General features: G+C 38.2%; 1 protein-coding gene and 1 non-coding gene across 3 annotated transcripts; one reads left to right on the top strand and one right to left on the bottom strand.

Annotated features, from left to right (window-relative positions):
* Window positions 1-16859: 16859 nt before the first annotated feature.
* Window positions 16860-65889, bottom strand: LOC146002130 (SH3 domain-containing protein Dlish-like). 2 transcript variants are annotated; one of them, XM_083139849.1, is made up of 7 exons: window positions 65770-65889; window positions 42245-42432; window positions 37813-38008; window positions 36599-36753; window positions 33317-33506; window positions 21676-21809; window positions 16860-17295 (listed from the first exon to the last, which is right to left on the bottom strand). In XM_083139849.1, the coding sequence occupies exons 1-7, from the start codon at window positions 65816-65818 to the stop codon at window positions 17131-17133; spliced, it is 1077 nt and encodes a 358-aa protein (XP_082995975.1). In that variant the 5' UTR covers window positions 65819-65889; the 3' UTR covers window positions 16860-17130. The 2 variants fall into 2 exon arrangements, with proteins under 2 accessions (XP_082995975.1, XP_082995976.1); XM_083139850.1 differs by having other exon boundaries at window positions 42245-42429.
* On the top strand, window positions 35131-35201 carry TRNAS-GGA (transfer RNA serine (anticodon GGA)). Its single transcript has one exon. It is a non-coding gene; the product is annotated as a tRNA-Ser (tRNA).
* Window positions 65890-72089: the final 6200 nt, after the last annotated feature.

Here is a 72089-nt window from a genome sequence, read left to right as displayed (position 1 = left end):
TAACCAAGAAACCGATCTCATCCTCGAAGAGTGCGAACGCTTCCTTACAACTACATTTACTGAAAACGGCGACACCTTCTTCTTTCGACCCGTCAAAGAAGTAGAAATTGCACAACTCGTTTCCAAAATCCGTTCCACTTCCTGTGGCACAGACGGCATAAACCTAAAAATGATAAAGCTAATTCTTCCACACATTCTTTCACCTCTTACTCACTTGATAAATTTCTCGTTACATAAGAACACCTTTCCCCTTGCGTGGAAGGAGGCTAGAATCCTGCCCTTACCGAAGAAACGACACGTGACCGACATGAACGACTTACGACCAATTAGTATATTACCTGTCTTATCAAAAGTTATCGAGAAAGCAGTGTACAAGCAGATAGAAAGTTTTGTTACCAAAAATCAAATATTGCCTGCAGTACAGTCTGGTTTCCGACCTTCCCACAGCACCGCAACGGCGCTCATGAAAGTAACAGACGACATTTTACAAACACTAAACGAAAGTAAGGCCGCAGTCTTGGTGTTGCTTGACTTGTCCAAGGCGTTTAATCTTGTATCTCATCAGCTACTCCTTTCGAAAATGAGTTACTACGGTTTTTCGCCGGGAGCAATAAAATGGTTCCAGTCTTACCTTACTGGGCGAGTGCAATCGGTGACACTTCCCTCAGGAGCTACATCGCCTCCCCTTACGATACCCTCAGGGGTTGCGCAAGGAAGTATTCTAGGCCCTTTTCTATATTCCCTCTTCACCGCCGACCTACCCCTAAATGTACGGCACAGTGTACCTCATTGTTATGCAGATGACACGCAGCTGATGATGCCAGTAGACCCCAAAAATGCAAAACCAGCAATTGGTCTCCTGAACCGTGACCTTGATGCTATTTATAAATGGTGTAAACGTAATGGTCTTGTAATCAACCCCTCTAAATGCTGCTTTACATTAATTGGTTCTAGCGCTGCCTTAAATAAAATTCAAATAAATGGGTTATCAATTAATATTAATGATGAGAGGGTCCCACACTGCACAACTGTTAAGAACTTAGGTGTGATATTTAATGAAAAACTTGACTGGCAAAACCACGTAACGTCTGAGTTCAAAAGCTTATGGTATACTTAGATCACTCTATAAGTCATCGCACTTACTTTCGACTGATGTTAAATTGCGCCTTATGCAAGCTCTAGTTCTTCCAATTTTCGATTACTGTGACGTTGTTTACGGTGTTAATCTAACAAAAAAGAATGCTAAAATTGCACAAAAAGTACAGAATTCTTGTATACGTTTTGCATTTAGCTTGAAACGAAGGGATCACATACTGCCTTACTTAAATGATGTTAATTGGCTGAATATGACACGACGCAGAAAACTACATCTGGCCTGCACGATATTCAAAATTCTGCAAACAAAAACACCCACATACTTATACGACAGACTCAAATTTAGACACGACATACACAACTACACGACTCGACACTCTAAGAAACTTAATCTGGACAGATTCTCAAAATCCATATTCCTGTCATCCTTCAAAGCTGCTTCTGCATATTGTTGGAATGCGCTGCCACCAGATGTTACCTCGTGTGCGACATATAACAGCTTTAAAAGGGCAGTAACAAAAGTACTTCTACATGAGCAAGGACAAATCATCAGTACACATGACTAGATTCAGCATGCTTACGTTGAAATCAAAACAAAAATGAGCAGATTCGAACCCAAGATAAACATTTTGATGTGTGTGAATGAGAAAAATTGTTTTTTTTTAATCTTTTTAGTGTGTTAATTACTGAAATATTTAGAAGTGAAAATGTAATGGAATTCGTATGTTATAGTAGTAATTGTATTTTGTCTGTTTTATTGTAGTAGATTTTGCGGGTTAAGTGGTAGAGCAGCCACAGGCTGAACTTCACCCATGAATAAAGAAATTCTAATTCTAACATGACAGTTCAGAAAACAAATAGCAACTTAGCTAATAATATCTTCAATTCTGAACATATTTCTCAATCTTACTTGTTTATTACTTATGAGTGATATTTTATCAAAATAGCCTTTCATTACCCTAGGAATACTTCATGGACAATGAACAAAGAATTTGTTTTCCGTGTGTGTTTTAAATCATTCCTAATAAGACGTTCATTTTAACCCAAACATTCAGTAGGGGTGATTAGGAGCGGGAAGTGGGGGATGCAGTTTCCCCCACCACATTCTGCCATTTTTTGCTCTCAAACTACGGCCTCTTTATGCTAAGCCTTTTCTACAAAGAAAATGTATATTCAGGGGTGCCCATAGGAGGGGGGGGAGACATGTAAGACTTTAGGGGGGCCTCAGCCATTGACATAGCATGCGTATGTAAAAAATAAACAAAGTTACTCAAGAGGTACAGAAACGAATACAATATCACAGGTAAAGTTAAAAGTTCCCTGTGCATGTAGCACCCTGGCATGAAGTCACATTTAGGATATGTGGGGGCAGGGCACGACATATTTTCGATGCCGGACATCTTGGAGGTGATGTGATCAGCACCATGCTCTGGCCATATTTACACCCCCTCCTTCCCAAAGGGGACCATTTGATTTGATGCTGGGTGGACCCTAGATCACTTTTTTGCAGGGACAAAGCCAGAAAAATTCCGACCTTAGATCAAAGCAGGCTTCAATTTCATGAGAAAATAGTGTCTCATATTTATATCACATCACCACCGGTGTCGAAACTGGGAGGGAGGGGCAGAGGGGCCTGGGCCCATCCAGTTCTCATTTGACCCCTTTATAAGCAGTGGCGTCGCGTGCGGTTCACATACGGGTGTTCACAATATTTTTTTATACTGAATGGAGATTTACTCCTCTCCCTTGTAACTTCATCTTCAATTGAAAAAGTAAGAATAACAGTTCAACTTATTTTCAACTATTTCCCACAAAAATCACGCTATATTTGAAGTAATACATTTTTTTATTCAATTAACACCCTTTTAATTACGCAATTTACAATTAGTAATGGTTAGTGCAACCTAATTAGTATAACATGCAATCTCAGGTATGTACAATGCAAGACTACCATACTTCGCAATCTACTTTCTATTACACCGACCATATGTTAACCAACCACATTCATTCAGCATTGAAAGCACGTGCATCGTTAGCGGGACAGAGGGGAGGAAGCGTCCAGTCCAGAAAAAAAATATTTTGTATGTAAGATATTTGGGAATTATACAGAATGACCTCGCCCCGCCCACAATAACTCGGTTGGGATGCTTATGATCAATGTGACATTCCATATGTTCCTTCTTCCCTCGTGTTTCGTATTTTCCCTCCTAGCATAATTTTGCCATGGTTCAGAGAGATTGATTTTTGACCATTTAATGCAAGGCTTCTCAAATTTCTTTGCTTCACGGGGCCCTTAGCGTTTCAAGATTTTTCCGCGGCGCCAAGAATGTAGCCCTCTCTAACACTTGCATCAGTCAGTTACTTGTAAGATTGCATGCCTTAAGTTAAAAATTAAACACGTATTTCAAATTCAGAAACATTTCATATGTAAAAATGTACTAAATAAGCACATATTTGAAACATCCATAGCACTGACTAACAATTCAATGAAAATATTGGAACATTTCGCAGCGCCCCTGCGCCCCTCAGGATGCCGCGGCACACTCTTATTATTAACATATTTACCCGTCGTTGCCTTCTAATCGAGGGGTCCTCGGTTCGATACCCGTGGAGGAACTTAGTTATTCGAATCCCACTTAAAACTGTAGGTCCAGTCCCGATTAGTCTTACCGAGCATAAATTGGACTTAAAACACCAAAAAAATCAATCAAACATATTTACCATCCTTGATCTTATGCATTGCACGAAACTAATCGTTCCAGAGGCAGTCTTTTTGTATAGCTATGTGCAAATGGTAACAAACACCCAGAATGTGTCCTTTGCCCATCCATGCTTCGAGTGAATTGTTCAATTACAAGAACTGTCCGATGAAAAAAGAATAACAATTCTCTTTTAGATATATTAAAATATTTTTTAAATGTATCTATTACAAACAAGACTACTTACTGATTTGTCCGAATAAGTGGCTAAAGAACACACTCTAAATATGCACTTTCAATTATACATTTGCACATGAACTCCCTCCTGAAGGATAACCGGCCGAAGCCTGTAATTGAGCTCTAGAAATTACACAGAAAAAAATAAAATTCTCACTGTGGGTCAAGTAATTGAACGCCACACACCGACGCACAATGCACTTAATAATGATATCAAGAGAAACTAAATTCTACATTATGCTGGCACTTACCTTTATAGAGGATACAGTTCCTTTAGTAATTTCTGTTGCAACCACTGTAGTGAATTTTACTTGTATTCTACCTCTTGTACAATGTAGAGGTCCGGCTGGTGAGGGCCCATCCTTTTTACTTCAGTTCGTTCTGCTTCGCTCATTCGCGAAAATGGAGTTTCTTTCAAACTCCTAACAGTATTCATAGTGTACAAAACACAACACTACACTACACACACACACACACACACACACACACACGCACGCACGTCTGAAAGCCAATGCACATAAAGTCACCCAACCCCTTGCCAATAGATATCGCTTCAACAGTCGACACCACTCTAACCGCGTTTTGCCGGTTGCCGCCAAAGAGCATAGGCTTTTTTATTGCCCCGCAAAAGGAAGGGAACTTGACCTTTCCAAAAATAACGTGTCCCTTGCAGGTCTCCCACAGCAACAGTGTTGCCAACAACTGAAACGCAGAAGTTGCTAAATCTTCAACATGTGCTAAAAGTTGCTGAATCAAATTTACTGGTGAAAAATGCAAAATATATTTTTAAAAAGTGCTGTAAAGAACAACTTACATCAGGTTTATCCCAACCAATAAATTAAATTTCAATATTTGTGCGTTTATATGTAGATTAAAAAATTACTTAATTTCAAATGAGATAATTTTATGCATATTTCATTTTAACTTTCTAACTTCAAAGAAGAAAATATTATGTGTAGCAAAAATGCATCTCTAGTATTCTGAAAGTTATATTTTGTTCTTCACAATAAGCATATTCCAATAACGTAGAGAATAGTAAAAATAATTTACTAACATCAATTAAATTTTTTACGGTAACAGCTATTTAGGCCTAGGACTCCATACTATTCTGAGTATAGTTACCAGAAAAATGCTCGTTCAATTGATGTAAATGTAGTCGGCACTTTCCTTTGCAATTTAATTCGGTGAGAGTTCTTCTTTTTTTTTTTTTTTTTTTGCATTAAAAACGTCGATTACTAAAAAAAGGTTGCACAGTCTGATTGGCCCTTAGCCGCACATGCGCAAATCATATAAACCTTGAAAGATATGTAACTCCTGCAGACTACTTTCTAAAGAAAAGTCGCTCGTCACTATTCCGTGAACTTTAGCGCCCACTGGAATTTAAAATCCGCCAGGTTTAGCGACTTCACACTAAAGTTTGCAACTATGTAGTGCAGACCGTCTCGAGTTCCCCTAGGCATGCCTTGTATATGCTGCACTCTGGTGCCGAATGCAAGAAGTATTGCCGCTTGAATCCGGGCTCCCAGCACCATATGTTCGCACAGCCCAGTGAACACTTCCGCAGTATAGTGGTCAACAGCCCGTTAGCTGCCAGTTCACAAAACACAACACAGCAATTGTGTTCATCGCAACCGTGCAACACAGGAGTCAGTGTTACCAACTATCTAAAAAAGTTATCAGACGTGAAAGACGTCAACTCCGAGTAAATTGTGTGTATATATTCGAACATCAAAAAAGTATTTTTTTCAATTAAATATATGTGTGTGTGTGTGTGTGTGTGCATTTAATATGTACGTAATTTAAAACATATACATGAGTGTTCACGTGCTCATGCGAACATTATCACGCGACGCGCCTGCTTATAAGGGATCCAACGCATATATTTCAACATATTACATAACTTTTGCACACAGAAACTTCACACAAAACAGGTGGGAAATTACGCAGAATTCTGCTCTGAAATGGGCAGAATCAATAATGTGGGACTATCATTCACTTTGAGCATCTTTCTTGTGCTTGTGAGTTTACTATTTCAGTATTTCCTTTTTCAAACTGACAATGAATTAAGGAAAACGAATGGCATATTATGAATGAATATGTGTGAGAATAGAGGAAGAAGCATGGGAATACTGCAGTTTTCATGCTCTTAAATGAGCCAGTCCATTGCAAAATAGGCTCCTTTGTTTCCCTTCGGAAATGTCAAAAATCACTTGCCCAAATGAAAATTTAAACTCCTATAAAGGATTGTAAGAATAAGTATTATAAACAGAATATGATAAAAAAATTCTCAGTCAAAAGTTACATGTAAAGCAGTGGCAGCTCGTGGTCTGGCTCTATGGGTGTGCACTTTAGTCTCTCATCCAGAAGTGTTATAACACCCCTGTCAAATACTAGCACCCTTCTTTGAGCACATATTGATGCTTAATTTATTGGCAACCCAAGTGTTGATCAACTTTCACTGAAAATGAGGTTATGATAGAGTTATATTTCATGATTTTTTTTAAAAAAGGATCTTTTACAAATTTCATATATTTCGGAAATTATCCAGCCAATCACGAGAAGAACGATGTTATTGTGCAATATGTAATTCAGCATTCGATAATGTGACAAAAGCACTCAATACATATAAGTACCGATCTACAATATCAATACTATTGTCGATTTGCAAAATATTTTATAAAAACTACCTCCTCCACTCCGCTGATATTAATGCGTATCGTTCCCTTAGGAACGCAGGGATCTTAACCTGGGACCATTAGTTGTCCCTCGTGTTGCGATAGCACTTTGCATCGCAGACACTCGCTTGGCGAATAACACTTATGCGAGAGGTTGTACTTGAATGGCAATGAACACTCAATACACACAATATTGAATATTAGGTCTCGCTACAATTGTATCGGCATGAGTTAGGAAAATACCTGATTCAACTAGAAGCTGTAGATCTCCGATGTCCCGCAGTAAGGTGGAAGAACGTAGACTTGTCCTTTGAGTCGAGATATAGGTAGAGAGTAATAACTTCTCTACTCTTGGTGACGGACCATCATCGGCCCTATAGCTTGATGTACCAAGACTGACTTCTCCCTCTCGTAGTACGTATCTTGTCTCTGATCTCGTCTGATCCCATCTATCAGAATACACACCATTTTATTCTCCAAGGATTGCTGTCGTAAATACAAGGTTCATACGCTTCTTAATTTGCTGAAAGTTGTTTGTTACCTGGTGGCCTACTACAGGGTGGCTACAAACAAGCAGAAATAAAATTCCCTGACTTTTCCAGGTTCTCCAGGACAAAATTTAAAATTTTCCCTGACAATTACAAACTAAACTAAATTGATGTCTTTGCAAATAGAAATAATAAACTCACACAGATCCACGTATGATTTTGTTAAGTACCAATATTATCTTCTATGAAATTGACTTAATTTCTCTATTCTCCATGATTAGAATTCAAACTGCAAAATAGTGAATTTGGAAAATTATTACAATTCACAAGCTAGGAAAGGATTACGGAATTTTGTCATACGCAGTAAGTATAAAATAAAATACTTGATTATTTTTAAAGTTACGACTAAATGAGATAAGAGTGAAGAGTGAATGATTAAGAAATACAAATTGTAATTTATAAGTCTCCTTATACATTCTCGGTATTATATGTTGATATTTCCACTGAGGTTTGGAACCCTTTGCTTGCAAGAACCATGAGTGCGGACTCATTTTTCAATGCATAAAGCTACTTCTCTCTTCTCTGTAAAGCAAACAACTTAACTCTTGCATATAAGTGAAACAATTGAATTGTACAAAAGAAAGTGTCATATTTCCTTACACTATCAATGGGATTTCTGCTTAAGTACAGTATATCGAAGTGAAGTACTGTGAAACTGACAACATGCAGTTATACCATTATTGCTGACGAAAAGGATATGTAGGTATTAGAAATTTAACGCAAGGCATTTATAGAATTGCATTGTATAGGTACCTGATTTAGCTAACCACACATTAAAACAGGAACACTCTAATAATAAAAGTTTCTGAAAGTTCATATACGAGGGGCATCCTGAAAAAAGCTCCAATGGTGCCTATACCAGGGTGGCTACAAACAAGCAGAAATGAAATTCCCTGACTTTTCCAGGTTTTCCAGGACAAAATTTAAATTTTTCCCTGACAATTACAAACTAAACTAAATCGATGTTTTTGCAAAATGGAAATAACAAACTCATACATATCCAGGTATGGATTTGTTAAGTACCAATATTATCTTTATGAAATTGACTCAATTTCTCTATTCTCTATGATTTGAATTCAAACTACAAAATAGTGAATTTGGAAAATTATTACAATTCACAAGCTAGGGAAAGATTATGGAATTTTGTCATATGCAGTAAGTTTAAAATAAAATACTTGATTATTTTCAAAGTTACGACTAAATGAGATAAGAGTGATGAGAGATTGATTAAGAAATACAACTTGTAATTTATCAGTCTCCTTATAAATTCTCGGTATTACATGTTGATATTTCCACTGAGGTTTGGAACCCTCTGCTTGCAAGAACCATGAGTGCGGACTCATTTTTCGATGCATAAAGCTAGTTCTCTTTTCTCTGTAAAGCAAACAACTTAACTCTTGCATATAAGTGAAACAGTTGAATCAAAGAAAATAAAGTGTCATATTTCCTTACATTATCAATGGGATTTCTGCTTAGTACAGTATATCCAAGTGAAGTACCATGAAACTGACAACGTGCAGTTATATGCAGGAATTTATAGAATTGCATTGTATAGGTACCTGATTTAGCTAACCACACATTAAAACAGGAACACTCTAATAATAAAACCTTCTGAAAGTTCATATACGAGGGGCATCCTGAAAAAAAGCTCCAATGGTGCCTATATGCAGCACTAGTGGTCGAAGAACGAAACACACACATGCAGGCAGGAAGAAGTGGCATGTAGCTGTAATCTGGTACAGTTGCAATGCAGCCGTTTTAGGACAGTTCTAGGTTAAAGATTGCAGCTCTCATACAGTCTACCACAGACTGTGATGTAGTCTACATTGCACGCTCAAAATTTGGCACAGAGCCACCAGCAATCGTGTGAGGTGTGCAGACCAGACGTCGTGAGTGATAGTATGGTCAGACGATGGTGCACACAATTCACGGAAGGCCAATCGAATGTGCACAACCCCATACAGGTGAGTACACGCAAACCCTTTGCATCACTTCAGGTGAGGAGATCTTGGACCAATCCCTGTACAGCCCTGGACTTGAATCTACCAACTTTCATCTGTTTGTTTAACTGAAGAGGTTTCTGGCAGGGCAAGGATTTGACAGCTACACTGCGGTAGAGATAGTTCCATTCTTTGCTGTCAGACACATGTACCATGGGCATACAACATTTAGTGAAATGCTATGACAAATGCCAGAACAATGGTGGTGATTATGCTGAAAATTAGGATAGGACTCATTGTTACTAATGCAATAAATTACAACTGATATTCTTGTTTTATTTATGCCTAATCGGTAGGGACCTTGATATTTTGTTATTTTTTTTAAATTGGTGTATTTTCTTATTTTTATTGTTTTACTATACGGTGTTATTTTTCCCAAAATTCACATTTTCATTTTAGCGCATTTTCTGGCAAATATCTGAAATTATACCTTCATGGTGTTTTTAAACTACTGTTTCAAATTGTAAGTTGCATGTCTTACGCCTCTTCATGAGAGTTTGATATCTTGAAAGTTATTTTGGGAAAGTTATTTCCATACCCCTTTTTTAATTTTAAGGTAAGGATTTTAGATAATGGAATTTTCCCCATATATACTGAAGGGTGCATAATGACCATAAGTGGCGATGCACCCAAAAAATTAAAATCAATCAATCTCACGTGACAGATACCGATATATTATGGCACCAAAAATTGGGATTATCTTTTTGACTTGTTAGTGTTACGTTTCCCAAAATTCGCGATTTTGTTTTAGAACATTTATCTGCCAAATATACTGAAACGTAATACTACATTGTGCTTTTAAACTATTATTTTAAATTGTAGGTCACATGATCTATGTATTTTCGTGACAGATTTTTGAGGAAGTAAAGTGTTCCCCTGCACTTTTCCATGAAGGTGTATAGTAGGGGTGTGGAGTTAGGGCCCAACACTTTCTTGATCACAGATAAAGGTAGGGGTGATGTGATCAGCATCATGCTCCTGGCTACCTTTATACCTCAAAGTTTCCTCAAGGTACCAGGTTCATATGATACTGGGTGGGCTCCGGAGGAGTTTGAGTAGGTGGAAAACATCCAGGTTCTCCCCTGCAGGGGATCGACCCTGGGTCTCTCACATAGTAGTCAGATGCCCTATCGACTGAGCTCCATTATTACTCGCTTGACAAATGTCAAATGTGCGCAATTAGCTTGGTAATTCCAAACATTTCTCATGCGACAAATACGAAGATGTGACTCCCGTGTGACGGTAGATACGCACTCGATCTCCTGTTAGAACCCTGCCACTTTGCTCTGTGATGCAAATGGTTTTGATAGAAGTTAAAAAAATCGTGAGAAATATATGATTTAATGTGGCTGTCGGAATTATTCCATGTACGTATAACGCTATAGTTTACTCTTGAGTAAAATGTTGGAAACCTTGCATGTTCTATGTACACAAACATGGCCTAGAAAAGACAAGAATGTTGGATTTCATGGAATATTTCCTTGTTTTAGGACATTTTTTTAAAAAAAAAATCACTAAAAACTCCAACAATTCGCATTTTATGTCAAATTCGCATTATTTCGATATTTTGAATGGGCGAAAAATGTGTCCAGGCATCACTGCACATTCCTAAACATAACTTCGCAGCAATTACCATTTTTCACGGTTTTGGCATTTGCGAAAAATCAATGTCCCTACTAATTGGAAATTACTTTCTGGCCAACCCTCGTATAAATCAGTAGATGGAAAGTGAAAATTTAGCAGAGCTGGCAGAGAAAAGTCAATTCTTGAAGAAAGTGATTTGCTTTTATGATTGAATGATTCGAGTAAATATGATATTAAAATATTGACGTATTTATTATTAGTATTTTATTTCATAATATTGGACATTAGCATTACTCAGTGAGAGATTAATGACCATCTCTCATGAGTTTAACACAGACAGGACAGAGAGTGGTGTCAATTTCATTGCAATACTAGTGTTGCTGTAAATTTGAGGTTGGGAGCATGCACTTGCCAAATTTTTATAACGTTCACCAGTGCAGATTTATGTTTCACTTTTTCATGATAGTATTCAATATATATCCCATTTGGTTGGATTCTTCTTGATATCTAAGAATAGTGCAATGTCATTGAAAACGTATGTTAACTTGTGCGAAACCAGTAATACGTCAGGATGATGAAAGAAAACCTTCGTAAACACTGCTACATTAAATAAGGTGAAGTGAGCCAGTAGAGTAATAAAATTTGGGAAGCATATTTGCAGTCGAAAGCTCTTCTTGTTTATGCATTCAATTTTTGTTGGATGTTGCAGTCCATGCAATTTCTATCGCATTTTGTAGTGAGATACTTTGTCGGGTGGAGATATTCGACAAAAATTGTATGTATCAATGGAACCTATTTGTTTCCATGTTCCTTCAGTTTGCCCAACAAAATGCCTTACTACGACATCCGACAACTATCGGATGGCACCACCCGCTCTTGTCCCCTCCATCTGTTGACAAGTCCCCTTACTACTCCCATACGGACAATGCATTTTCCACGTAATATTTAGAGACTAAACTAAACTTTTACTCCCCCGATCATACCATATGGTATCATCGTGCTGATTACGAAATAATGTCCTTTTGGACCTTCGTACTCTTATGTTTGGGTGGAAACTCTGACACAGGTCTGGAGCAAGCCTGGGAAATTCATATTGATGACCAACCTCTCCCCCTCTCTGCAACATATCCATGCCACATTTCCGAACAGAGTATCACATTTTGGCGCATTATTAAACTTGTATGGCACCCAGGAACATGAAACATGTTTCAATCTCTTTGGAAACGTCCATTCTTTGAAGAGAATACTAAGAATTGCGCCTTCTCCCCAAAATAGTGGGAGAAGAGGGGGCAAACTCCAATTTTTTTTGTTTTTTTCATTGAAATTCGGTGATCACGCCCCCAAAACCCTCTTCCTCGGTTTGGCATTCTGAATTGTACACGGTTGCATGGTATGATGTTTTAGCTGCAAAACAAAACTTATCTGAAGTAGATTGCTCCCATAGTGCCACAGTAATAACAATTTACCTCCAAAAATGCAAATTACCTATACTATTCCTAAAAAAAAAAAAAAAACACATTCTGCCTTATTATTCAACTTGTATGGCACCCAAGATCATGAAAAATGTTACGTTCTCTTGAGAAATGTCCATTCTTTGAAAAGAATACTAAAATTGGTGAATTCTTCCCAAATAGCGGGAGAAGAGGGGGCAAACTCCAGATTTTTATGGTTTTTTCATTGAAATTCGAGGGTCACGCCCCAAAACCCCCTTCCTCGGTTCGGCATTCTGAATTGTACACGGTTGCATGCAACGATGTTTTAGCTGCAAAACAAAACTTATCCGAAGTAGATTGCTCCCATAGTGCCAGAGTTATAACAATTTTCCTCAAAAAATGCAAATTACATATTTTTCTTCGTAAAAAAAATAAGATATCACATTTTGGCTTATTATTCAACTTGTATGGCACCCAAGAACATGAAACATGTTTCATTCTCTTGAGAAATGTACATTCTTTGAAAGGAACACTAAAGTTTGTGCCTTCTCCCCAAAATAGCGGGAGAAGAGGGGGCAAACTCCAGATTTTTATGTTTTCTTCCATTGAAATTCGGGGGTCATGCCCAAGCCCCCTTCCTTGGTCCGTCGTTCTGAATTGTACATGGTTACATGCGCTAATGTTTTAGCTGCAAAACAAAAGTTATCCGAAGTAGATTGCTCCCATAGTACCCAAGTTATAACAATTTTCCTCCAAAGAGTGTTCGAATTTGAGGTGTCAAAATAAATAATAAAAAAAAAGTCAATGAAGAGGAAATTCCCTGACATTTCCCTGACTTTTTTTGACACCTCAAATTCCCTGACTTTTCCCGGTTTTCCAGGTCTGTCGCCACCCTGTACTAAGATTGAGGTAACGCCTTTACTCAGCAATACTTGGAGTTCCTAGCAACTGCTTCCTGGCTGTGATTCTGACAGTCGAGAATCGAGAGTAATTACCTTTGTTCTTGATAAAGTATATGGTATCGTAGAGGAATTATAAGAATGAACAAGGAGAATAATAACATTGAGAGTACACCAAAGAAGCCGATCCAACTACCACATGGAGGAAATCAGTTGTAATTTATCTAGCTGTTGTTTATTTCTAATGACAGACTGATCGAACGAAGCAAAAGCAAGAGAATAAAAATCTTAAAGAAAATTACAGTACTCACTATGTTCACACTGCGTCGCTTCGTACTTCAGAATTTTTCCTATGTACATTTTCTCCATTCATCATGAAAACAAACAGTTTGCACTGAAAAAGGTAAGGAGCTTTTGACAGCGCTAAACAATTTTGCAACTCAGTAACAGAAACACACAATGCAAAACTGCTGGCTGATTGATGTGGGTGGGTTGATAATTCGGCTAATACGCCACAGAGACCGTTTATTTTGGCCAAGATGCACTAAGCAAAGGCAATATCAGGCATGTTTAAAACACCCGTTTCGCTTTCAGTTGCCCTCCTCACCTTCCCCCTTTTCTTCCCCTATCATGCACGGGACACAATCGGAGGGACAATATATCATCAAAATTTCCCTTTTCTAAAAAAAATCCCTCAGTTTTCAATGATGTATGGGTTGGCTCGACTCGGTCACACGATCTCTAATGGAATGGGTTTGCAACACTATTGTTGCCGGTACTTCCAGTTTAAAATAACAAAGGCTACTTTAATGAGTCATAACTCATCATATCACATTCTATTAATGACATTAAATAACTCCAAAATTATTCTCATGTAGCATGATAGCACTTTAAAATGTCTTGTGGCATTTTATGTGAGCTTCTTTATAGACCCAGAGGATGCAAGAAAAATATGGTTTAGAAATGTTACAAGCCTTTTTAAAGTGTTGCAGTTACACCAAAAAATTGGTGGATTATTATAAGTGTCCATGCTTCAATTTTATGTAAACAATATTCTTATCGTTTTGGTTAACCTGGGGAGGGAGGAAAATTACGTAAAAATATATACAAATACAGATATTAATGCTCAACAGGGTCTGTTTATGCCCTGCTGTCCATTATTCTCTGTCATTTGCAATAAAAACAAGTCGCTGCACTGTCAGTATCAGCCAGCAGTCACACAAAAAAGACTTGCACAGAAGGGTAGGAATCCACAACCCTCCTTCCCCACAGTGGCATTCATACCTTTCCCAAGAACTCCTTATTCGGCCCAGTATCATGATAATACTGGTTTTGAAAACGTCCACGTTCTTACCGCATGAGTTTGCGAGCAAGAATTGGCAATGTATGGTTACTTTTGTTTTCACATAGCATTGACCACCAGGCAGTTACGTGCCTTCAATGTCACGTTTGGGTGCAGCACTCTAGTTCTGCTTTTGATCTTGTTGTCTGCTTCCCAGGAGGGTACATCATTTCATCTCATAAATCTACATGGAACTTCTTGTGTTGGACCCCCAAGTCACAAGGAAGGGTGAGCAAATCTTTGAAAAGAACAAATCTGGACAAATGAGTTGTTTCTCTTGGATGCTCTTCTAGACACTCAAGATCATTGATGTGGGGGCAGAGCCCCACAAATAATTTTGCTTCTCTTGTAAAGTTTACTCTGAATTGTGCCACATGAACTTAACTTTAAATACACATTTGAAATGTTCTAGACCATCAACTTTGGGGGGCTGAGACTGCTAAACCATCAACTTTGGGGGGAGGGGGGAAATGACCACTATATACTACAGCGCAGAAGGAATAACTTGGCAGTGACGTCATCTCCCATCTTCACCTCTCCTTCCAGAAGCGTAGGCTCATTCGCTAGAGCGGACAACAAGGTGACCTGCAAACCAATCAAAATTATTCCGAGAGGGGTGATACAGGCTTGCAGGCTACTTTGTTTCTTTGTTAGGGAGTTTTTTTTTGTTTTTTTACTGGTTTTGTCATTGTTGTACAATGAACAGTGGCGCAAAGAAAGGTAAGTCCTTGCACAGCGATGCACGAGAAATAGTTTTCAATGTGTATAAGTACTTTGATTGCGATGAAAACAAAACCACAGCTGTTCACAGAACATCCGTGGCGACAGGTGTCAGTGAAAGATCTGTGTGGAGAATTTTGAAGGAGAAAGACAAAAGTGTTGCGAGTGTTGCGACGAAAGGCATTTTTGTCACCATACATAAACTGATGAAGGAACTGCAAGAAAATATTCATTTTTAGGGTTCGCGTTGGTATGACCATAAGAAAATTAGGATTCAGATTTAAAAAGCATAGCGTAAGCAACTCCTTGAACGAAACAGCATTGTTGCTTTGCGGGCAACGATCATTTTTTCGTGAAGTTAAAAAACTGCGCAGAGAGCAAACCGCCGGTCTTTCATTTACATGGATGAAAGTTTCGTCAACACACACCACACTGTCCCCAAAGTTTGGCTGGATTCCAAAGATTCGGGGGGGGGGGGGGGGGCTTAAAAGTGCCAACAGGGAAGGGTCCCAGGTTTATTATTATGTATGCTGGTGGTGAAAGTGGATTTGTGGAGGGGGTGAAGTTAGTGTTCATTTCAAAAACAACTTCTGGGGACTATCATGGGGAGATGAACACTAACAATTTTATGTTGTGGTTCAAAGAACAGCTTCTTCCCAGTCTGCCCCACAACTCTGTTATTGTGTGTGGCAATGCTCCGTACCACAAGAAGTTAGTGGAAAAAAAATCCCAACATCAAACAGCAGGAAGGATGAAATGAAGTCGTGGTTTTCATCTCACAATATTCCGCATGCAGAAGATTTGCTGAAAGCCGAATTATATGAAATAATTAAAATAAACAAACATAAAATAAACATCTAGCAGTGCTAACATTAAATTGAATATTGGTAGTTTCCACCGCGATCCTTACTGCTCGTACTCTTACTCGTGCCATGGTTCCTTTCATAGTAGTTGGCAACGCTGACTTAGCAGGGAGTGACGTCACTGCCAGGTTATTCCTTCCCGGCTCTAAGTATATAACTATGAGTATTGTTAACATTTTTACTAAAGAGAGTTTCAAAAGACAATGTGCATGAACTAGGGGAGTGGAATGTGACGTTCGGGCTACAAAAGGCTCTCACATGACATTCAGAACGAGATCATTGATATATTAGGGAGATCTGTTTTGCACTCCATGGAAGCAGATATTAAAAGTCGGAAATATTTTTGCTATTATGGTTGACGAAACTTGTGACATATCCATCCGTGAACAATTGACATTTTGCATTCGAACTGTAAATGAAAATTTTAATATTTTTGAAGAATTCATGGGCTTTTATGAGATTCCGAACACTGAGGCCAAAACTTAAAAAAAGGGAGGGAGTGAGTCATTCATTGATTTATTTCAGTGATCAGAGGTCCCCCTCTAATAATTTTGACAAGTCGGCGCCCCTGCATCGGTATCGGTATCACCTCAGCCGTAAAAGAAGAAACACACAAATATTTATTTTGTTTGTGATTCTTATGTAAGACACTGGAAACTGATTTAAAAAACTGTCCAACAGACATTAAGTTGTTGGCAAACGAAGAATTAAACCAACTCCAGGCAGTGTCGCAGTACACATACAAGTGAAAGAGACTATTTTCCTTAATACTTTATTTATAAATGTAGAAAAAAAATGTAGTTAAGTCCTTAAAGCTACCATTGATACATATTAAAAATGCACCATAAAAGCTATAAAATTATAAACTGTACAAAATATTTTCTTCTCCAGGAATTTCTATAGCTGCATCCTTGTTACTCTCCAGAACAATTAAGTCAAACGTTACATTATTAAAAATACTGTACTTAAAATATTAAAATTATTGCTCCTAGCACAGCACCAAACAATTATGTTGTTGACTTGCTGCATAAATATTCACAAACTGGTCATGGCAGGTGGTCTAGCATATGCCTTAGGAATAAAGCCATATTTTCGAGTTTTTGGGGCATATGCCCAAAGCCACCCATCAACGGTCTGATTGTTAAGATCTGCGTAAATCCAGTCTCCTCTTCTCACTGACAGGTCATCAGGGGCTTGAGCCTAAAAAATGAAACCAGGTTGAATTTGTGATTGCAATTTTTGAATGGTAAAATAAACATATCAGATTATACCATCATTAAACATGGCTTACCAAAGACACATGGAAACAGAAGAAAATACTAATACACTTGCAGACTCACGTGTGTTTTCCAAATCACAATATTACGAGGGGCATACTGAATGTAAGGAGAAACAATTTTAAAAAATCAGAATCATCAATACACGCAAACGAAGTAAATCATCGCAAAATACAGACTTTACTGAATGCATCAAGATAGTGTGATTTCATCAGCTTCGATTTTGTGAGCGCAGGCAAATGATCAAAATGGCTGAGAGTGATGTTTCATTTTAACAACATGCTGTAATTGAATTCCTTGTTAAAGAGGGAATTCCTGCTGCTGAAATTCAGAATAGATTTCAGCATGCATATGGAGATGTAGGCACGAGTGCTAGCAGTGTTAGAAGATGGGTAAAACATTTTAAAGATGGAAACACGAGCATCACAGATGAGGCTCGGAGCAGTCGCAACATGGAAAGAGGTGACAACATCATTAAAGAAGACAGACTGTCACTGTGGATACAACCGTAGCAATACTTGAGACAGAACATGGCGTGGTGCAAGAAATGATGGCAAGGTTAGGCTATCGAAAAATTTGTTGATGGCAGACCACAAAGTGCAGCAAGAACTCCTTCAGAGATAACTCCATGAAGGCCATACTTTTTTAGTGAGTATTGTGACCGGTAATGAAAGCTGGTTCCATCATTATGAACTGTAAACAAAACAGCAGAGCATGGAATGGCACCATTCCACGTCGCCGGCAAAAAAGAAAGCAAACACAGTGCCGTCTGATGCCAAAGTTATGGGCACCGTCTTCTGGGATGCATTCTGGTCGAATTTCTTGAACCTGGGGTAACCATAAATTCTCGCCCTCATATCCAAACACTTCACAAGCTCCGTCGTGCATTGCGGGATAAATGTCCTGGAAAGAAAATCATCCTCAAATACGGTAATGTACGCCCGCACTGTGCTCAGTTTACTAGGGAGGAAATTGGGGTGGGAACTTCTGCCTCACTCTCCCTACGGTCCCGACATTGCACCCTCGGACTATCATCTGTTTGGTTTTGTGAAGGAACGGTTACGAGGCCAACGCTACCAGATTATGGAGGACATGCAGAAAGCAGTGCATAAGTATCTGCATGCAGTTGGAATGGAGTTCTACTGTAAGGGTATTTTCACGCTTCCAGAAAGGTGGGAAAAATGCATGCAAAGAAATGAGGACTCTGTTGAAAAGTAAAAAGTTTGTAGATTATGATGTTGTATGTTTTTCTTTAATAAAACCAAAACTCTGTTCATGAAAAATTGTTGCTCATTACTTTCAATATGACCCTCGTATAATGGAAGTGCCAGGGTTGACCCGTGTTGTATGTGTCTGTGTGTGAATGTTCTTTCATCTATTTCATTTTATCACAATTCATCCTCATCTTCGCTTTTAGCCAAAATTAAAAATTCGCAGAAAAATGAAGTAAAATAAATCTATTCATTCATTCATACCGCATCAGAATTTAGTGTTACATTCTGCCATTTTGTTGTTATTTTCAAGAATAAAAATGATATACAGTGGAGCTTCGATTTTATGCTTTCAGGGGAAAAAACTTAAAATCATGGAAAATGTAAAATTGAGAAAAAAATAATAACATTTTGCTTGGGACACCATCAAGACTGAATGTATAATGCAGGAAAATGTAAAATTAGGGAACATAAAATCAGGGTTCCACTGTAATTTATGTAATGGATTTTGTACTGTAAATCTCTAAATACGAAGTTCCTTTTCAAAGACAAAATCCATTGATTGTGATGCATACACTTGCATACACTAATTAAGAAGGTTCTTCAAGGAACATTTGCAATTTGATACTGGATCAGTTGAATACCAGTCTGGTATCAGTAGTTTATTGGTATTATATAAATACCCTATCTTTCTGACAGTAATAACAAAATATTTTGAATTTGAATGTGAGTGTAAAATTTTGGGTGCATCAGCACTAAGGCTATTTTGTACCCGTCACGTTATAGAGGGTCCAGCCTCTTACTATAACTAAAATAACATAACTGTGATGTTGTGTAACTAAAATATTAAAATATTCTGACTTTGGTTAAAAGCTGAGGTTGTAAAGGGACACTCAGCACCCACAAGGATGAAAAACGAGACAACACACAGAATTATACTGGCCAGGGCCAGTCGCCAGAGCCTCGTTAGTTTGCAAAATGCAGTCCAGGGTGCACTATGTGGGTGGAAGTGAGGTTGACAATTGGGTGTACTACGTGGAAGGTCACCCCTTACACCCCTAATAACAAAATTAATTCAAGAAAAAACAAACATCTCTGTACATATAATTAAGGACTAAAGTAACAGATTTTCAAACTCTATTAGAGAGCACAAAATAAAATTTAACACACACAAGTATAGGTGGAAATAATGCCATTATCTGATTCGACGATTCATTGTTGCTACCAGTAGCAATGGAGATATTGTTGAGTAATCACTTTTTCTATAAATGCTTCTCGTAGTAAGTTTCCTGTGTAATGCATATGTATTTTGTAACTGTCTGAAATTTGAATCGGAAGCATCTGGCAGGGACAGAGATAAGACACCACATATATTGCTGGCTGTGAATACTATGTTGCCATATGTTCATCTGTACTAACTTCAGAGAGCTGATTAAGGTTTAATTTATGTGGATTTAGAATACTCTACAAGATTTACATAAACATTTTATTATTGGTGATAATTCATGGTACCTAACAACCATACACGTCACTTCAGAATGTGACACATTAACACATACAGAATACGATAATGTCATCAACTCATGTCCAACAAAAGTCAAAACAGCATTTCTAGGGTCTGGAGTTTTGTGTATGTATGTATTTTTCCCTCTGTATGTAGCCAAGCGAAAAATTGACAAATGTATAAAATATATGATGTATAGATATTTTCCATATTTTTTTACATTAAATGCTGTATTTTGAGTCATTTCTCTAGTTTTTACTTTACAATGGAGTTATTTGTGGAGCAAAGATTCAATATTGGCTCCCATGTAGCCAAATGGTTAGTGCTCTCACATTTGGTGAGATATTCCAAGTGGGGACCCCAAAAGTTTAAGTGCTGGTCCATCATCATCAGAACAATTGGGGATGCAGTACTTAATGCAGTGATCATGCGTTAGGCCACAAATTGCCACTTGGTAGGCCCTGGCCTTCAAAAGGTGGAATTTAGTTTACATTCAAAATGTGATTTGTGTAAAACGTGGATAATTTTTACATGATTACCACAGACCCACGACCTCACTTCTCCTTACATCTTGCTTTCAGCCATGAAAATCATTGTTCATGTGTACTGTGTTCTTCAATAATGCAACATTTCTCAAACAATCTCTCCTGATTCTGGAAATAGTGATTGTGGATTTCCGGGTCAGTAGTTCAGGAATCCTTGATAGAATTTCTGAGAAATCCAATCAAAATTTTTAAAACATAACACAGGAATCAAGAAAATAATTGGACTACAAAAATATTATTACATATTTTAATACATGTACATATTTTTTACATACTTATGTACATATTTTGCATGTTTTGGCTATATAAAAATCCAGGCCTTACTAATGATTTTCTTTTTTAAAGGATATATTCTGTTGTTGCATCACACTATTTTTTCTCCTTGTACGTGTTTGTTACAACTTGTCACATTTCCCACAGTAGCAATCGGTCGACAGTTTCGGTGCCAATAAGAAATAAGGAAAAAGTCATCTGCTGGGCAGCAAGGAGTGAATGTTGCCACGTTGTGGTCTAACTCTGTTTTGTTTGTGTCTACAAGAAACTTGTTTTATAAGCATGGTGCTGATTAGTGTGGTGTTGAATTTGTGCATTCTTGCATATCTTACATGCAACCTGACCTCAGCTTCCCCCCAATGTGGGGTTCACTCTGTCTACAGCTGCAACACCACTTGGTTTCTGCTAGAAATGACAACAATCGGCAAGTGCAGGAAACATGACATGATGTACCAAATGCGGTTTAATTACATTTTCTACAACACTTAAAAAGTGTCACACAGCTGTTTCCATGGCACAGTGGTCAGTACAACATGTTACAAAGCCAGGGGTTCTCAATTCAAACTCTGGGCAAGGCATAAATGTATCATCATATTGGATCCACCATCACCCATTTCATCATTATCATCCCCATTAACCCAAGGGGCAGAAATGTACAACAAAATACAACGAAAGAAAAAATATATGTGTCAAAATATCAGCTACGGTAATAAAAAAAAGTCTCTCAACAAAAGCCACTAAATCACTAAACCAGTAAAGTAGAAACTTACCTTGTAGTCATACAACATCACTAACTCGGTGCCATGATAGCGTAGATCATCTGATGATGGGGATGTCATGTGATGTGAACTGCTTTGGGATGTGAAATTATTTTGATTCTGGTTATTGCTCTGATTTATGTGACCTGAAAGAAAAAATATTTGTTTCAAACACTTCATTGCCTGCACCTACACCATCTGTGTGTAGTGAACATTATGCTTGGACAAGCTAATCGGAACTGGACCTACAGTTTGAAGAGAGATTTGAACCCCTGTGCAATTTGCCTCCTCCAAGGATCAAACCAAGGAAACAGCATTAGTCACTACAATGTCTGGGAAGCACGGTGTACATGAAGAGGCTACGCAATGACCCAGGTAAAAGTCTAGTCTCATTCGTGGTTTTCAAGTTGGGTTTTCAAAAATGTGAAGGCTACAAATAATAACTTTTATAATACAAATTAATTTATACAGTATTAACATTTTATACTAAAATGTGCAAATAGTTCGTAGTACATCTTAAAAAGTATCTGAATAATGGATATCACAGGGAGTTCACAAATCATTATACATGCTGATTTGTTTAATACAAGTGCAAAAGTGAATTATGATGGTGAATATTCACTCAAAATTCCTTGAATTCTGAGAATTATGCGTGAATTATTGGCTCTGGAAATTCTGTGTGAATTTTTCTCCGAACAGGTGAAAAAATGCAACTTTTATTAATCTAAATCTCATTGAATGTATACACATTTATAAATGCCCTGAGGCAAGTATTTCACAGTTTAGATTTTATTCTTATCCAGGAAGGAAAAGAAATCTGCGTGGAAAATGAAACAGAATTTTCTCATTCCATTAACTTTGTTATTGTCCTTTGCAGAACAATCTTTCTGACAGGGGAAAGATTATTGCAACATAAGATACCTTGAAGTTGATTAGGTAAATTTGAGTTTGAAATTATTGTAAAATTGACATTTTTTCATGCATCCCATAACATGTTTGTAGATGTATTTCGAGTCTGAGTATGTGAAATAGCAAATGTAAACTCCACTCCTTAAATTAAATATCTTAAATATACAGTCAACTCTCGATTCTAGGACCCCGGGTATAACGACTCTCTCGAAGTAACGATCCTTTTCTCGGGAACCGTGAAAAATTTAGAAAAATTAGGAAAAAAAAAAGTTGAAAAATTGAAGGAAATCGGCCGAAAAATGCGTTGTTTTTTCCTCCACTCATTCCCTTTACGAGTGCTCTACCGCTCACAATTAGGTCTGAACTAAAAATGGACACCATCACACCATGCTTGAGTGATATCCAATAGCACTTGACCTCTGCCCTCCCCTCCCTCAAGTGCACCAATGTTACCCCGCACCCGACTGCTGCTACCCAACGTGCCAGGCTTGTTTTGCCACGCTTGCTCTTGGATAAGCGAGAAGAGAAGATCGATTGTGCTTGGATGTTATTTTAAATCGACTTGACTTGTTTCCTTGTCCTAAGAGCTGCTGAAAACTCGCGGGGGAGGGTGGGAGCAGCCCGAAATGATAGTTGGACTTGCAGTCTTTGCCAATGTGTATGGCAGATCAAGCTCTTTCATCGATAAATACACCACCTTGAGAGATAAGATCGCAGGAATGTTCGAAAATACAGATGCGTGGCGCCTGGAAGTCTGGCCCATCTGTCCAGCTCTGACCTAGAGTTCAGCAGGTTCCCGTGAGTGAGCAACTCTCAGCCTTGTAGCTGACAACTTCCGGTAACCCCTTTCATTCAAAACGTGTTCTTTGTTCCCTGCAACACTTCATAAAAAAGCGAAACTGTTAGAGATAATCAAAACCACATAGGTGAACTAAAGATCGTCAACCCGCTTAATGCGTTGTCATCCAGGTTTCCACAAAAGTTTACTTCGATCTTACGTGCATCATAACTCCCGTTTCCCACTTCATACGTTTTCCTAATTGTGTCGATTTCGTGTCGTAATATCTGCCAAAAAAGTGTTCCGTTGGCTGACTGACTTCTCCCTCATTTCCTGTCAGCAAACGTAGCGGGGGGGGGGGGGGGGGATGCAGATTGTTTCAGCCACGATTTTCTTGCTGATGCGGGCTGATTACAGACGAGGGTGGAAAAGGAACCACCCCTCTTCCTTTCCTTTGACGTCTAAAATGGGGAAACCAATTCTGGATATATTCTTGAAAACGAACAAAAACCATAGAACAAGTAAAACAAAAAAAGTGACCCTCTACCCTTTTCCCAGCTCATTCTCTGCCACTGGTGTGCACGGCAATGTTGATAATTGCAGATTTCAGTTTTTTTAAATTTATTTATTATTATTATTAGTTTTTAATGCTGTTGTCTGCATAGGAAATATTGCCCATATTATTGTCTGTTGCATGGTAAAACGTAAAGCAAGGGTCATTTCTTTCTTCTTTACACTGCTGTTAAAAGTTCCGTCTTCGACAGTTGCGTTATCTTTAAAATGATGGGGCTTTTCTCTTCCGGCTCGAGATTCCAGCCGGTCTCCTTGTTTTTACAATGCAGCTGGCGCCAGTGTTTTCTCTTGCTTGCCGATAACAGTGATGACTCATCCAGCACAAAGGAAAAAGTTATTGTTTTGAATCTTGCAAAGCTGTTTTGATTTGACGATAACGAAATTGGATCTCCAGAAAGGAAAACAAGAGTTAAAATAACTTCATGTTCTGCACCTTCTAATAAGCAAATCTGTAAATTTAATATGCATCCGCTTTTCTTCAGCGGAGGAAAAAAAAAGAGTGTTCAATGTAGGAATGGTCGCTGAGACTGATTAAAAAGACATTATTCAAGGGGAAAACGTTTGGAGGGGTGGGTGTTTGACATCGAGAATACTCCTAAATCAAACATTAAATGGTCCATTAACGTGAGAGTAAATAACGATCTACCATTTTGATATGTGAAAATGTGCAGTTTCATAAAGCTTGTTTTCAGTTCATTTTATGCTTTTGGGCTAATCGGGACTAAATATACAATTCAATTCCAAACCCGAATGATTATCGACTGCCACACTGTTTAATGACCTGTCCTAGAATACGCATTGGGTGAAAACAGATCGCAAGTTGCACGTTTCCTTTTTCACGCTGGATTACAATGCAAGTCAAGGAAGGAGTTTGGACTGCTCCCTTGAATGGGGAAGGAGGGTGAACGAAGTTGGTTGAAGCAAAGAAAAGTGACTTTTTTTTACGAGGTATTTTACACAGCCGAACCAGAAAGAAAATTACAGCCCTGCCTTTATTATTTTTTGTCTGGTACCTAGAGAGGTTGTGTTGTTTCTCCCTAGAGATCTAATCTTACCAGTTAATCTTGTAACAGACAATGCTCCAGTAGACCCGTATAAAATCCAACATTCATTCTGCCCGATTATCTCCCGACTTTTGCTGGCACCAGTCTGACTGGTGTCAAAATTCTTCGAGTTTCGCTTGCAATAAGCGAGAGATTGTTTTCCTTTCCATTGGTCTCGGTGCAAACGGGTTTCTCATGAACTAGAATTGTAAGAATTTCCTGGAAACGCAACGACTGTGCACAATTTTAAATTCTCTTTTGTGAAAACTTTTTCATGCTCTATTTTCCTTCTCACAACACGCATCCTGTGCATAACAGGTTGTATAACTACCAGGATAAATGGTGTTACCATCTCCTAGGCATCTTTGTGTCCGTTTGAGCTCCCTTTAAGCTGAAAATTGGTGCAAATTCCAATAACGACCCCTTCGAAATAACGACCCTTTTCCCGGGAACTGTGAAAGGTCGTTGAATCGAGAGTTGACTGTATATACCTTTTAATTGAATTGAACTTGAATTTTCGGATACATTGCAATCACACAGACCTCTTTATATTAATATATTTGGGTGGTGAGAGGCGGTAATACATAAGGTTTAAGTAGAGAAAAGATCTGCTTTTACCTTTGGATTTTTGGAAAGTTTGCCTTGAAAACTGGGAATTATACTTGAATTTTAACAGACTGGCCACCCTGTATGACTTGTACATGTTTGTCATACTAAACAGACACACTTTACAGAGCTTGTTCCTACAGTGCTGGATGTTCCTCTTGTTGGAGTCATTAGCACAGAATTCCCCAAAGCAACACAGACAGATTGCAATGTGTGCATGGATATCACTGTTCTAGCAACAATTAGGATACAAAGGCAATATAACTTGTTCCAATATATATCTTGTGTGTTTGATCCTGATGAATCAATACTTGTACAATGAGAAGTATTAAAAATTCCAGGTAGCTGAGAGGAATGTGTATGGACTATTCAAGGTACATCAAAAACAAAACAAAAAACCTTGTTCATGGAGGGAAAAAATAAAAACATGGAAATGATATGTTTTTCTCTTTAAATTTCATCTCCCCCCTTTTTAATGCCTACATACAAATAAGACTACAGTGATATTTTCACAATTTTCAGCTCTTAAATGTGAATTTTATTAGCACAGAATATTGACCTAGCAATCAAGGTATTTTGCAGCCCTTAATTCTACCCACCTTCTATATACTATTTGTTATCTGAATGAAACACAGAGTGATGTTTTCTCTGTAGTTAAAAAATACAAAAATAGAACATTACAACACCAGGTAGGCAGATTACTCATTGTAGGGTGACCTTGAAGATGGATACAGGAGCACAAGAGCATTTTTCAATGCAGATTATGTGATTAGACTAAAAAAATTTCCCACCTCCTCCCAACAAGTTTAAAGAAGAATTTGAATCATTATGCATCCATTGTATTACAAGAGGAAAACCTTAAAAGTCCAATAAATATTGCAGGGCAGACAGTATACAGCTCAAATATACACAAGGTATCAACTGTTAATTACAACAGGCTGCAACACTAATCAAGTGAGCTTCAAAATGCCATTTTGTTATTTTAAAAATGGCACCTCCTATACACACTTGCACCAGTGAAGAGAAGTGGTTTCTTGCCCTCTGCCAGCCTAAAAATTACAGAAATTTCTCGAGAATGAAAATTCAATATCTCTGTGCATGCTTACCACACCAGCAAGTTACCTAATAAAGGAGAAAGTTCGACAACAGAGTTGCTACGATTTTTCGATTATGAAATTCCCTGACATTTCCAGGTTTTCCAGTCCAAAACTGAAAGTTTTCAAGACATGTTTATAATCATGATGTTTGCTTTTGAATCTTGTTTTTCAATTAAATATATAATCCGTTAATTATTATGAATATGCAACAAAAAAATCTTTATTATTATTATTATTTTTTTGGCAAATTTCATTCTACACACACAAGAACATATGAAAATTTGAATAGTAAAATGTAAAATTACAATCGGCATCAAATGTATTGGGTGCTACAACCACATGCATCTAGCCTTCAGGCTAAGGTAACAGAGGTGCATTATTTCACCATAACAGATCTCAACAATATAAAAACAACAGAAAAAGTTCATAAACCATACACAATTTTTCATTTTCTGGTGGATTTATAATGTCGTAGAAAATAAATTTTTGTACTTTTTTGCTTACATTTAGAAATTTAGAAATTTTTGTTGCATATAGAAATTCTATAGGAAATGCCAACAAGACTAAGATCAATAAAATAATAAGACAATAACCTCATCTTCACCAACCTTTCCGATAATTATGATCATATTGTCAATGTACTTTAGTTATCAATCAGAGATCTGGGCTGCAAGTTTTACTGTGATATTCTTTCTAATATCTAGTATTATAAAAGTGAAAATTTATTACAGAAATTCGAAGGAACCATAATTTTGCACAAGACTGAGAATCATAAGAACAAAAGAAACAAGTTTCTAAGCTGAATCTTTTTGGGAGTGGAATCACAAGAACCGAATCGAAAAGTGGAAATGAACTGCTTGTTCATTTTCCAACTTTTTCTCTTGCAGACTCCAATATGCATGTAAATTCCAGACGACCTGTAAAATTCCCTGACATTTCCCAGTTTTCCAGACATGTAGCAACCCTAGACAATGGCCTCAGTTCGCAGGCAGATGGCTGGAAAGGCTTTCGCAGTGACTGTACGTGAACACCAAATACTTATTCTTCTCAAGGTATATAGGCACTAACTCAAAGTTGAAAATATGTAGATGAGCAATAGGTCTGTGCTAAAATACAGCAAACTTGTGCAACTCTACGTACAGAAATCTACTAGTCAAGAAACAAACAAATTAAGGTTTTCGTTTGACTCTCGCTTGTAAATTAAACCCAGGCCCCTTGACTGGTCTATAAATAGATCATCCTGAGACACTTAAAAATTGTAGGGATGGGACTAATTAATCGATACTCTATTGGTATCGGCCGATATAGGCATATCGGTTTATCGGCAAAATTACAGATTATTTTACAGATCCGATATATCGATAAATATCTTATAATTTAGTGCAAAATTCTGCCATTTTGTTGTAATTTTTATGGATAATCTCGATGCCCTACTTTTTAAAAAAGTAACTGTCTAAATATTCAACTTCTTTTGCACTGTAGTCACCTCGAAACACATATTTATTAAGGAGATCAATGAACATTTCAGGTTCTTCATAGACCATTTCTAATTTTATATCGGATAGGTACATTATCGGTAGAGGCAGATATTTTTGGTAAATAAAAAAGCAAAATTTCGGTACAAAAACTGAGTCCATTTCGGGTTCAAGAGCGGTAAATAAAATAAAATATCGGTGTTATAGCGGTAAAAAATTGGATGAAAAGTGGTATATAAAAAGACATTTTGGTTTTAAAATTGTGAATATAATCCTAAATTTGATTTAAATACTACACTTATTCCACAGAATTAACATTTCACTTCTAATAGCACATTTATGTAGTTATCAGAGTATTAAGTTTATTTCTGTGTAAAGGAGTCCATTTTTGCTTCTCCAATATTAACAGCAGAATTAATCAATTTTCCGGGAATTGCATAACTCTCACGATAATTCAGACCTCAGAAGGTGCCACGTCGGTGAATAAACCCTAAATTTCGTGTTTAAGAGTTAATTTCGCTTTTTGCAGTTCATTTCGCATTATTTCGTGGCAAAACATGGTCACAAAATGCATCTCACACCTTTCAAAAACATGAAAAATTAACACTACAATGTGTTTTTTCAAATTTCGTTTTTTCGTCAAAAACGAAATATGCATGCCTCTAATTATCGGTTATCAATATCGGCCAAAATTTCAATTCGGCCCATCCCTAAAAAAATTGCAACAAATCACCAATTAACATGAGTGAATGGAGCTCTCTCATTCTTAAATTTAACACTAAAGCTAAAGATACACTTGGACTGCTAAGCATTTTTCAAGGAGAGCAAGGGTCTGTTGCACAGAGAGGTAAAACAAGTTTTCATCCTTTGATCCTTTGTCTCGGAATTGTTTATGCGGCAATTAAACTGAGCTGGATACACTAGCAAGCTGTTACAGAACATGATGCTGTTATGTTACAGGCCATGCTCAGTGCTCTAACATGGCATAATGGGTGGAAGCTGAAGTAGTACCCTTTCCACTCTTCATTAGAGGTGTTGTTAATATGCCATTCATTTCCATTCCACATCTTGATTTTTCTTTTAGGAATTCATGTTATTTTCTCCCCTCCATTGTTAACTAACTAACTAACTCTCTAGCCTTCTTAAACCCGAAGGTTCATGGCTGCAACAACACAGGCCTTCCATCTGTCCCTATCCTGAGCAAGATCTATGTACTCTTTTCCATCCCTACCGATTTCCCTTAGGTCCATCTCAATGTTATCCCTCCATCTTCGTCTTGGTCTTCCTACTGGTCTCTAACCATCAGGTTTCCCAACAAGAATCCTGTAAACTCCTCTTTCCTCTCCCATTTGTGCCACATGGCCTGCCCACCTAAGTCTTCTTGATTTAATCATTCTAATAATATCTGGACATGAATACAAATTATGTACTTCTAAATTATGTAACCTTCTCCACTTACCTGTCTCCTCATCACTTTTAGGTCAACTGTTAGATTTTTTATTGATTCATTATGTGAGAGGCATGCATATTCGTTTTTAATGGAAACACGAAATGTGAAATAACACACTGTAATGTTAATTTTTAGTTTTTGAAAGGTGTGAGGTGCATTTTCCTACAATGTTTTGTCATGAAATGATGCGAATTAAACTCTTATAAACATGAAATTTAGAGTTTATTTACCAACATGACACTTTCTGAAGTCTAAATTATCCAAGTTATGCAAATCATGGAAAATTGATTAATTGTACTGCAAATATTTGAATACGGAGAAACTAGTACTCACTTTTATCTGTGAAGCTGTTTCTTCTTCTTTTTCGCTTAATTTCAGTGGCCGCTGCCACCATCCTTGTTGGAACTTCAACGAGGATGGTGGCAGTGGCCACTGAAATTAATCGAAAAAGAAGAAAAAACAGCTTCGCGGATAAAAGTGAGTACTAGTTTCTCCGTATTTATATACTACTGCGTCTCTCCTTTCCCAATTATAAATATTTGAGATGCAAAAATGGGTTACTTTACACAGGAATAAACTGAATACTCGGATAACTACATAAATGTGCTGGTAGAAAAGAAATTTTTATTTCGTGAAATAAGTGTAGTTTTTAAAATCAAATTTAGGATTTTATTCACCATATTAACACTCAAATGGAATATTATATACATGAAAACCTCGTTAATATGAAGTTCAAGGGACAAAAAATGTCAACTTTGAATTAAACGACTGAGTTATCCAAACTGTTCAAGATGGCGCCTGTTTTTCAGGTGTAAATAAATTACAGTATAAAATACCCCCATAATGGATGTTTTATACTTGGTAATAGCTCACAAAATAAGCTTTATACGTATATACTACATAATAATGTTGTAAGTTTTAAAGAAACTATCAAAAATGTTAACACAAAATGAGGGCACAGAGCTTAAGCGAATACAAAGATTCCTAGGAGAAGGTAACATCATTTGTCCTGTGTAGTTATACCACCTGTTATGAACACGACACATGTGGAAAGAAAAATAGAATATAAAAAAGTTTTCACGAAAAAGATTTTTTAAAAAATGGTATTTTCTTTCAAATGTGCACAGTCATTGCTCTTCCATGATATTCTTACAATTCTAGTTCATGAGCAACCCGTTTGCACACAGACCTACGGAAAGGAAAACAATCTCTCTTTTATTGCAAGCAAAACTCAAAGAATCTTGACAGCAGTCACACTGGCGTCAGTAGAAGTCGGGAGATAATCAGACAAAATGAATATTGGATTTTGTGTGTGTTTATATCCATTACAGGATTAACTGGTAAGATAAGATCTCTTGGTAGACACAACACAACCTTTCTTGGCACAGGAAAAAAAAAAAACGGGGCTGTAAATTCCATTCTGATTCAGCTGTCTGAAATACATCTTAAAAAAATTATGTTTTCTTTTTTCAGCCAACTTCATATTCATTTCCCCCCTCCCGTCCCCCTTTCCAGGGAGTAGTCCAAACTATTCCTCGACTTGCATTGTAATCTGTCCTGAAAAAGGAAACATGCAACTTGCGATCTCTTTGCACCAAAAGTGGATCCCAGGACACATTAAACAGCGCCGCACTCGATAATCACTCGGGTTTAGATTCCACTTTAAACTGTATATTTAGTCCCGATTAGTCCATCAGCATAAAATGAATTCAAGACAAGCATTATGAAACTTGCGCATTTTCATATATCAAAATGGAGGATTGTTATTTACTCTCCCGTTAATCAACAATTTGTTGTTGGATTTAGGAGTATTCTGAAGGTCATCCTTCCTTTTGGTTCTGCCAAACTTTACCTCTTGAATAACTTCCTTTTTTTTTTATCAACCTCAGCGTCCATTCCTACATTGAGCATTGTGGGATTTATTTTTTTATGGGGGTATTTCCTGAATTAAAAAAAAAATAATCGATCAGACAATTTGATTATCGCAGGCGAAAAACTAACTTCCGGTTTGACCAAGTTTCCCAAATAAACAAATGGAATACAGATTGCCTTCGAGCTTATTTTGTTACAAAAGATCGGATACAAAATGGATGACTTGAAATGTTTAAGTAATATCAAGAAACAAAGGTACCTCGAAGGAATTGGCAAGTTCCTGGAGCTTTTGGATAAAGATTTATAGAACAATAGTAATGTTTTTCGAGACAATGTTGATCTTCTACCAGCGGTTTCGTTAGGAACTTTACTTTTCGTCAATTGGATCTAAAATTCTTCCTTTTGTTATTCAATAAATATTCAATTCTTTATTAATTTCCTTAATTTTGGCGATCTAAACTACATGTTTTGAAAGCTATAATGAATACGTGCAGATATATCTCTATTCTCCCGGTGCCTAACCTATTTCTTTCATGACCAGGATAACTCCTTTACATTTTGTAGGGGGTGTTAAGGGACTTTTGACTCATCATAGTTCATGTAATGAGGCTTTTATCAGTCACATAGTTACACATATTATTTTGTATCTTCTGATCCCATTGCAGTCCCAGAATGAATTTTTGATATGTTTTAGAGTATGGCATGAGGCACCAAATATATTTTTTTCACGATTTTTGGTGATGACATGTTTTGAGATATTCAAGGTCAAGGTCACGTGACAAAATTATATTTTTATCCAAAGGTAGGCAGGCTTGTTATATATCACTGGAAAGCTTGATCAATTCCCTGTACAAAAAGCTTTATTTGAGCTTCCTAGGCAAAATAGGGGCAGTTACAGCACATTTAGTATAGCTAAGAGGGCTGAAAAAGGGCAATTTATGCAAACTTTGACATTGAACAATTACAAGACAAACGAAACTAAAAATTTTCATTGTTACTAAGTTCCATGCATAGTTTCAACTCCCCAAATTTCATGAAAATTGGAGTTGGTCAGGTTGTGGGCTGTGTTGATTTCATATGGAATGACTCATATACAAGGGACAGTCACATGAAAACCTTAAAAGTGCGATAGAAGTTATAGGATTGACTGTATACAGCTCAAATTTACAAGAGGTATCAACTGTTATTTACAAAATGACTTCAAGACAGACACTTCTTCATAAGAAGCTGCATACAAGCTTCAAAATGCTATTTTTATCATTTTAAAGATGGTACCTCTACTCACTTGCACCAGCAAACAGAGTGATTTCTCGCTCTCTAAGAGGTCTAAAACTTATAGATGTTCTGGAGCAAATGAAAATTCAATATCTCTATGCATTCATACCACACCAGTAAGGTTACGAATGGAGGATGAAGGTCAACAATGGCTACAGTTCACCTGCAGATGGGTGGAAAGACATTCGCAGTGGCTGATAAGTGACTGCATGTGCTTCCCAAACATGTGTCTTATTGTGGTACACAGACACTAACTGAGACTAGCAAATATATGTAGATCAGCAATGGGTCTGTGCTAAAATGCAGCAAACTTGTGCAACCGTACATGCAGACACCTACTAGACGAAAAGAAAAAGAACAAATTAATATTTTCATTTGACTATTCCTTGTTTTCTTTTCCAGCCATGATCATTAGTCCTGGTTGCTTCCTGTACAGCTTCTTGCTGTTCCTTCTTTCTCCGATGCATTCTACATTATTTTATCCTGCAATCAATAGTAACTTACACAAAAATGATATTCCATGCAGAATGTGTTCAGATGATATCTGGCATTACTATGGAACACGTGATACGTACCTTGTATCACATCAGCTGGGTAAACAAAGCCACTGGGAACAAACCCCTCCTGGCCATCGCTCCTCACAATCCAATACCAGTCTGGATCCTCTCTGTTTAATACTGTTACAAATTCTCCTCTCTCCACACTCACGTCATTTTCATCACGAGCTATGAAGGTGTAGAGAACGATAAACCTTCCAGCAGGATCCTACAATTAAAGGATAAGGATTATACCTAGGAAACTAAAAACCAAGCACTGGCATTGATTATAATTATGCAATGTAAAGATCAAGATAAAGGTAGTTTCCGGGCTTACTCTCAGTCTTTCTATATCATTATTATTATTATAGCATGAAATTCAAATTCATAGTGAGTGGCTAAAGAGATGCAATTGTCAGATATTTTGTTTAGTGCTTACTACAGAATTAAACACACACATACACATTGGAAACTTAATATAAAGATTTTACAAATATAGCTCCTGCAATACCCACATCACACCGAAGAGAAGTGAAAAATTCTAAAATGTGGCACTGCTATTTACTAGGGTACTCCCAGAAGGTGGTGGGAAGCTCAGAAGCCATTTTTATTTAAAAAATCATTTAGGAGTTTTTTATTTAAATCAGATTTTTGGATTTAAATTACGGTTTGTGATTAAAAAAAATGCTTGGATGTTTTTCAGCAAAGTACATATAGATATGTTACTTAAAATATTTCTTAGTCGTTGTAACTGAATTTTAGCAATTATTTTTTTAAAATGACAGTTTACAACATACTATTAGCTGCCATGTTTATTTAGAGCTTAATGATAATGACACTATTTAGGGTGTAACATGATTAGTATTTTCTATATTATTCTACACAAAATATTTGCTATTTTTGCCTATAAAAATTATGGAATTTTAAAGCAACAGACATTTAGTGTGTTTACAGCTTACATATTACATTTTCCATTTGTACGAACTTCACCCCATTAGTCAAGTGGAACCTCGATTTTACGTTTTTCAGGGGACCAAGCTGAAAAAACTATAATCCGGGAAAATGTAAAATCGAGAAAAATGTTATAACATTTTGCTATGTTCTGTATGTACATATATTTTCTTCCATGCTTTTCCTTTAAAAATATTAAGATTATCTAAGAGCTTAATAAATACCATTGAATGATTATGAGATTAACGCACTTTCACCAAAAGAGATGATGTTATCTACAAATTTCTTATGTACATTATTCTATAAATTATTTCTTTAAACTGATTTAAACCACTGGCTTAAAAAAAAAAACATGATTTAAATTGTGATATAAATCAACCTGATTTAAATCAATCCACCTTGCCAAGAAGTAATAAGCCTGACCTAGACCCAGTAATCTGATTGTAAAATAATTTGGGGAATGTGGACCTCCTTTCTGTTATGCAGAGCCTGGAGTGGTGCTAAGTGCAGGAAAATAGAGGGAATCCACCAGGACATGATGACAACATTAGGGAAAGATGCTCCTTCCTCTGTTATAGTGAAAATGGACGGCGAAATTTAAGCAAGAAAAAGTTTGGAAAATGACCCACACCTAGGCAGATTTGTGGTCGTTACAGGAGAATGTGGACAAAATGCACAAAATGATTATGGCAGGTGAGATGTGACTACACCATGGAGAGGAACTGCAGATGTCAATCCATTAAATTAGGCACACACAGGAGATGTACTACGTAGATTTTTTTAGCGAAAAATGCAGGCTCGACCAGGACTCGACCCCGGGTCTCTGGCAATCCGTGCCATTGCTCTACCACTGAGCTACCCAGGTAAAACAGCGCCAGCGAAAATGCGAGGGAAGCCAGGCCGGCTCGGTAGCTCAGTGGTAGAGCAATGGCACGGATTGCCAGAGACCCGGGTTCGAGTCCTGGTCGAGCCTGCATTTTTCGCTGAAAAATCTACGTAGTGCAGATGTCAAAATTGATGGTGGAGCACATTGTCCACGAGCATTTGCAGATAAAGAAGATTTCTGCACATTGGGTTTCAAAGTTGCTAACCAACAAACTAAAAGTGATAAGGTTCATTATGTTGGAACAAAATTTGGTGCTGTTTGAGGCTGATCTAGATGGACTTATGAAGCAATTTCTGACCGCTGATGGAACTTGGGCACATAAGTACACCCCAAGATGAAACAGCAGTTGAACCAATGACCTTCTGCATACCTTTGAGCTCAAGTTTTAAAAAAGATTCAAGACCCTTTGAGGGTCACAGAGAACATATTATAGGGAAAATAAAAATGCATGGGATACACGTGAAAAATGTTACTCGGGTCCCAAAATTTGTGTGGATTGTTTTTGGGTCTATTGCCAGCAACTGGTGGGTGACTTGCTTTAACCTAAAAAAAAAATAAAAAAAAAAATAAATAAATTAAATTTAGGACCATGCTAACATGGTACATACAATAACATGAGGTTTACCTAGCATACAACTAGATTAGGGTAATTACCGGCACCTATCATGCTTCTTTAGTATTGCATAACATTTTTCACGATGCACTTTTGAATGATTATAAGCACAGTTGTAAAGATCCTAACAGTACTACTACATTCTACATTTTCTTCATTCACTTTGGTTTATTGCAGATGGCACAGGGGCTTTCCCAGCAGAAATTTTTGTGTAAAATTTAAAATTTCTCCTTTTTCTACTGAATGCATTTTTGGCAAGAACACCAAAATTTCCCTTCCTACCATGATTCCTTGAAAAACAAATTTTAAAAAAACAATTGAAACTGTTTACAGTACATAAAAAATTTCTTTTGCACAAGAAATATTTTGTGTTACCAAGGGAAGTGGTGGGGTTCTAGTGGAGACTGAGTGTGCACCTACCAACACACAGAAGTCATAACATTGGTACGTGCATTACCAATGAAAGTGGCACCATCTTGGCAGGGACTGAGTGGTCACCTATTATCACACTGGAGCCATAATATTAATACCCGTCATACAAGAAACAATGGAAAATAACTTCCTCAAAAATCGCCTCCAAGATATGAAACATGCAGGTCATGTGACATACAATTCAAAATCCTAGTTTAAAGACACAAGGAAAGTATAATTTTAACCAACTATGAAAAATGTAACACTGAGAAATCAAGGTCCATAGCTATAATTTAGAAGAATAGAGTTTTGCTTATTTCATTACGATATTTCTAGCGCATCAATATCAACAGGTGAGTTGAGTTTTCTGTACCACACGCAAATTTCCCCTGTAATTACAAAAAACGAAGAGTGGTATTTTGTGTACATGTATGTTAAACATCTATGAGTAGCTAATTACCTTGAAGAAAGGATGCACATCTGGCTGTGATGAGGATACACTTTGTAAAGAACCTTGGGAACTTCTTATCTGAAGCTGATGCTGGAGAGTCTGCTGGTTAGTAATTTTTTTACCACCGTAACTCTCACTATCAGATCCATCCAGTCCCTGGTTAGCTGCAGAATAAAAAATGAGGCATTAAAATAATTTATGCAAAATTAGTCTCTAATTGGAAAGCTAGGGAACTGAAAAATACTTTATTTATCAAAGCAATACCTAAACCTGACAACTTTAACAGTTCTACAGAATGTTTTAAAAGACATGCAATTCTAACTTCGAGCACTTACATCAAACTGGATGAGATATTTCCATGGGATTTTCTATGTAATCCATTGAAATATTTTGGCTGTCAATTTAGTGCATACACAAAATTCTAGAAATCAACTATTGGATTGAGGAAGAGTGATTTTTGCCCAGAATGCCAATTTGAGAGGAGGGGGGGGGGATTATAAGAAATAATTCAAAGTTTCCTGTCAAGCAACATGCTATTCTGTGCACTGTGATCAACAGGGGTCATGTGGGGCACTTGAAATGTTGATTTCATAGGCAGGTGTAAAAATGACATTTACTGATTAGCAACACTAGTCAGAGCTTGCACTAGTGTGGTCATCATGGGTCAAGGCATGATAGGTAAATATAAAACATGAATGTTGAACAAATATGTTATATATACATGTACTTACTTCTGAATACCCCTTTAGATTTATTTTATTCTTTCATCTATTCTTATGGCATTACGTGAGTGTGTGTTAATGAACATTCTCAGTTCATAAAAACATTTGAAATTTCTTGACAGAAAAAACAAACTATTTTCTCATAACATTGTTTATACAAGAAGTTAAGACTATGATTTAATTAAAAATTTTAAACAATCCTGATAGCAATAATATTCTCTTATGTCACTTAACAATATTGATAAATTTGATTTTTCTAGCACACACCATTTCATAATTGAAATTTATTTAGCTCTCTCAGAAGCTGCGAATGATGAGTGAACTGACAATCTTGCCACTGAAGGTTCTGAAGTGAAGTACCAGCCTGGAGATGGGTATTCATGCACCAATTTCATAATTCATCCTCATCATGATGAAGAGCAGCAGTCGTTCTCAACCCCATTCTTATTTCAAATGTGTTGCATAATAATTCTAAACAGAAACGTATGCTTAAACAAATACCTGGCCTGTGATCTGAATCTATTTCTCCATCTGTACACTTGTGATCTCTAGGAAGCTTCTTCTTGACGTTGCTCAGTGCTAGTTCTCCCAGATGAGATCCATATGGTGTGCAATACGAGTGAGGGATAAAGCCCTCTTGCCTATTTTCAGCTATGACATACACCCAGTCATTTTCTCTGTACAAAACATTAACAATCTGAAAAATACAAAACACAATTACAATGATCACAAGATTTAACAAAGTAATATTAACAATTTTAATAAAAATATGTGAAATAAATATGCTTCTATGCACAAATATCACTTCCTGGGGGGGAGTGTATAACTATATTTATCTCTTAGTGCCCCATTATCCTGCACAACTGTTCTTGGAGAAAAAGAAGTTAAATATGACAGAACTAAAATAGTTCTCTTACAGGACAAAAGGCATAACTGTACAGTAGGAATGTGACGAAGTCAATTATCGATGTATGAATATTGGCTGAAATTGACATATTACAATTGGTATCAGTAAAAAATCTGATAATTAAACCGCTACCGATACTTTCATCGGAAAGTTTTGCGTTAGCCAGTAAAGCCATTCTGGCAGCCATCGAGTGCACACCTCTGATCCCATGGGAGTCGAATCATAGTTATTTTTTGCATGAGAAATAATGGAAAAGAAGTTCCTCAAAAATTGTTTCCATGTTAGAAACTTGTCACAAACACATGCTAGTGACTCTTGGGCATTGCCTATAACACATATATATGAGGGTCACTATTTATATTTTGAGCCTAACAATGAAAAAACAGGAATTTGGCATTGAAAACTGCTTTATTGTTTTTCGAAGTATTCTCCTTTATGGTCAATACACTTCTGCATTCATTCGAACCATTTGTCAAAGCAGTTTTTCCAATCTTCTTGAGACACCTCCATAATATGGTTTTTGAACGCATCAACGGCACCTTCCGCCGACAAAAATCGTTGTCCATGCAATTTATTTTTGACATTCGGGAACAAGAAGAAGTCATTGGGTGCCAAATCAGGACTGTATGGCAGATGACCCATCAATTCGATTTTTTGACTGTTCATAAAGTCGGTTGTTAGACGAGATGTGTGACAGCTGGCATTGTCTTGATGAAGAATGATCCGACAGCGTTTGTTTGTTTTCCGTATTTGACCGAAGACCTCTGGCAAACAAATTGTTGTGTACCATTCAGAGTTGACCGTTCTACGTTCCTCTAAAGGAACAGTTGCCACATTACCAGTTTTCCCGAAAAAACAGGCGACCATTTGTTTCGATGTGCTTCGAGCGCGAACAACTTTTGTTGGATTGGGTTCATCTTGAAACACCCATACAGTCGACTGCTGTTTACGTTCCGGCTCATATGCATACATCCATGATTCATCACCTGTTACAATCTTATATACGTCTTTTGAAGCACCACAATTATATTTATTGAGCATTTGTTTGCACCAATTGACCCGAGCGTCTTTTTGAGTTTTTGTCAAATTGTGTGGGATCCAACGAGAACATACCTTTCTCACAGCTAAATGATCATGTAATATTTTATATATGCTGGTGGAACTAATGCCTATGGTTGCCTCAATCTCACAGTATGTCACATGACGATCTTGCAGTATTAGGTTTTGCACAGCATCAATGTTTTCTTGAACAACTGATTTTGGACGACCTTCGCGAATCTCGTCGGTGAGCGAATGGCGGCCACGATTAAATTTTATACCAGCGTTTCACAGTGGCAAAGAATGGGGCTTCATCGCCAAATGTGGAAGTAAGTTGATTGATGCACTCTTGTCTTGATAATCCACGTCGAAAATCGTAAAAAATCATCGCACGAAAATGTTCACGAGTTAATTCCATTTTATTGTTGTCGCGCAATCTCCAAGGCAACATAAACAACACAAATCAAGCTATTGACAAAACATTTGAAGTACGTTATGGTCAATAATGCCAGACGATTCCTTGCAAACGTCAAATCGCGCCTAACTTCAATCAGTGTTGCCAAGGCTCAAAATATAAATAGTGACCCTCGTATCAGCAACAGGCTTAAATGTAAATTACGCCTACGAATGGATGTTCACAGGAAAACATCATAATAAACTTTATTAAAATTTGCTTTCTGCAGGCATTCCTACTTTCTTTCTTGTAAGCTTGTGCATGTATGTTATGTTACGCTGCCACGTTGGATTTCTTTAGCATTAAAAAAAAAAAAAAGATTTTTCGCCTTCTGATGGAACTTTTTCCACCACTGAACAAATCTGCTCTCATTCAGAAGATTCATCACCAAAAACCAAGTGATACAACCTTGCTTGTTGGGGTTCTCTTGTTTATGTATATATCTTGTTTATGCATGTATAATGTCCACCCTGATTTTGACAGGGAAAAGCGACAAAAAATTATATTATGTAGAAATTTTCAGCGAAAAATGCAGGCTCAACCAAGACTCAAGCCGAAAATTTATATGTAGTACATCTTCTGTGTGTGCCTAATCTACAATAATTAACTTCTCTACACTGGGAAGAACCAGGCAACGTTGAAGTCTACTGTGTTTCAAAGGCAACAGATCCCATTGTTGTAGCTCTGGCAGAGACGATTCCACGCAGGTAAAACAACGATAGCAAAAAATGAGGCGAGGCCAGGTCAGCTCGGCAACTCAGTGGTTACAGAAATGACATGGTATGCCAGAGACCCGGGTTCGAGTCCTGGTCCAGCCTGCATTTTTCGCTGAAAATTTCTACATAGTACATCTACTGTGTGTGCCTAATCTACAATAAAAAATTATATCTTTCATCACATTCAGAAGATCCACCCACTACATCTGAAATAGAACATTGTTGAAGCAACTATTTCAAGTGATGATCTATTGCTGTACTCTGTACTGGAAATTGAAGAATGAGAACCCAAACCTGCAAAAATTGGCTAGAAAATACCCCATGCTGCATGTGTATTTAGTGAAATAAGAGTATGCAGTGTTGCTGGACAGATATGTGACAAAAAAATAAATACATTAAATCCAGAAGTGCTTCAAAAACATTTTTTTTGTGTGTGTGAAGTTGAATCTGCCACCCTTAAATTTTCAGTATTAAGAACACAAAATCATTTTGCTACTTGAATTCATGTCTTCCCAAATATGGAAATACAGTGGAACTTCGATTTTATGTTCTTGGATTTTACATTTTCCTGCTTTATACAATCAATGTAGAAAAATGTTGTAAAATTTTCCTCAATGTTACATTTTCGCACATAATAAGTTTTTTTCAGCTTGGTCCCCTTAAAAACGTAAAATTCCACTGTAACTGCTTCTGTACTAGTAAAATCTCTGAGAATATAACATGCAAACAGAAATTTTTATAGTAAATTCAAATTTGTCATACTGGACATAACACTCCATTTATACTGAATAAGCTTATGTATCGGAATTGGATAAATATCGAAACTGGTCTGTTCAAAAAATTATCAGTCAATACATCGGAATCTGTAAATTTTCTGCTTCATCACATCACTACTGTAGAGACTTCCTACCAAAAGAGTGGATGACAGTACAGAAGTGTGTCAGAGAAAAACAACCAGATCGTTGAACTGGCGAGCCATTTCCAAAGCTTGCCGCCACACCCCTATTGAAAGGTTCTGCATATTGACTTTTCCCAACTGCAAAATATAATATGTGAGAGATGGAGGGTTTGTTTGTAGTTGTGTTTGTTGTAGTGCTTCTAAGGAGGCATTTGGAAAGGAAGAGCTTCATGTTCAGATGTAAGGAAGATGATTGCGAATGTGCAAAACATCTTCCTGTGTGAAGAATTCTTGCAATGTGAAAACTGTGCCAGAGCTACCTTGCTTTCTTCTGCAGTGAAGTGCATCAGCAATAGCATCCATATGAGTCAGTACGGACTACTGGGAAGCTGGTACAATTACGTATTTTGCCCTACAGCTATAAGCTTGCAGGTAATATTGTGTATGTAACAATACATATTCTACAATTGAATTGGTTACATGAACAGCCTTGTATCTGATGAAAATCAAATGCCACAGACACAGCAAAACAATCGGCCATGTTGCTTTCTCTTATAACATTTTTTTCAAGCATGAAGTGACACGGTGCAGAAAAATCTTCCATCTGTTTATAAAACATGTCACTACTATATTCTAGAAGCCAATAACAGTTTAGCTCCAATTTAATGTTGTTGTCTGTTGGCAAAACTGTTGGTTACGGTGTTGTTCCTGTGACTGGTTCAATTACTCAACATCGGATTCTTATGCAATTCATAACATGTGCAAAATGTGTCATGTATTTGGCAACAAATCACAACATTCCTAACACCATTCCCTTACTGATGAGATATTATGATGTCAATCATCAAAGAAAGACATTTTTTTAACATGAAGAAAAAACATTTAAGTCCATAAGCTAGATGAAATGTGAAAATACCCACATGTCCTCTTTTCACTTCCAACTCATCATCCACACAAGGCGTGAAGTCATGCAACACAACCATCTTACTGTCGGGTGAGAGGCCATTTTCTTTCTCTATTCCCACACGAACCAGAGTCTCTATGGAAGCACTGCCAGTAATTCTTCCCATTCCTGGTGAGCGAATGGAGTCCTTGTCCCCATCACCTGCTTTAAATAATATTAAAAAAAAATTAGGAACATTACTTTTCAATTACAAACACAGCTCTCTTCATTTTTACATTAACTATGAAAATCACAACAATGATAAAGAAACAAGCAGTGAATTTGTTTTACATTTTATGCCCCATAACATATTTTTTTTAAAAAAAAGGTAAAACAAGTCATAAGTTATATGTTCTTGCCACATTTTTACATGAAGAGTTTTAAAAACTTCAAAAGCCTGTTAAATATTTTTTTAAATATTATTTCAGGTGTTTATTGCAGTGAAATTTGAATATTGCAATAGACTACTTCTACTACAAAAGAAAAATTCTTGAAAAGTTGAATTAGAAATTTGGTCTAGTTTAAGGTTCTCTTGAATGTTACCACAGAAATATTTTCCTTTACTTTTAAGTTGTTGTTGAGTTTATGTTTTAAGTCCACTTTATGCACAGTAAGGCTAATTGGGACTGGATCCAAACTACTATGTGCCTCCACTGGGTATCGAACCAGGACCCCTTGATTACAAGGTGACGATGCTACCACTACACCATCGGGGAGGCCTTTACTTCCAAGTGATCTGACCTCTGTCGGGCACACCGAACTTCATTCTCCATTTAAGACGTGCTATTTTTTCTTTTATCTAAGCTTGTTCTGCCATCTGTCATGCAGATGAAGTATCTCTTATGGCACTCTACTGGGCTGTAGTGTCACAAAGGTTGAGCACCATTACATTAGGTCACCAAACTGCATCACGACTTACTTCAGGACCAGGTTTAGCAACCATTAAGTCAAATTATACATAGCACAATTGAAAGCCAGAATACCAATGCTGAACACAAATGTCAAAAGGTTTGATATTGTATTTTCGATTTCATATATAGAACAAATACTATCATTGAGAGTACACTCAATAAGTGTGCTAAAAGATGTAGCAATATTCTCTTTTTTTAGCTTTAAGTGTAAGTTCGTAAGTTAAATTCAAATGTTGAAAATTATGTCATGTTATTACATTTTATTTACAACAAAATACTCTAGTTATTGGCATGTGCATGTGCTACGAAGATGCATATTTAATAAGCCTACTGAAATATGAAGATTATATTTGAAAAGAAATGTCCATTCGCAAAACTTGACTTTCTTTTGCAACTACTGCTTATGTCTAGCTATGAATTCTATATTGCAAAGTGTATTTTAAATTTACCTAGTCATATCATAAATTCTGTTACAAAGTTAATAATGAACTACAGGCACAGTAATGTACTAATATTTGGATGTTACAAACACAGAGCCCCAATCACTGTTCAAAATGGCCACCTCTGGCTTTCAGACAGGCCCCAAAGTCTCCGAGGCCAGTTATCGATCGCAGCAAGCAAGGTCTCGAGGGGAAAGTCCGCCACTGCCTTCACAAGAGAACACTTGAGACTCGCAAGGTTTGGATGCCACTTCCTACAGACCATGCCCTCCAAAACGGACCACAACCTGTAGTCCAATGGGCCGAGGTCGGAGCTGCCGGAGAGCCAATCAGCCGGAGCAATGAAATCAGGCACATTCCTCTGAAGCTACTCCTGTGTGGTCTTTGCCATGTGGGCCGGTGCTGGAAGCTCCACGGCTCATTGTTGAACATGGTGCGGGTCAACAATTTCACAAGTGGGTCCAACACTGTCACTTGGTATACTTTTGCAGATGTTTTCACACCATGTTCACAGAAATGGGAGGTCACTTGTGCCATCGTACGAAACCCCTCCACCAAACCTGATGATATTAAGCTTTTTCAGGGTGTTGAAAATATCCGATGGTAATTTGCCAACTTTGTGCAGTGCGATTACTGCCACATGGTTCTCGTATACACCCCACTCCATTCGACTTGCAGTGAAATTAGCCTTTCTGCTACCACAGCCAAACACGCAATGATACTGGTTGTTGTTTGATCCAGCATTGCGGGTGTTAGATATTATGTGAGTTGGCACCTGGCAATATTGTTTACTCTGTTTTCCGGGCAATAGCCTGTGCAGTATTTTGCTTGTTCTATGCTGTGATATATTACTGTCATCCCGCGCAGAAAAAGTATGAAGATTGCCATGTTTTTTACTGTGTTCTGTACATGTTCTTGAGAATATAGTCAAAAGGATATTAGCAGCGAGTCTTTTATTTCTCGATCCAACATTTATTGGCGACCGTGACAGGACCTGTCTTTCTTTCTGTGTTGGACCGGAGAAGAAGTAAGTGCAAATATCGGAAAAATGTCAACGGACATTGATCGTCTCAAGAAAAGCCGTGCAGTGGCTAGGTCAGCTTTTACACGTGTTTCGGAGAAGATTGCAAATGAGTTAGCGATGCAAACTCCGGACAGGAATGTTATTCATGCAAATATCCAGTTGCTTGAAAATAAGGCAAGTGATCTGCATGCGGCTGACATATATGTTTTTGATTTGATGTTGGAATCGGGTGCTAGTGAAAATGAGTTAGGGAAAGAACAGTCAGTGTCGGATGATTATCAGTGTTTGTTCAACAAGCGACGTATTGAAGTGTCGAACTTTTTGAAGTTGTCGGAAGGAAACTGCTGTCAAGGCGAGTCGCTTTCGGAAGTAAAGAATCGAAGATTCAAGTTACCTAAAATCGAACTGAAGAAGTTTGGAGGGGACTTGAAAGAGTGGTTACATTTTTGGGGACAATTCAAGAAGATCGATGAAGATGATACAATTCCTGCAGAGGACAAGTTTCAGTATTTGATACAAGCGACAATTGAAGGTTCTCGTGCGCGCCAGCTTGTGAACAGTTTTCCACCAACAAAAGAAAATTACCCGAAAGTTGTGCAGTCCATGAAATCACGTTTTGGTCGCGATGATATGCTCGTGGAAGTGTACGTGCGTGAACTGCTAAAATTGGTGTTACAAAAGGTGTTGAACCGTCAAGAAAAAATTTGTTTGAGCACTTTGTATGACACACTGGAGTCCCAACTTAGAGCATTAGAATCGATGGGTGTTACCAGCGACAAATATGCAGCAATGCTGTTTCCATTGGTGGAGTCCAGTCTCCCAGAGGATTTGATGCGTGTGTGGCAGAGAAGAACATTGTCTGCTGCTGAGGAAAATAATGAGACAACACCGACCGGAAGACTGCAGTCCTTGATGTCATTCCTGCGATCTGAAGTGGAAGGAGAAGAACGAATCAACCTTGCAGCAGCTGGGTTTGAATTGGATGGTGCAGCAGTGAAAGTTCGGAAGAAAAGGTGTTCTCCACCGCGTCAGCCTATTATCCCCAGTGCGACAGATTTGTTGAGTGTCAGTGGTGGTAGGGAGAAAAGTTGTGTGTTCTGTGGTGGTAAGCACAGTTCATATGATTGCTTTAAAGCCCAGAAAATGTCTCTCTCTGAAAGACAGAAGGTTCTAAAAGATAAAAAGCATTGTTTTGCATGTTTAAAATTTGGTCATTTTTCGAAGAAGTGCAAGGCCAATTTGAAATGTATTGTTTGCAAGAAAAAGCATGTTGTATTGATGTGTCCTAATATTTCAGACAAAGATAATGATTCTGACCATTATTCTGAAGGCAAAGAATCAAATGCTGAGGTAAACAATACACTGATAAACCAACTTGAAAATCCGCATGTATTCATGCAGACATTGGTAGTAGATTTGAAAGGTAACTACAATAGGAGCAGGAATGTGAGAGTTCTTATTGACACAGGTTCACAAAAATCGTATATATGCAAATCTCTTGTAACAGGTATGGGTTATAACTCCATTGGCAAACAAAGTTTGATACATTCGCTATTTGGTGGTACCATGTCTAGTCCTTGTAATCATAATGTTTATAACGTTAAGCTATGTAGCATTGAGAGAGAATATTCGTGCACATTTGATGTTCTTGATCAAGATACAATATGTGGTGAGATTCCTTATGTAACACCAGGTGTTTGGTTAAATGAGCTGAACAAAAGTCAAATAAGGTTAACAGATACTGGTAAGATGAAAGGTCCAGTTGAAATTCTTATTGGTGCGGATGTTTGTGGTAAATTACTGACTGGCCATGTTGTGAAATTAAAGTGTGGTTTAGTGGCTGTGGAAACTCAGCTGGGATGGACACTTATGGGTAAAGTTCCAGGTGAAAACAGAAAATCAGATACAGCTTTGTTGGTATCGAATTTATATGTTGGTGAAGCCGTAGCTGATCTGTGGGAACTGGATACCATAGGAATCAAGGATCCCATTGCCAAGAAGTCTGCGGAAGAACACACACAGGCTGTCAAAGAACAATTTTTGCAGACACTGACATTCAATGCTGAAGGAAGATATGAAGTACAGTTACCATGGAAGGAAGATTGTTCGCCTCTCCCCACCAATAAAGAACTAGCAGGGAAACGACTTTGGTCAACTACACAGAAGTTGAAACAAGAACATCTGTTGCAGAGTTACGATGAAGTGCTACAAGAATGGTTGTCCGAGGGAGTCATTGAGGTGGTTCCAGAGGATGAAACAGAGAATTTTGGCCATTACTTACCCCATCGACATGTAGTGAAAGAGAGCAGTAACACGACAAAAATTAGACCAGTGTTTGATGCTTCTGCTAAAGTAAAAGGACACCCGTCTTTGAACCAATGTTTAGAACCTGGACCCAACTTGATTGCTCTTATTGCTGATATTTTACTACATTTTCGGAAAGGAAAAATTGGAGTTATAGCAGATATTAAACGAGCTTTTTTTACAAATTGCTGTACACCCTGAAGATAGAGACTACCTGAGATTTCTCTGGTGGCACGATATTAATACTGGAACGGTTCAAGAATTCAGACATACTCGTGTAGTGTTTGGTGTTACGAGCAGTCCATTTCTGTTGGGTGCTGTTATTGAACATCATTTGGATCAAGCATTGCAGAGTTGCCATTTCGGGAAGGAAGAATTAGCTTATACAGAAGATACTATTTTAAAATTACGAGGTTCCTTTTATGTGGACAATTGTGCCACCAGTGTAGACAATCACGAAAATCTCCATAAATTTATAAGAGAATCACGTGCAGTTATGGCTGAAGCAGGTTTTGACCTTAGAGGGTGGGAGTATTCAGTCCCTCAAAGGGTTGATGAGGACATTAGCCCTACTTCAGTGTTAGGACTCAGTTGGAATCCTCAAGCCGATACATTTACAGTTAATTTTGACATTGAAGATGTTGAGCCCAAGACAGTTTCGAAACGTGTGATATTATCTGTAGCACACCGTATATTTGATCCTATAGGTTTTACTTGTCCCGTGACTCTTCTACCAAAATTGTTACTTCAGCAGACTTGGGCAGAGGGGCTCGGATGGGATGAGCAAGTTAGTGAAGAAATAAGAACACAGTTTTTAAACTGGGTACGAGAATTGCCAATGTTGAAAGAGGTAAGGATACCCAGAAGTTTCATGTGCTGGGATTATGAATCCAATGAACTTAACTCTATGAGCATTCACGTGTTCTGTGATGCTAGCAAAGTGGCATATGCATCAGCAGTTTTCATGAGGGTTGACACAAGGAGAGGTGTTAGCGTACAATTGATTGAGGCAAAGGCACGAGTGGCTCCAAAGAATAGTACAATTCCTCGGCTAGAATTGCTTGCCGCAATGGTGGGAGCAAGGCTAGCAACCAGGATTCGAGAACATTTGAATTTAAAAGATAACTCCATTATCTTTTGGACTGATTCTTCTACGGTGCTGACTTGGATTCGACGAGAAGGAGTTTGGGGAGTATTTGTTGGGAACAGAGTTAAAGAAATTAGAAAACTATCTGATCCCAGTGCATGGAAATATGTACCCAGTGGAATGAATCCAGCTGATTTTCCTTCAAGAGGTTGTGATGCAAGGCAGTTGTTGAGATCCTTATGGTGGGAGGGACCTCATTGGTTGAAAGGAGATCCGTGTGAGTGGCCACCGATGGAGTTTCTTATCAACAAGGAGGAAGTTGACAGAGAAAGAAGGAATGTGCTACCTTCATCAACGATGCTTAGTATGAAAGCTCAAGATGCTGAGTCTAGATGGTATTACAGATATTTCTCTAACTATAACCAAGTGATTAGACTCATTGGATGGATCAAAAGATTTTTGTATAATAGTAGAAATTCGAAGAATCATAAATCTGGAGATCTTGGTGTTCGCGAACTTCAGGAAGCAGAAAATGCAGTATTAAGACTAATACAACAAGAAGCATTCCGAGGAAATGATGACAAATCCCTTTCCTCTTTGTGCACATATGAGGGCAAGGACAAGATTATTCGTTTGAAAACCAAAATTATTGCCAGAGAAGATACTGAAAATTTCAGGCTTCCCATAGTTCTTCCAGCACAACATCCAGTCATTAAATTGCTGATAATGTATTGGCACAAGAAAGCATGTCATGCAGGTGTAAACATATTACTAAGTATTTTAAGAGAGAACTTCTGGATCCTTCGTGGTAGAAGAACCGTACGTTCAGTGCTCTCGAAATGTGTTACTTGCAGGAGACATGCAGCCAAACCAATCCAAGCTCTTCCAGCACCATTGCCAGCTGATCGAGTTAGAGATGCTAATGTATTTGAAGTAACAGGTGTGGACTTTGCAGGACCTGTTTATCTTAAAGATGGCAAAAAGGCATGGATATGCCTTTTTACATGTGCAGTATATAGAGCCATTCACTTAGAGTTAGTTACTTCTCTATCAACTGGGATTTTTATCCAGGCTTTTAGACGATTCGTGTCAAGGAGAGGCAGGCCCTCTGTAATCTACAGTGATAATGGTACCAATTTCAGAGGAACTGAGAATGCATTTATGACACTCGATTGGAAGAAAGTTGAAGAATATTCCACAGCTCAGCGAATCCAGTGGAAGTTCATTCCACCCAGTGCAGCCTGGTGGGGTGGTTTTTGGGAGAGATTGGTTCGTGTCCTGAAGGGTCTGTTGAAAAGAACACTCGGGAAATCAGTTTTGTACTACGAAGAAATGACAACAATCCTCTGTGACTGTGAAGCCATAATTAATTCACGCCCACTTACCTACATGTATGAAAGTGAGACAGAATTAGTTCCTCTAACACCTGCTATGTTCTTACAAGAAATCAGGGAGACGGGTGTACCTGATTGTGACCATGTGGATTCTTCAATGCTCAACAATCGTCTCCGTTACTGTCAGAAGTTGAGACAAGATATCAGGCATCGTTTCAGGAATGAGTATCTTGGACAGTTAACGCAAAAGGCCATAAACAGAGCATGTGGGTCTGTCAGGGTAGGAGATATTGTGTTGATTGGTTTTGACAATATGAAAAGATATAATTGGCCATTGGGTTGTGTAACTGAGATTCTTCCAGGTAAGGATCAAGTGACAAGATTGGTACGTCTGAAAACTTGCCATGGTGAATTACTTCGTCCTGTACAGAGACTGTATCCATTGGAGGTGACTGCAGTGGAGGGTGAAGCAATGAAGAGTTCATTACCTAAACCACAAACCAAAAAGAAACATCAGAAAGACATTCTCCCTCCCACTGAAACCAAACCTTGTACCACACGTAGTGGGAGAGAGATAAAATTACCTAAGAAACTATTATTGTTTGATATGCCAACTCAGGTGGGAGGATGTTAGATATTATGTGAGTTGGCACCTGGCAATATTGTTTACTCTGTTTTCCGGGCAATAGCCTGTGCAGTATTTTGCTTGTTCTATGCTGTGATATATTACTGTCATCCCGCGCAGAAAAAGTATGAAGATTGCCATGTTTTTTACTGTGTTCTGTACATGTTCTTGAGAATATAGTCAAAAGGATATTAGCAGCGAGTCTTTTATTTCTCGATCCAACAGTGGGGTTACCTTGCCAACCAGTGTTGGCACTCCTGTCTAAACTTTGTAACAGAATATATGATATGACTAGGTAGAAATTAATTTCTCCTTATAATATTGAGATAAATTAAAGTTGTGGAACAAGAGAATGAATCCAACTAATGTAATTTTCATTCATTTCAAACACTTTGGGGGGGAAGAAAAAGCTTAAAAAAAAAGCCCAACCAAATAAGCAATGGGACAAACTCTTTTTTCATTTCCCCTCCCCCCCAAAAAAAAAATTCACCGATCACCTCTTCACACCTCATGCATGTGAAGTGATGACAGCAGCACTCTGTATTCAATACAACAGTAAAGAAATGACTGCTCACACACAAAATAATATAGGAGGATACGGTAGGGAAAAATAATTCTCCTGACAATATGCCGCGGTGGCTCAGTCGGTAACGTGTCTGACTACCATGCTCAAGGTCCCGGGTTCGATCCCCGGCCGGTTCAAATCCGGGAACTTTTCTAACGGTGGAAGCGGCCCCGGCGCCTACCCAGCGTCGAATAACATGGAAACCCTGGGGGGTAAAGGCGGTCAGGGGCGTGATGCTGATCACATCACCCCCACTCACGACCGGATCAAGAAAGTGTGGGGCTTTACCCCCACACCCCCTATACGCCTTCATGGCGTGGTGCTATGCACAGGGGAACACTTTACCTTTTTTTTACCTTTACCTGACAATATGCAGTACATAATCACTAACATTCTGAAGTATAAATCAATACACATACATACAAATTGAGCCATGTAAAAAAATGGAAAGCATGATGTTAAAACAATAAGAGCTCAATCTGGTGATCAGGTTAAAATCCAAAAAAGACATATGGTCATGACGGTGAAAGAAGCGAATGCCTGTTTTGTTAAAGAACACCCTGATTTGAATATTACAAAAAGTAAATTTTATGAGCTTATGCCAAAGTATGTTTTGCTGTAGTCAGAAATGCCCCATAATGTATGTGTATGTGAAAAGCACGCCAATTTCAATTTTATTTTTGAGGCTCTGGCAAAAAAAAGGTGAAAGTTTCCCCCAAACAAGAGGTGATTTGATTTCTAAATTAGTATGTATGTACGACTGGATCCTGTCAAACATGTCATGAAAATACTTTGCTGAGTATTTTGCCAGCAAATTTTGAGCTGACAACAGAACTTACTTGTACTCAATGGGTAGATAACAATACTGGGGCACCCTGTTCTCAGTTCTGTTACAGAATCAACAAAAAATGCTATCAAAGATTTGGTTGAGAAACTGCCTAAATTTAAAACTCATTGCTTTGTGAAAAACATTCAAAGCAAACGTTTTGAGGACAAAAAGCCAGTTTATTGGACAAAGAAGTACTACAATCCGGCAGAATTAACTTGGGAGAAATGTCCACTCCGTGAGTGACGCAACTGCGCTCGAATTGGCTAGAGTGGGGGACTTTCCGCTGTAATGGGCCAACGGAAACTCTAATGTTCGGGCACGCGAAATGTTACCAACTGTTAAAAGGACTCACGTGCAGTGACAGGTGAAGCAAGCGAAGTGGCAGTGTTTTCAAATTACGGATTAAAGGTAAAGAATAAACTGTTTATCCATTTATTGTGTAAGATAGAATACTTATAATGCTTATAATTTTCTTAGCATCTCCTCTTAATACAGTGATATTTCTGTTACACAATGTAATTATTTTTCAAATCTCCCATCTCCCATTGTCAGCTGATTACCTGTGATTCGCGTGAGAGTCAATATATATTGTTCCTAACACATGTATTTAACAGAAATGTTTCTTGCACTTTTTTTCTTCATGAAAATGGAGGGGAAAAGGTGGGAAAAGGGACTTCTCTTTTGCGTCTCTTTTCAAGGGAAACTTTTTGCCGACAAACGAAGACTGGCTCTGTTGTTCTAAAGCAATGCTTTTCACTACCCCCTGGTAACTGCATTTGAAGGAAGCTTGTTTATCAGTATCCGATGTCAAAATGAAAGTTTTCCGTGCGGGTGTAAGCAGGGGGTGGGGTGGGGGGAGGGGGAAGACTGGTTGTTGAATCTGCATTGTGAGAATGGAATTTCAAGGCGCGCTGAAGGAAACCTGCGTTTTTGAGCACAAGTGTTCCACAAGTTGTAACACAGGTTACCCTGCATTGTCTAAAAATAGAATTTCAAGCAGCTGCAAGAATCGACAGTCATTTTTCACTGCGTTCTAGCTTTTCATCAGTGAAAGTTGTGCGTAGGTGTGCGTCGTTTTGTGCCCAAGTGCGAGGATATTTTTTGAGTGAAGTGACAGACTTCGAAGGACTTTTTTGTCATCTACGTGTTTTTCTTGTGGTGTGAAAAGTGTGGTAGTGTCGTTTCTGCCTGTGTTTCCAAAAGGCTTATAGTCGACCATGGCTGCCCACGGTGATCTCCGTTGTGATGAAATCCAAAATGAGCTGGAGGATATGGATACAGACTCCGAGTGGGATGAAGAAGAGCTTGACATTCCCTCCGATATATCATCAGAATCTGATTCTGATGATATGTCACAAAGACGTTCCTCTTCCCCTCCACCTGCTCCATCCGACAGGCAACCCCTTTCCCGAACTGGTAGAACTGCTCCCAACCCCCAACCTTTCCTAGGACAGACTGGACTGAAGGTTCGACACATTAACGATGCATCCTCTTCCTTGGACTTTTTTTCCTTGACTTTCTCCGAAGAAATCTTCCAGCATTGGTGACTGAGACCAACAGGTACTACCACAAACATATCACAAAGCACCCAATGACAAAGCCCGAACGTGACATGACCATTGACAAAATGAAGACTTTCGTTGGTCTGACAATACTGATGGGACATGACCGCAGATTACGTTGTCAAGACTACTGGTCCAGAAAACCCCACCTTCACACACAGATTTACGGACAACAGATTTCACGTAACCGCTTTTATCACCTGCTCAGATTCCTACACTTTGAGGACAACACGAAGAACCCCTCCCCCCAGGATCCCGATTATGACAGGCTGTGGAAGATGAGGTTTGTCTTTGACAATATCAATGAGCTTAGCTGTAATTGCTACTATCCTACAGAGCATTTAGCAGTTTATGAAGCTATGGTCTTGTACAAAGGGGAAGTCATCTTCAAACAGTATATTCCAAAGAAACACAAGAGGTTTGGGATCAAGATCTACAAACTCTGTGATTCTTTGGGATACACCTATGACATGAGCGTATAACTAGGCAAGGACAAGAACAGAGCGACTGCCACAACATCAGCGATGCATGGTTAGTTGTAGCGTTGACGGAGAAGGTGAAGGGAGTTGGTCATAAATTATTTATGGACAACTACTTCTCTTCTCCAGAGCTATTTGATGATCTCACAACAAGAAATATCTATTGCTGCGGGACCATTAATCCCCGATAAAAAGGCCTCCCACCCAACTTTTGAAAGACTGACTTGAAGCTGAAGAGAGGTAACCTACGTGTTCGGGCGAAGAATGACTTGACTGTGATATGTTGGAAAGACAAGAGAGAGGTGTACCTATTGATGAACATCCATCAGTCACCAGCTGAGGGAAATTTCTTGGATGAGCATGGCAATGTACTCAAGCCGGCTATTGTATGCGAATACAATAGCCACATGGTTACGTTGACAAGGCCAACCGCATGACTAATTCCTACGGTGTCCAACGAAAGACCATGAAGTGGACTGTCAAGCTCTTCAAGACATTTTATCAGAACATGAGGCACTGTGAGTTCCATGAGAAGTTGGCTATAAGTCTTTTGGGGACAAGTGGCGGGCAAGACACTCGAACCCCAGCTCCCCAAGGTGCGACACAACTTGGTCCATCATTAAGTTCGTCTCCATCTACCAGCACGTGCTACGAGGTTAGTGGCTTCCGTCACTTCCCCACCATGACACGGGAACAACGGAGATGTGTGCTGTGCGGGCCACAAACTTCACAGCGAAGTAGATGCTGCTGCATTACCTGCAAGGTGCCCCTGTGTCTGGAGCAGCAAAGGTAAATACAAAGAAACCTTCTTATTTGTACTCTTCATCCTATATTTTTTAAAATTATTTCTGGGGGTTTCCTCCCTCCCCCTCCATATACATGCCGAATTTGCATAAATTTTGCATTTTGACATCATTTTTTTTCGAGGGACGGGGGGAAAACCCCATTTTTTAAAAAAATATTTTTCAGGGGATTTCCTCCCTTTCCACCTCCATATGTACGCCGAATGTGCACAAAATATACATCGTCTGAATCTGTGATTCATTCTGCATACAACGGTATATCATTCATATCTCTAGGGCATTTAGTTTCTGAGCTATAGTCATTTCAATGTAACTCTGCATTTCGCTCAATTCCGAAGCTTGAGACAGTGGCGTACAAGCCTTTCGTTTCAGGGGTACAACTCGCGTTACATTGGTCATATGATAATAATGCAAATATTTTTGTGTTCCTTACATGTCAGCGATCATTTCCATGTGCAAGTCGACACTGTCATGCACTTTTTTCTTGGGGGGGGGGGACCCCATTTTCCCCCGAAATTTTCGAGTTTTGAGAGTTAGCCCCCTCCCCCTGCCACATATACACCGAATTTGTATAAATTTCATATAGTCTGAATCTGTGATTCATTCTGCGTACAACGGTATATCATTCATATCTCTAGGGCAATTAGCCTCCGATCTACACTCATTTAATTGAAACTCTGCATTTTGCTCAAAATCGGCTCGGGGCCATGGGAATTACATGTGTAAATGGCCTTGGGACTCAAAAAGTTACAAATAAATTCACCATGACAAATCTATGTTACCTAGAAAAAAGAATTTGGTGTTGATGGAGTGGGAGGAACAGTAAAAAGAATGGTTTGGGAGCAAGTCAAAACCAGACAAGCTCATGTAGCTACAGCAGAGGACTTTTTCAACGTTTGTAAAGATGTTGAGAAGGGTATTCATACTATGTTTGTACCCAAAACTGAGATCGAAAAACACAGATTGTTCTTAGAAAACAGGTGGAAACTTATCAAATCAATTCCACAGATACAATCTTGTCATTATTTCTGGGCTTCCACCCTTTATACAGGCAATATTGTTTGTGGCAGGACTCACGTATCAGAACTTCATCAACACCATGTTTGTCTTGATGAAGAGTCAGATGAATCTGACATTGATGTAGATCGAATCACATCAAAGACTACCGGTACATCAAGATTAGGTTACAGAGATGTGTACAGCGATGACAAGTCTGAACTAGACGAACCCATAACAAAGCTGAAATCCAAATAAGATGTTCATATAGGACAGTACCTGTTAATCAAACATGTGGCACAAGGAAAAAAAAGCTAAGTCACAAGTACATTGTTGTGGCTCAATGAGGTGTTGAAGAAAACAACGAAATTGAAGTGTTCTATTTGGCCAAAGTCACAAATGACAAAAAAGAGAACTACTGTGTTACATTGAAACCACGTCATATATGATCAAATTCTGCGAAGTGGTTGGTTTACTTGAAGCACCCCAAGCTGTTTAAGCAGGCGACAGAATTTATTTCAAGTTTTCAGAGAACATTTAAGTTACGGTATTTATCAAAAGTAAAAAATGACAAAGAGACAAAAAATAGTTTATTTTAGATGGTTAACATCTGATAAAGTTGTGTTTATGTTAACAAGTAATAAAACAAGTTTGTATTATGCTGACTTCCATCATTTTTGACCTGACACAATTTTATCCCATCCATAACAGGTACAGCCTTTATACAATTTTTTTTCTAAATTAATCAGAACACATACAATATTACAATACCTATTATAGTATGTTAAATGTTGTGCCCTAGCATGTATAACAAAATCAATCATTAATTCCTTTGTAATTCATAGGAATGTTGAAGTGAAATTGAAATTGTAGGCAAAATGATGGGGTCCAAATCATGTCCCGTCCGTAACGCAACTTAAATTATTTTTATTTCATTAACCACAGTAAAAAATACCATAGTAAACTAAATATTTTAATTTTACACGTAATTAATTTGTTTATTTAACTTTAAACTAACAAAGAAAGTTAAATGTTATTAGGGAAAATCACTGAATGTCCCATCCGTAACCCGGAATGGCTGAAGACAATAGTTAAATCACTTAAGAAGTGCAGCATTAGTAATGCACTAGATGGTACAGAGAACAATTTGTTGTATGAGGACTCAGATTCTTCTTTGGAAAAAGTTTCAAGTGACCCCCTTCACTTAGCTCTGGAGACGAATGTCTGCATTTTGACAAAGATGATTGTAATGTATACTTTCCTAGTTAGATTAGGTAAGTAATTTGTTGAAAGTAGACCTACACATTACTTTACATTTGAAATAGTGTAAATTAATTATAATATTCAGCGATAAAGGTTTTTTCCTCAATATTGTGTACAAAAGCAGGGGGTGCATCTTATATGCTGGTAAGTATGGTAATTGGATTTGCATTGGGGGTGCAATAATTCTTCAGGGCTCGTACAAGGAAGACACATCAATTTTAAGAGCCAGATTCAAAAGGAACTTAGTTGTCATTCATTGTCTAAATCACAAATTAGAGTTTGTAGCTCATAATGTAGTTAATGTTCAATCAAAACCTTAAAAGTCAATCAAGGATTCATTATACAAACTGTTTACAACTAGTCTCAAAAACCAAAAATAAGTTTTAGAAGCAACTGCTGCCAACTTGAATATAGAACTTAGAAAAAATCAAATGTAGCTTTGACACTCAATGGGTTGCATTTCCTTTATCAGCAGATGTCTGCTGTGGTATCAGACTTTCCTGGTCTTGCAGGTTTTCTTTGCATATACAGGGAGGTTATTTCAGTCGTTCACCGCCAGAGTGACGGCCGTTCGGCGGACTCTTCATGCAACAGGTCCCGGCAAATTGCATTACAGGAAGTCCGTAACAGAAACCGCTTGTTTTCTAATGTTTCCACTTTTCACAATTACAGTTACAATTACAATTGAAATAAGCACGTACCTTGTCCCAAATACAAATATTTCTGGCACCTTATTTCTGACATCTAATCTTAGATTAGTCATCGCTACTTTATCCTCAGTTGTCGCGACAGCGCCGGCAGCTTATCGGGGGTTGGGTGAGTTGTCAGCCGCGAGAGGGCGCTTCATACTGCACGTGTCGGCAGTGATGCCAACCGTAGGGACATGTCCCTAAGCATAGGGACTTTTCACTAAATTTCGCCCGCGTAGGAACGTAGGGACAGATTTTGCCAAATGAGGGAAAACGTAGGAATTTTTTTCAATCTTGGTAAATGACATTTTATGAATTAGTTTATCTGGATACTTTAGCGAAGAGGAGAAAAAAGAACTAACTAACAAATCTCCATCAGAATTTTGGAACATGTTATCGGTTACCAAAAACTTTCAAGGCAAGTTCCTTTTTGAAAACATTTCCACTCTCGCGAAAATAGTGCTAACATTGCCACATTCTAAAGCGGAAACGGAAAGAATATTTTCAATGTTAAGTGATACAAAAACAAAAAAGGGAAATAAAATGGGACCAGAATTGTTAAAGACTGCAGGAAATACAGCATCACCAACCAACATCTATCTCTGCACAGCAGCAGCATGTATGACTTCAAATAACATAATCAACAGTAAACGACTCAACGTTATTCATTAGGGGTGTGCGGGATCCTTTACTTTAAAAAGTCGTTAATTCTCGACGTTTTCTGCCTTGTAAGTTTCTGGAACTTATCGAAAATTGTAAGTTTTTATTCTAGAAATGCAAAAACAATCACTTAAAGTGAAAATGACTTGTAAAATTCGAGATTTCCAGTGCTTCGGGAAATTTCGAACATTTCCCGTCCCGAAAATTTTCCGACTTGGTCGGGAAATTGCAAATTTTTCAGTCCCGAATGTCGGGATTTAAAAAAATTACCATCCCGATCCCGTCCCGACCCAAAAAATTCTGTCCCGCACACCCCTATTATTCATTAAGGCAAGAACTTACAATACCGGACCCTTCTGTAATTTCTATGCTACGTCTTATACTCACGAAATAATTATTCGTGATGATATATCTCAAGTTAACATGTTGGGGTGAGGGGGAAAAAATGTTAATTAACGTGTAGAAGTTGTAAAATAAGCATTTCAATTCTCGCAATGATTCTCCGTATACAAGTATGGTAGCCATATTTGTTGATATGAACAAATTACAATTAGTTAAGCTGTCTACAGCATTGCCACACTGTTGATTTCATACTTGGAGAGCATGGATTGTGTAAGAATAGCGGAAGAGAACAGTAAAAAAGTTGTTAATGTTATACAGATTGTTAGGTGGAGTGTGCAGGAGGGCTAATTAATAAACTTATTCATTTCAGTATATTGCCCAAAGAACGTGCTTACATGTGACAGCGACAATCACGATGTAGAAGAACTGATTTGATTACAGGTAAATTTGGCAACATTACATCAATCATAAAATTGCAGGATACTAAAATGGCGTCTTCGATGATGTTAAAGTGCTACGAAAAAAATATTTTTTATCGGTTCGTAATCACAATTACCGCAAAACCATTCAGGAATAGCCCCACTGAGCATTCTCGGTAAGGTTAGGTTCAGTTAGGTTAGGCAAGGCAAACATAGTTCAAAACGGGTAGCCCAACAAACCATTGACGGATAGCCCCACGAACCATTCAGGTACAAAAAAGGTAAAGTGTTCCCCTGTGCATAGCACCACGCCATGAAGGCGTATAGGGGGTGTGAGGGTAACGCCCCACACTTTCTTGATCTGGTCGTGAGTGGGGGTGATGTGATCAGCATCACGCCCCTGACCGCCTTTACCCCCCAGGGTTTCCCCCAGGTACCCATGTTATTCGACGCTGGGTAGGCGCCGGGGCCGCTTCCAGGTACGGTTAGGTTAAGTTAGGATAGGCAAATGTAAATTCGCTCCTTCATTAATTGTGGAAGCACCGAGCAGAAAGATTTGGTAAGTAAATGTGTATATTTTATCTTCTGTTTTGCATGCTCATGAGGTGATAATTTTTTTAGTCGCTTTACTTGGCGTAGGGACATTTGGTCAGTTGTAGGGACATTTTGACTACGTCTGTAGGGACATTGCCGAAAAATGGTTAGCAACACTGTCGGCTACCAGACGTCAGTGTACGTTCATGTTCACTTCTGTTTGCGTTTATCAGTACACGTGTTGCTTATACTGTGTTATTGTAATGTGCTACTCATGGCCAGTGCTTTATTGTGTGTTAATTGTTATTCATTCATTAGTTATGTCGTTAAACAAATATAGTCTTGAACAGAGAGTTTTTATGTACGATAATTACGTGAAAACGAATTCTTGCAGAAAAGTGGTCAGGGAATTACGATAGACAGGATCTCTTGAACCTAAGAAACGTGTTGTATTGCTATTAAAGGAGGTCATTTTCAACATCTCTTATAACACAGGAGGTTAGTGATCATCATTATTATTACTTTTAAATATCATTTTACGCTTTCGGTTTGCTTTATGCGCCGGGATGCTGTCTTCCCTTTCTGACAACTGACGATAAAGTAACGATGTCTAATCTAAGATTTTCTGTCAGAAATAAGGTGCCAGAAATATTTGTATTTGGGAGGACACCTTTTCCACACACACACAGCATCCTTGCGACAAGGTACGTGCTTATTTCAATTGTAATTGTAACTGTAATTGTGAAAAGTGGAAACATTACAAAACAAGCGGTTTCTGTTACGGACTTCCTGAACGCAATTTGCCGGGACCTGTTGCATGAAGAGCCCGCCGAACGGCCGACACGCTGGCGGTGAACGACTGAAATAACCTCCCTGTACAAGAAGCAATGACAAATCTTATGCATCTCTAGATCAAACTTAATTCCATGGGTTACATGACTCGATGGTGCAACTTTTTCTCTTTGATGATAATTTAGAAGTTTTGAAACAGTTGTCTGTATTTGGAAAGAGCCTGTTGGAGCATAAGTGCAACGTGGAATGCTGCAGGTGTTTTCTAGAAAGCAGGTACGGAAGGATTTGCTCTGAAAAGAATACAGTACAAAAGATACTTCAGAAGTTCGAGAAGAAACAATTTCCACATTTCAGAAAGCAGTTCCTGCAAGATATTTCTTTCACAAAGGTTTTGTGATTGTAGCAAATTCACACAATATTTGATGGAAACAAGTGGCGACGAAGTGAAAATGAGCTGATTTTGTATGATGATAAAATCAAAATGCTGTGTTTTGTGAAATTTACAACTTCTGACTCAGATAATACCTTCCCACTTACAGTAAAGGACTTTCGAGAGTACAAGTGGAACAAGAAAAAAGTTGGATAATGTGTTGAAAGAGCTTTCAGTAACAGTAACTAATGTTTAATGATTTTTTCAAAGATTCATAGAAGAAAGACCAAATATCACAGAATTGTAGAAATGATTGTGAGAGTAAATTTGAACCTTGAAAAAATGCAATATATCGAAGAAAATGAAAAACAAATAAAAAATACCTCACACAAGCAGCACTTCTCATTGACAAGGCATTCTTCATTCATGGAAGAAAAATAATGTATCGCAGAATAGTGGAAATGATTGTTACAGTCAATCTGAAGCTTCCTGAAAGTAATTAGCAGTGTTTGGAGTTAGAAAAAGTGATATTTATGAGCGAAAGAAGATATAAAAGGCAAATTACGCAAATATCATTGCTCTCCACTGTCAAGGACACGAGGCTCAAAGTTTATTTATATCGTCTTCTTTTACATGGCGAAGTTAAGGCTGTGGAGCCTTTTCTTCCACTTGACCATGTTTACAAAAAAAATGAATATGAAATAATTAAAATATTGAAAAAAAGAAAGAAAAAAATATAAAAATTACAGAGAAAAAAAAATACAAAGAAAAATTACATATAAGAAAGGTAATCTAACCTATAGATACGGCACACACACTCGCACACACACATACATATCTTTGCCCTTACACACGTACAAACAAATACATAACACTACACTTACTTAAGCACAGTCCAAAACGATATACTTTGACGATAATTCATCTTAACTATTACGCTAAATAATTTTTGTGCCTTACGTCCTTCTATCATTCTCTGCACCCGCCATATTACTTGTATTAGGGAAATCAAACATTTAATTTTCATTGTATAATATGTGTAACTTTAACAATTTTTTGAACGTCACAATTGAGGAAGAGACATGAATTTCAGGTGGCAACTTGTTCCAAAGGCCTGCTGAGGTAACAGTAAACGAATTTGCATAAAAGTTGGATTTGTGGAGTGGAATGGAGAGCAGAGACCTTTCGCACGATCTGGTGTTGCGGCTGTGAAAGTCGGAAAGATGTTGAAATCGGTTATAGAGATATTGCGGGTCTTTTGTTTGGAGGATTTTGTACAATAAAATTAACTTATGAAAATTACGTTTATCACATAATTTAAGCCACTCGACCTTCGCAAAGTACGATGTCAAATGCTCTGAATATTTTAGATCGAAAACGAAACGAATGCAGGCATTTGAATTCGCTGCAGACGTTTAGCTTGCTCGTGATTGACATCCAAGAAAGCAATGTCGCAATAGTCAACAATGGGAAATACAAGAGACTGGACCAGTTTAATTTTTATGCGTTCAGGGAGGAAGTTTTTGAGCCGATAGAGTGAATGCAATGCACCGAAAGCTCTTCTAGATACAGAGTTAACTTGCTCTGCCCAGGTGAGATGGTGGTTGAGTATCACACCCAGATTCTTAACAGTAGTGGAGAAGGGCAGATGAATATCATTTACGTTGAGTCTAGGGAGGCTAGATTTATCTATTTTGCTCAAAATTCTAGGGGAACCTACAAGAATACACTGGGTTTTAGTCGGGTTTAGATGTAAGCCATGGTGTGCAGACCAAGTACTTATTTGTTTAAGGTCATTGTTCACAATTTCTATTGCATGCAGTATTTCTTGTGGGGGAAAAGAGAAATATAACTGAAAATCGTCAGCATAGATATGGTATTTACAGCAGTTAAGCACCGTCGGGAGGTCGTTTATATACATAGCAAATAAGAGGGGGCTGAGTACAGTGCCTTGAGGGACACCACATGGAATGTTTTTCCACGACGATTTTCCATATAGGTCAACGACACATTGTTGACGTTCTTGTAGATAGGAGTAGAACCAATTAACCGCGGAGTCGGAAAAATTGAATATCGATGATAATTTAGCGAGTAGAATTTCATGATCAATTGTCTGAAAAGCTTTTGTAAAGTCTAGAAGTACCAGAATCGTAAGTTGTTTATTGTCCATGGCTAGCCTCATGTCATCGGTTACGTTGACAAGAGCCATGCAAGTGCTGTGGTTACTTCGAAAGCCAGACTGAAGAGGATCTATTAAATTATTTCGCGTTAGAAAGTCCCGGGTTTGATCCCTAACGAGAAGCTCTAGGGCTTTAGACAAGGCTGGGAGGATGCTGATTGGTCGGTAATCGTTGACGTTTATTATGTTGTTTGTTTTAGGTATAGGGCGTACCAGGGCAAGTTTCCAAGACGAGGGAAATGTGCCGGTAATTAAAGAAAAATTTAAAATATGAGTGATAGGAGCAAGTACGTGCTAGAGAATTTTTTTAATCATGAGGATAGAAATTTCATCTACTCCTACGGCCGATGACTTTATCTTCTGTAACGATTTTCTGACTTGTTCTGGCGAAAAATAAGAAAAACAAAATTTTGGAGAAGTTGTGGAGCCTGTTTCAATGTTACGAATCGTTTCGTGTTTCACATTATCATCGACGATCGGAAGATCACAAAAGTGATCGTTCAATACTTCCGGTGGAAATTTATTAATGGATTCGTGGTTTCTCCGCTTCCCAACTTCCAGTATTTTCATTTTTTTCCAGAGGACGTCAGGTTTGCTTTCGTATGTTAGTAGTTCAGACGCGAATCGGCGCTTTGATTTTCGTACTTCCTGGGTGCAACGGTTCCTCAGGGTTCTGAAATTTTCAAAGATGGATGTGTTATGATCACCAACCTTGATCCCCTTCCTATATTTGGTGTACGCTTTGTCACGCATCACCATAAGCCGGTGCAACTCGTCCGTCAGCCAGGGAGCAGGGGGACGCGAAACATGCTTCTTCCTGACTGGAGCATGTTTATCGTACAATTGGAGGATAAAGGTATTTAACAATGAAACTTGATCATCCACTGTAGGTAACGTACTGATTAAATGCCATGGTACAAGGGCAGCGTCTTCATTTAGGCGGGCTTCGTTAATGTTTTTGAAGTCTCTATATGAAACTTGTTTTGCTTTATATTTAGGAACGCGAAGATAATAGGACACGTAAATTAAATCGTGGTAGGAAATTCCAGGCACTGGTATTTGGCCATGGCACGTTACACGATTTTCGTCAGAAACCAAGATGACGTCAAGCCATGATTCGGAAGTGGCCGTGTGGTGGGTTGGATTTAAATGGCATATGGAAAGATTTAAAGCAGAGAACGTATCACGGAATTCTATAACCTTTTCTTTTTTGCTACATAGGTCGGTATTCATATCTCCCAAAACGATCGTGTGTGAATATTTTGGTAGAAAGTTTGCAACGTCGTTCTCGAAGTTATCAAGGCGAGTGCAAGGTGGACGATAGACTACCGCCAGGAGGAGTTTTTGTTGACAGATACTGATTTTGAGGATTATATATTCCGATGAACCGTCATAGGCATCGAGCGACTTTGAGAGAATTTTGGCAGGGATGTCCTCGCGCAAATAAATTGCCACTCCCCCTCCCCTCTTTCCGATTCTGTCTTTCCTAAATAAACGAAATCCCGGAAAATGCACCAGATCGTCCGAAAGACTCTCCTTCAACCACGTTTCCGAGACCAGTAAGGCATGCACGTCTTTGTTTATTTGAATTATATTTTCTACTTCTAGGAAATGAGCGAGAATACTTTGCGCATTGATATGAATTGCGTTAAAGCTGCCGGGTGCAACATTCAGCTGCGGCCCAGAATATGGATAAACCGTTTCCGTTTGTAGCGCTGCAGTTAAGTAGGAAAGGCCATTGTTGCTGTTTGTTGGAGAAGTACAAATGTTGCAAAGTTGGTTGAAGAAGTTCGACGTCGGCGTTGCCGGATTTACATTACACAAATCGTCTCTATCAGCCATAATATTGCTTACGGTTTTTAGAAGTGCCGACAAATGGATGGAAAGCACACATTTTAAACGAGATTACATATATAATTAGTTTAAAAAAGATTTGACTTACCATAAAAGTAGCGTTGATGAAAGGCAGGTGCAGTGAACACAGAAATAATAATACACTTCCATTAGATTTAAATTTTAAAGACACTCACATTGTGTTGGGCTTGAGACCAGCACCAACATGATGAGATATTGAAGGCATTTAGGGAAATTATTATAATGCCTAAACCTGGCCAGGCCAACCCAGCCTAACCTAACTGCAAAAGCATTTAGGGGTGATATTTGAATAATAAGTAAGGTAAACCTGTATGAAAGCCCTTCGCACACTACACATATCACCTACGTGGGAGACAACAGTAAACGCATAGCAGTATATTCTAAATCAGTAAGTAATCGCTAAAATCCTGAAGTATGTGTTAGCAGACAGGGAAAAAATCGAATCTTGCACAAAAAAAAAAAAAAAATGCCTGTGCACCACGATGAAATCAAAATTAAACAATCAGAACATGGGCCAAACTTTTATAAGAGTTGCTTGGTGTTCCAGCATGTTCAGCACATGTGAAAGGGCTTTCAGCGAGTTGAATATCATCTTGACAGACTTGCAGAATTGGATGCTAATTCAGGCTCTACCATAATCATTAACAGACCAGTCAGCAAAGATTTCCCTGCCGAAAAGTGTGCAGCCCTGTGGAATAAAGAGGACCTTTCGGCAACAGACCAACCTCAAAGAGTTGAGACAACTCAGAGTTCATCGCATTTGAGCAGGCTCTTTTCCACTTGTTCTCATGACATATTTAACATGTATTAAAACGTTTACAAGAAACATGGGGTAGGTGAGATGGACATTAAGTTTGAACTTGGGCAATATAAATTTCGTCAAGTTTTCAGTGTTACTAGTTCAATAGCTATTTAGTGTAGCAATTTGGGTTTTCTTAAATGCAATGTAAATATACTGTTTCTAAATTACGTGTAAAAGTTATAAGATTTCATGACCTAGGTTAGAACCAATGTTCAAAGGTACTTAGATCTCTAAGGCAAATAGTTTAGTTTATTGGCTGGTAAAATATACAAATCTGCATACCCAAAATAATCAAGGCTTTGACTTTTAGAATTTATTTCTGAAGTTTTGTTACACGTCTCAATTGTTTCTCTGCTAAGATCAGAGGTAACGAAAATTAATGTATCTTTTGACCAATTAAAATGTAAAAATACAACTGTGGAATCTCGCATAGAAGAAATAGCGTGTAGCAAACTAAGACTACAAATTTCTGCTTATATCTCAATCCCATTTGCTGTCAATAAGCTACCACAAATGACAAAGGTAGCGCAGTGGCCTCCTTTTAAAAATCTTTCTTCTTATATCTCATGTGCATGCCAAAATCATATGACTAGTAAAATAACGGCTAAAAATGCTTACTTTTCTTTTTCTTTCCTCTTCGTATTCTCACAGGGCACAAAAAAGCCATTTCTAACCCACATTATTTACCCACAACTTACGGCCATTACCCCAGTCATATTTCGAGTTATCGAAATCGAACTATCGCCATACTGAAAATAATCGAATTGACCCTGACATCTCAGCCGCGTTCAAGAAACCACGTTGTAACATCTTGCTTCTTTAACTGCTTGGAAAGACGTCACGTCACAACAGAGTTGGGGAAAAAGCTGTAAGCATGATATTATTTTCAGAACATCTCCATGATGCTAGTAAGCCTACCAACATTTATGCATTACAAGGGCGGCGCCAGACATTTTCGACATGGTGGGCAGTGATTTATCCACACACCCCTAATACCTTCCAACACCCTCCCAAATTTTGTCGAACACCCCCCATTCAGAAAAATGGAACCCCCCCCCCACTACGGGGGGATTTTTATATAAACAATAGATGACAATACTTCAACATTAACAGAAAGGAACCATAGGCATGCCATAGACGTCGAGAGGGGAGGTTGAACGGGTCGGTGGACCCTCCCTGGAAATTGACATCGTCCATTTAAACATACAAGAAACCCGAAAGTTTGTTACTCTTATTGTTAGGAACAGAAAGAAAGTTAATTTAGTTAGTATTCGAACAGAACAAACAAATTAAAAATGCATTGGATCGAAAACATTGAACAAATGGTTTCACAGTTTTCAAAGTTCTAATAATTACAGTTGTAGGTTAGAGGCCACACAGTACACTTTATATATATAAAAAATCCACCTATCATTTGAAGGCTTTTCTTGAACGAGACGTGCAAAAGTTAATATCAAAATGCATTCAGATACTAACTGCATAAAATAAAATAAAAAATAGTTGTGCTGGTATGGACGGTGTTAAAGGTGAAGCTACTGCGGAGCATGCCAGGGTTGGCACGTTTAAAACAAAAGTGTTTAAAATACATGGCTTTGTTTTTTTTTACTAATGTTTAAAACATTAAAACAATGTGTTTTGCAAGGGCGGCGCCAGACATTTTCGACATGGTGGGCAGTGATTTATCCACACACCCCTAATACCTTCCAACACCCTCCCAAATTTTGTCGAACACCCCCCATTCAGAAAAGTGGAACACCCCCCCACTACGGGGGGATTTTTATGTAAACAGTTATGCAGTTAGTATCTGAATGCATTTTGATATTAACTTTTGCACGTCTCGTTCAAGAAAAGCCTTCAAATGATAGGTGGATTTTTTATATATATAAAGTGTACTGAGCAGTGACGTGCACTGAGGATTAGCTAGTCTAGCAGAGATAGATCAACCAATCTCTAATTATTTTCAAATCACAATATTTATTGTTTTGTTGAAGCCACAGTTCATATGCAACTTTTTTTTTCACGCGCTTCTCGTCCCTCGGTGCGTTCAGCGGCCTAGCTCGCAGTAGTTATGTTCCCGGATATGGGTCGATAAATCAATTGATTGGAAAAGATCGATGAAAGATCAATTGATGATAAAGGGCGGTGGACAAGCAAGCATTGTTTATTTTTGGATGGAGGCCAGAAATGGGCGGGGTTTGAGATATGTGGATGGGTTTTGATTGGTTTGTGGGGTATGGGGAGATGGTGGCGTGGGCTGGTGAGTGAGAGTGTTGTTTGAGAAAGGTGAAAGGTTACAGATGAGCGGTTGGAATGACGAAATCAGGATGTGAGTGTGGGACTGTTGGGTGATATGGAAGTAGCGTAGAACAAAGGAGGTATTGTGGACGGTGTAAAGGTTGGAGATAAAGTTCGTTGTATGTTTCCGGGAGATGTTTTTGCGTGTTTATCGATAGTGGCGTCATTGTATGTGTGGTCGGTATAGGGTAACGACCGTATAGGGTAACGACCGATGGAGGGAGAAGTGAAAAAGGAAAAAGTTGTGGAGAAACAGGGAGTAAATAAAGTAAATAGAAAAAAAGTACAATTTGCGGAAGGGGATAGTGTGTATATTATTCCGGGGTGGGAAGAGGATAGGAGGGGTACGTGGGCGTTGGACGCTTTGCGCGAGAGGATGCGCAGAGAAAATAGGTGCGTGATAAGCAAGGAGGATGAGGTATATAAGGACAATTGATCTGTTTATGTTTACATCACAGTGAGCACCCTGTGTGGCCATCGTCTTCTTCCAGAGACTACCTTTCGGAGCCAGTTTCGAATAGATACTATCAGTGATCTAGCAGGTATATCATAGTAAGTATATGATGGTAGATTATTACGTTGTAATGTTTTGATTGATTTATCGATTGATTGATTGGTTTAGTGTTTGAAGTCCGTTTATGCACAGTATTAACCTTAAAGTAGAATCCGAATATTGATTGATTGATTGAATGTTTTAAGCCCACTTTATGCACAGTAAGGTTAATACCGGGTATCGAACCCGGGGCCTTGATTACAAGGCAACGACGCTACAACTGCGACAAGATTATTACGTTGCTGTAATGTTTTGATTGATTGATCGATTGATTGATCGATTTAGTGTTTTAAGTCCACTTTATGCACAGTAAGGTTAATCGGGAGTGGACCTACAGTTTAAAGTGGAATCCGAATCACTATGTGCCTCCACCGGGTATCGAACCCGGGACCCTTGATTACAAGGCAACGACGCTACCACTGCGCCAAAATTATTACGTTGCTGTAATGTTTTGATTGATTGATCGATTGATTGATTGGTTTAGTGTTGTAAGTCCGCTTTATGCACAGTAAGGTTAATCGGGACTGGACCTACGGTTTAAAGTGGAATCCGAACATTGATTGATTGATTGATGTTGTAAGTCCACTTTATGCACAGTAAGGTTAATCGGTAGTGGACCTACAGTTTAAAGTGGAATCCGAATCACTATGTGTCTCCACCGGGTATCGAACCCAGGGACCCTTGATTACAAGGCAACGACGCTACCATTGCGCTAAAATTATTACGTTGCTGTCATGTTTTGATTGATTGATCGATTGATTGATTGGTTTAGTGATGTAAGTCCTCTTTATGCACAGTAAGGTTAATCGGGACTGGACCTACCGTTTAAAGTAGAATCCGAACATTGATTGACTGATTAAATGTTTTAACTCCACTTTATGCACAGTAAGGTTAATCTGTACTAACCCTACACTTTAAAATAGGATCCGAATCACTATGTGCCTCCACCGGGTATCGAACCCGGGGCCTCTTGATTACAAGGCAACGACGCTATCACTGCGCCATCGAAGAGACCATCTGTAATGTTAATGCAAAAATTAGTGGATTATTGTTACAACCCATTACTACGAGATGATGTAAGAGGTATATCTTTTTTATTTCTAGTCTTCATAAAGTAGAAGAACAGTTTACGAGAACTTTGACCTCACCTCACCGTGAATTCCCGGATATCATCGAGGAGACCGACACATCAGAAGTTGAAGACGTGTAAAGGTAAAAGGTGAGAAAAAATATTACCTATATTTATTGATTAGGCTATAAATCACCATCCTCTTCATCGGTGATATCGATAATGGGAGGCGTAGCAGGAGGAGACGGTGGCGCAGCAGCAGGAGAAGGTGGCGCAGCAACAGGAGACATCTCATATAACAGGAAGGTTTTGAAAAGGGCCAGCTTCCGGTTGTTCTAAAACAAAAATGTATAACTGTAATCAAGGTGTACGTGCGATATATCTAACATATTTTCTTTATATTTTCAGATATGGCATCCCTACCATTTGAATTCAATGTATTGCATGGGAATCTTAAAGATACAGAACATTCTGGGGAACGAAGGAATCTGTGGAGCAAGGTCCAAGCTCGCCAAGTGGAGAGACAGATCGCATGCTACATAGATTTCTGCGAGGAGAACGGATTAGCGGAGAACCTGATGAAGAACCTGGAGGAGGTCTGCCGTGATATGGAAGTCCAAATCGACACGCTCACTAAAATGTTTAGTTACATATCAGAAAAAAAGAACACGTCCCCAGTATTTGGGGATTTTTTGGAAAATGTAAAACAGGCACAGTATGTGCCATCTCATTTATCCCTTCGTGTATGTTTCGAAATGATGGAGGTTTTCAAAAATATTAGAAAACAAAAAACGGAGGAGACAAAAAAGAACGATGAAAAGGAGATGGAGAGTAAAATGTCAGAACTTCTAAAGAAAAGAAAATTGGACAAATAAATACTAACACCACTAATACACTAACACTTTTGTCCGATTTTCGTTTGTCTACACCCGAAAAATTAAATGAGAAAAGTGTATAGGTGATTTAGTAAATGAAATGTATATATTTTAAAATACAACTAGATGGATATGAAATGTTTATAATAAAATATATTCAGAAATTATGTTATTTTTATATTAATATGAAATACCTGTATGTTAGTTACGTTTTTCTCATAATACATTGGTGACATAGCTGTTTTATAATCAGAGTTCCGGATCTGCTATTCCATAAAATGGTTCGAATCCGATTTTACTATGGTGACATGTCTCATAATTAAGGTCCCGGGTTCGACACCTGGTAAAAATACACAGTAATTCGAACTCTTGATTTTGATTGGTTGTTTAAAGTCCACTTTATGCACATTAAGGCTAATCGGAACTAGACCTACAGTTTAAAGTGGGATCCGAAATGTGCCTCCACCGGGAATCGAATCCGGGACCCTTGATTACAACACGACGACGTTACCACTGCGTCATCGGGGAGGTCTAACAATTCGAACCCCGGTGTAAACTGTAGGTCTAGTTGTGATTAGTCTTTCTACATAAAATAAGTTTGAAACAGACAAAGATGCAAATTACTTACCAAGTTTCCGTTCTCCATTTCTGTTCTGCTACAGACGATAAATGTGAAGAAAGACTGCTATAAATATTCCATATATTGACGGTATAGTTTGATCCAAATTTTGAAACATCCTCCGTGTATCATTTAAAGGTTAGCGGTCAAATTATAATTGGGAATCAGGAAACATATTTTACAAGCTGTTTTGACATTCTCTGACAGTATCTCTATGTATCATTCTAAAGGTTAGAGGTTACGCAGCAATTAACAGTCTCGAGAAGGTTCTCTGTCACATTTGAGAGTATTGAGAAATAATGAAGGAGTCGATAAACTCTCGAGTCTTTTTCATTCTCCGGTGTTTATAAATTCTGTGTTTCAATATATCGGTAGACGTAGTAATGTTTAAAAGTTAAGGATGCAATTGTAATCAACAGTTTTGAGATGAGGGTTAAAGGTTTACAAGAAGAATAAACCCTAAGGAGGTTATTTGCGGTCGATCTTTTGCGAAACTACACAGAACAGACACTTTAAAAATATGGAACCTTGTGTGAAATGATATTTATTGAAAAACTGGGCCGACCCGGGCCCTAAAAAATGATGAATAAGGTTTCAGAAAACTTATCACTGCATGTTAAAACCAGGGTCTGTCCGGACCCTCGGGAAATGGTGAATAACCATCGTAATGTTATTTCTGTATGTATATCGAAAACCAGGGCCGGCCCGGACCCCTAGAAAATGATGAATAACGATTGCGGAAGTTATCACTGCATGTTAAAACCAGGGCCGGTTCGGACCCTCGGGAAATGGTGAATAACCATCGTAACGTTATATCTGTATGTATATCGAAAACCAGGGCCGGCCCGGGCCCCCTAGGAAATGATGAATAACGATTACTGAAGTTATCACTGCATGTTAAAACCAGGGCGGTCCGGACCCTTAGGAAATGGTGAATAACCATCGTAACGTTATTTCTGTATGTATATAGAAAACCAGGGCCGGCCCGGGCCCCCTAGGGAAATGATGAATAACGATTGTTGAAGTTATCACTGCATGTTAAAACCAGGGCCGGTCCGGACCCTTGGGAAATGGTGAATAACCATCGTAACGTTATTTCTGTATGTATATCGAAAACCAGGGCCGGCCCGGGCCCCTAGGAAATGATGAATAACGATTACTGAAGTTATCACTGCATGTTAAAAAACAGGGCCGGTCCGGACCCTTGGGAAATGGTGAATAACCATCGTAACGTTATTTCTGTATGTATATCGAAAACCAGGGCCGGCCCGGCCCCTCAGGAAATGATGAACAACGTTTGCTGAAGTTATCACTGTATGTTAAAACCAGGGCCGGCCCGGGCCCTTTGGAAAATGGTGAATGACCTTTGACCCCGACCTTTGACCTTTGACTTTTTTGAACTTTTTTTTTTTTTTTTTTTTTTTTTTTTTTTTTTTTTTTTTTTTTTTTTGATTTTTTTTTTTTTTTTTTTTTTTTTGATTTTTTTTTTTTTTTTTTTTTTTTTTTTTTTTTTTTTTTTTGAAATAT

Source organism: Lepisma saccharinum, chromosome 18, assembly GCF_977018435.1.
Source record: "Lepisma saccharinum chromosome 18, izLepSacc3.1, whole genome shotgun sequence".
In the NCBI taxonomy this organism is placed as follows: domain Eukaryota; kingdom Metazoa; phylum Arthropoda; class Insecta; order Zygentoma; family Lepismatidae; genus Lepisma; species Lepisma saccharinum.
This window is presented reverse-complemented; position numbering and strand designations above follow the sequence as displayed.

Bases quoted from the DNA above. Each gene is read 5' to 3' on its own strand.
- LOC146002130 (XM_083139849.1), bottom strand. From the start codon at position 65,818: ATGGCTTTTTTGTGCCCTGTGAGAATACGAAGAGGAAAGAAAAAGAAA. The intron at 33,507-36,598 runs GTAATTAGCTAC...CTTTAATTGTAG, and splicing joins ATGTGCATCCTTTCTTCAAG to GATCCTGCTGGAAGGTTTAT. The intron at 21,810-33,316 runs GTACGTATCACG...TTTTTCTTTCAG, and splicing joins CCCAGCTGATGTGATACAAG to GTCACATAAATCAGAGCAAT.